We start from the raw sequence: 72,089 nt of genomic DNA on the forward strand, positions 1-72,089 counted from the left end.
AGCAAAATCCTTCCAATAGTCAACTGATATTTGACAAGGCCATTAGACTCACTCAACTGGGAGAGAATAGTCTCTTCAACAAATTGTGCTTGGAGAACTGGATATCCAAATCCAAAAGATTGAGAGAGGAACACCATCTCATATTTTATACAAAGATTAATTCAAGATGGATCACAGATCTAAATATAAGAGTCAAGACCATAAAGATCTTGGAAGATAACATAGGGAAACATCTATAAGCTCTTGTATTAGGAAATGGTTTCATGAACTTTACACTCAAAGCATGAGCAACTAAAGAAAAAAATAGATAAATGGAACCTCCTTAAAATTAAAAACTTTTGCACCTCAAAGGAGTTTGTCAAGAAAGTCAAAAGGCAGCCTACTCAAAGGGAGAAAATACTTGGTAGCCATATATCTGATAGGGGCCTAATGTCAGCATATAAAGAAATCCCATACCTCAAAAATAAAAAGACAAACAACCCATTTAAAAAATAAGTGATTTAAATAGACACTTCTCAGAAGAAATTCAAATGGCTAAAAAGCACATGAAAAGATGCTCAATATCACTAGCTATTAGGGAAATGCAAATCAAAACTACAATGAGATATCATCTTACACCCATTAGACTGGTGGCTATTGAAAACACAGAGGACTACAAGTGTTGGAGAGGATGTGGAGGAATGGGAACTCTTACCTACTGCTGATGAGAATGTAGAATTGTGCAGTCATTGTGGAGAACAGTTTGGTGGTTCCTCAGGTAGCTAACTATAGAACTGAAATATGATCCAGCAATACCAGTACTGGGTATATACCCAGAAGAACTGAAATTAGGGACATGAACAGATATATCCACACCCATGTTCATAGTGGCATTATTTGCTATTGCCAAAAGTTGGAAACAACTGAAATGTCTATCAACAGATGAATGGATAAGCAAACTCTGGTATATGTGTGCGATGGAATATTACTCAATGTAAGAAGGAATGCGGTATTAACACATTGGATCACCTGGATGAACCCTGAATAGCTTATATTGAGTGAAGCAATCTAGGAACTGAAGGACAAACATTACATGGTCTCGCTGATATGAATTAAGCAAATTGAGTAGACTCACAGAGCTAGAGTCTGGAAGATAGGTTTACAGGAGTCAGAAAGGGAATTGAGGGTTGGGAGCCAATGTCCATATGGGCAAAGTCTATGATAAGGTGGAAGGGTGTGGTTGTGCAGTGGATAGGCAAAACAATGGTGCAGTGATGCTATTGGTTTGGGTGGTGCTGGTCTGTGAGGGTGGTAGGGTAAGCGGAGGGGGGAGGTTCACTGTCCACGGAACTAGGGGGAGGATCAGGGGAGGAAGCAGATGAACTCTGGGATTTGTGGGTTTGGGTTGAAACTACAATGTTGGGAATGTTCTTTTAGTAAATACAGCAGGGGAGGGTTACTGGTTTCAAGTGTTGGATATGGGGGCCATGTGGGACAGGGTGCATTTGGGGCAGGCTTCTAAGGTATATGTGAGTGTTCCTCCTTTCATAGTGTTGCATCAGTGCGTGGAGACACACACAATAAATGAAATGGTGTTGGACTCCCATCCTGGGGGGTCTTGCTATGTTCTCAAATAGAGAGGCAGGAGTCTTTTGAGAGCATAAGCAGTGCCTAATAGGGGAAGACAGGCCAGTAAGTCAAGCCCTCAATGTTGCTGCAAGTTGCTATGTACGTTGTTCTTCAAGGAGTGAAGCTTGGTGGTTGCTGTGGGTCCTGAGGGGAGGGAGGAATAGAATAGATAGAAATGGGATATTTTGGAGGCATTGGAATTCTGCATAATCTTGCAAGGATGGATACAGACCATGTTAAATTTCATCAAAATTTATAAAAGTGTATGATCCAAAATGTAAACCATAATGCAAACAATTAACCATGGTTATTAGCAATGCTTCAGTATTTGTACATCAATTGTAACAGATGTACCAACCACTTGTAAAATGTTATTAATAGGGGAAAGGGGGATAGGAGAAGGATGTTGGGTATATGGAAATCCCCTATAATCTGTATGTGACTTATCTGTAACCCTTCTTTGAAGATAAAAGGAAAAAAATAAATAAAACACTGGGGGAAATAAATTGAAGAAAATGTCCCTGTACATACAATACAACAGATCTTATAGTGATGAAAGACATAATGCCAAAATTTATTTTTTTAAGTTTAAATTAATTTTTATTTCAATTTAAAAAATTTTTATATTTTCTCATTTTTATAACTATCATTATTTCATTTTTATAATTATTTTCATTCAGGTATTTCGTTAGCTTCATTTTTTAAGAAGTTTTGGAACACAGAAGGGTTACAACTGTGGCGGAAGAAGATCCTTGGTGTAGGGTGTCAGCGATGGGGTTAAATGAGAGGAGGTTCACCTGGGGCATACCTACATATGAAAGTTCAAATATTCATGGGGCATAGTCACAGTGGGTGGAGATCCACACAATAACCAAAGAATATCCAATTCTCATCCTGGGAGCTCTGCCACATTCTCTAATGGAACAGCAACAATCCTCTGAGTATAGGGGCAGTGCCTAGTGAAGGAGGATGGACCATTGATGGGCCCTTGATATTGATGGCTGTACTTATGAACTTTTTCTTTTGAAATTGAAACTTAGCCTAGTAGACTGCCTAAGAGTTACCTCCTGAGAGCCTCCTTGTTGCTCAAATGCGGCCTCTCTCTAAGCTGAACTCAGCATATAAATGCATTTCCTTTCCCCCCAGAGTAGGACATACCTCCTTGGGGACGAGACTACTTGTCACCGAGGGGTTACTACCAAGCACCAAAAAGCAAGGCAACTGAAAAAAGATCTTGACCTAAAGGGGGAAAGGGTAAAGACAAATGAGTTTATAGGGCTAAGAGATTTCAAAGTGAATCAGGAGGTCATTCCGGAGGTTAAGCTTATACAAGTCTCAGCAGGATCTCATTGACTGCCAAATTAGATACTACCCCAAATAGCAGGTTTCCTGAGGGCTCTGGAGACATCCAGACTCTACAGGCAGGGCTGAGAGTTCCCAAGTTTGGCGCCCGGCCTGTGGGTCCTACTTTGGAATTTATGCTTCCCAGTATGACAGAGTTGGACTCAGTTGTGGTTTACTTAAACATGGCTTTTCTGTCCCTTCTATTTGAACCTATAATTAGTACTAGAGTTGATAGGTATATGTCCAAGAGACTTAAATCTTTGGGTTTTCCATGTGCCAGTTGGGCCCTGAATCTCCATACAGTTGCAACACCTACTCTCCTGTTCTTTGGACTCTCCCAGGACAATTAACAAGGAGATGATGATGGACAACAACCATGGCAAGGAACAGAGAATCTACAATTGCAAGCAAGATTGTCCCATCCACCTGCCCCATGTGATCTAAGCCCTCTCTCAAGTAGAGGCAGAATGATCATCACCATCCCAGAATCCTCAGGATTGGGAAATGAATGATGGACTAGAGTAGACTCACTATTATTCTACTATAGATTTATTGATATTCTAGAATGGAAAAACTTTTATCATTGATGTGGAGACAGTGGGCACTGAAAGTTCTGAGGGGAGGGAGAGGGGAAAAATAGGTGGAATATGGGAGAATTTTTGAGACATTGGAATTGTCCTGAATTATGTTGCAATGACAGATACAGGCCATTATATATCTTGTCATAAGTTTCAAAACCGTGAGGGAGGGAGTTTAAACTATCATGTAAACTATAATCCATACTTAGTGGCAATGTTCCAATATGTGTTCATCAGTTGTAACAAATATACCACACTAATAAAGGACGTTGTTAATGTGGGAAAGAGTGGGAGAGGTGTAGGGAGTTGGGCAATTGGGAAACCCCTATGATTTTTATGTAAAATTTATGCAATCTAAGTATCTTTAAAAAAGCAAAACTCTTTCTGTGTATATATATACACACACACACACACACATACACTTATATTCATTATATACACATACATACACACATATATGTATACACACCTATAAAATACATACATAAGTATACACATATGCACAACACATACATACATATACATATGTATACATTTAATTATATCCTTTTGGTTCTGTTTCTCTGGAGAGCCCTGACTGATACCTCCCTGCCTTAGTGCTTTGTTCTAGCTCTTCCCTCAGATATCTGCTCTGTTCACAGCCTTAACAACCCAAAGGCAGAACCCACACCGATGTTTAGAAAGGAAATTTGACCTTTGGGAACCACAGTGTTTAGTGTTGCTCTGCTACTATCCAAATCCCTGCTCAAGATTCCTGAGTAGCAGTGCAGGCAACCAACTCTGATCAATATGCCTTAACTTCCAAAGAAAAGGTTTCAAGCCCAGTAGCACGTATTTGGGGGGAAATATATTGGGCAGTGGAATTTAAATCCCTCTGCAGGTCATTACTATGAGGTTTTGCATCCTATACAGAGTCTGGTCCTTTCTGCATCTCCAGGCTCAGCTTATAGTCTATTTTTCCTTGTACCTTTTCCACTCTGGACACTGTGGCATTCTTTTCATTTCTTTTTGCCAGGCTTCCCCTTGACATAGGGCCTTTGCTCTGCTGTACCCACACTCAGAAATGAATTTTCTTTTCTTCTTTATCCAGTATTAACTACCTTCCTTCAGATTTTAACTCAAATGATATGTCCATTGGGAAGTTTCCCTAAATTCCCTGAAAAGGTCCTTTGTATTTATCATTTCCCAGTCATTGATTTACATTTCTATGCATGATTATTGAATTATTTATTTCTTCCATTTATCTTTAGGATCCATAATGGAGCTGGCGAAAGATGGGCACTGCACAAGTACTAGTTGAATGAATGAAAAAATTGTACCTGTATATAAAGCTAGACCTAAGCCCAATTTTTCACCATGTTCTTCTCCACTCTCTCTATCCACCTTCTATCTCTATATGTTTTGTTTTTCTCTTTAATTGCAGTTCCTGACTCCAGCCAAGACAAGAGTCAATAATAGATAGATAAATGTGTATATTTGTGTTTTGTGTTTTTTCCTCCTTAATCCCAATTACAGGCTGTGGTGATGATTATCCTGCATAGTTACCCAGACTTCTTTTAATGGACAACATCAATCTGTAGGAAAATATTGTTTCCCTGGGTTGAAATCAAAGATCACAAAGACGTGCTGCAATAAACCTAGTGAACATGTTTTTCCAAATGCCATTTATGCTGCTTTATAATATTTACAGCATATCTTGTCTTTTTAATAATATAGCAATTACGAGGGGAAATGGTAACTCATAGCTCAAAAAAGTATAGTGTTCAAATTGGCTGGATGTTACTGAAAAGTTTATAATAACAAAGTCTGCTCTTGTTCGTATTCTCTGTATAAAATGTAGCATCTCTTCAGATTAGATGTCATTTTTAAATCCTTTGACATACAACTTCCCTTCAGATGTATCCATCTAGATGACATCAAACATTATGGAAATGTATCTTCACTTTTCATGGGAATCAGATATGTTAATTTGAATACCAAAGACAAACTTGAGCAAAGCTCCTGATTAAATTTTTATAACTGGTGATGTTTTTTCAGTATAACTCTTTCAACACATTTAGAAACCCGGTAAGGGTTTCTAATATTCTAATATTAGTAGGGAGCTAGGGTTCAAAGAATATTGTTTATTCTGACCAGTTACCTCTGTAGAAAGATTATTATCATCCATTCTGTTTGCAAACTTTTAAATGATAATGTTATTATTCGGGTCACACACACACACACACAAAGAAATTAAAAACAAAGAAAAGAAAAAAATTAAGCCTGAAAGTAGCCAATCCAAACCTCATAGCCCACAATTAAAATCAATGCTGGTGAAACTAAGGAGTAAGATCTATTTATAGGGAGATGACCTAAAGTTAGCTAAACAAAAATCATAGTTTATTTGAAACTGAACACAAAAAGAAGATGAGGCAGATATCTTTTATGATGCAGATATTTTGTTTACAATGTAAGTTGCTTACCAAGAATTCACTTACCAGTATGGATATGGAAAACTGTCCTGCAAACAATTCAACTCAAAAATGAAAAGATAAAAAATCACCATCTGAAGCATTTGTGACTTCACCCCTTGTCCAGGATTGTTCATTCGGGGAAAAGACTTTTTTGGCAGTTTACATATTTTCTTAAGAAACTTATCCTATAAAGAAGTTACAGCAATTTGTTCACTGATTTTGTTCAGTCAAGATGGATACTGTTGGGAAGTGGACTTGGCCCAGTGGTTAGGGCGTCCGTCTACCGCATGGGAGGTCCGCTGTTCAAACCCTGGGTCTCCTTGACTCGTGTGGAGCTGGCCCACGGGCAGTGCTGATGCCTGTAAGGAGTGCCGTGCCATGCAGGGGTGTCCCCCCCACTTAGGGGAGCCCCACGCACAAGGAGTGCACCCTGTAAGGAGAGCCGCCCAGCGCGAAAGAAAGTGCAGCCTGCCCAGGAATGGCGCCACACACACGGAGAGCTGACACAAGATGACGCAACAAAAAGAAACACAGATTCCCGTGCCTCTGACAACAACAGAAGTGGACAAAGAAACAAGACGCAGCAAACAGACACAGAGAACAGACAACTGGGGGTGGGGGGGAAGGGGAGAGAAATAAAAAAAAAAAGATGGATACTGTTGAAAGCAAAACAGAATTAAAAAAATCATTTCTGCTACTTGTATTTTTTTCCTAACATAATCCCTACAGGTAGTTTGTGAGCCAAACATGAATTTTGAGGTGCTGAATGCATCCCTTTTTAATCCACATTCTAATTGAATATGGTATGATTTAGGGCAGGTGATCAAGGAGAAGGTCAGAAATAGGAGAGTGGGTTTTTGGAGGTGAGGTGCAGCCAGAAGATTGGAGGAGAGCACTGATTATTAATTGTGTAAGAAGTGTAGTTCTACATAAAAACTCAAGGTTGCTGTTGCTTCTCTGAGTATGTTTGCTCTCAGATTCTGAGTTTTGGAAAAATATGAAATCTGTGCATTAGAGAATGCTAAACATAATTAACATATTACAGATCAGCGACCTCTCTGTGTGGAATAATTGCTATCTATACAAATGAAAATAAGTGGCTTTCTGCACTGACCTCTGTTCTGATTAAAATTAGAAAATGTATTTTGTTCCCCTATGGGACAAAATTGTGGCTAAAACACATTGCCTCTGTTTGACTTCTAGTTTGAAAATTATTTAGTATTTTCAGCCACATTCTTTTAGGCAGAAATACATTTCAACAGAGCTAATGTGGTCCCAGCTAGAATGCCTGGTATATTGACTGAGTAGCAATTTAAAATGCTAAGGTCATATAGAGTGAGAAAAATAGAATGTGTGGCTTGTTTTGGATCATGGAACATTTAAATGCAGGAACTATAGCAGATCGTTATTTTCACTGTGGTTTGTTAGGCTGACCTTTGACTCGAACAAGTCAAAAGGAAAACCAGACTAAAGGCCTTATAGCTCACAGAAAAAAGAAGTCCCTATAACCAAACTTAAATGATATGAACTAGATACAAACTTGTTTTCCATTAGCTGCATTATATGAAGCTGAGTGAGAACCAACAATATACCGAGTTTTTTGTTTTTTGTTTTTTTTCCCATTTCTTTCTTTTCTTTTTAACCACTTGTAAGAGGAACAGGAGGCAGATGCCCAACTACCGTGCCAGATAGAGCTGGATACCCCTTAATCTTCATGGACTGAAATGTTACCCCATTGAGGCTACTGCCTTGTGAATTCCCTAGGCAGAAAGATAAGTTTATGAGGCTCTGTCCTGCTAAGACATTAGGGATGATGAAGAAGGCAGAAAGTAAGAGAATCATTCATTATTTTATTCTTAATCCATACTATTATAGTGCTAGGTTCTGGGATAGACAATAAGGAGACAAAGTCAGCAAAACAAGTCATGGATTATGACCCTGTGGAGTTTACAGGTCAGTAGGAGTTAATAACAAAATAAATCGTATTATGAACATAAAATTGCAACTCTTCACAGGCACTGTAAGAAAAAGCAAGGCCAATTTGGGACACTGTTTTATAAACAGTAGTATATTAATTCCTAATTCAGTAGGCATGAAGGACAACGGCCACTTTCAGAATAATATTAAGGTCTTAGAAAGGACATATTTCATTGTTTTTCCTCGTTCCAGTGAGAATTTTGTGGTTAATGTGCAAAAAAATACAAGGGGTGAAATTTTTAGCTGCTGAGTTTTGGGATTTTAAAAATATATTCTAGCTCCTTTTCTTGTGAGATATGTGTTATGCAAATATTTTCTCCCTGCTCATAGTTTGTCTTTTCATCCTTTTTTACAGGATCTTACAGAGACCAAAGTTTTTATTCTCATGAAGTCTAATTTATCATTTTTTCCTTTTATGGATAGTGCTTTTGGTGTCAAGTCTAATAGGTCTTTCACTTGCCCTCGATCACAAAGATTTTTATCCTATATTTTTTCCTAAATGATTTTTGGTTTTATATTTCACGTATAAGTACATGATCTATTTTTAGGTAATTTATATAGAGTGTGAGGTCAAATTGAGGTTCATTTTTTTTTGCCAATGAGTGTCCAATTTCTTCAGCACCATTTGTGGAAAAGACTATCATTCCTTTATTGAATTGCTTCTGCCACTTTCTCAAAAATCATTTGGGCATATTTGTGTGGGTTTCTTTCTGGGTTCTCTATCCCATTCCATTGATATGTGACCATTTTTCTCTAGTGCTACACAATCTTGATTACAGCAGCTATATAATAAAGTCTTGAAATTGGGCAGACTGATTACTCCCAGTTTATCTTTTTTCAAAATTGTTTTAAATATATTGAGTTTCTTGCCTTTCCACATAAATTTTATAATAAACTTGTTTATATATAAAAAAAAACTTGCTAAGATTCTTGCTGGGATTTTTATATCCCTCCTGAATATAGATGCAAAAGCTTTAATAAACATTATCAAATAGAATTTAGCAATATGAAAAAATGATTATATATCATGACCGAGTATGGTTTATTCCAGGAATGCAAAGCTGGCCCAATATTCAAAAATCAACCAATGCAATACATCAAATTAAAAGATTAAATAAGAAAATTCACAAAATAATATCAATAAATGCATAAAAAGCATTTGACAATTTTTAATACCCACTCATGGTGTGGATTTCTTTGGCTTTATCCTGTTTTGGATTCCCTCAGCTTCTTGAATCTGGGGATTGTGCATCTTGCCAAATTTGGGCAGTTTTCAGCAGTTATTTCTTTCAGTACTTTTTCAGTCATGCTGTTTCCCCCCTTTCCTTCAGGAACACCAATGGCAAAAATGTTATCTCTTTTGTTATAGTCCTACAGGTCCCTGAGGCTCTGTTCTTTTTTTTTTTTTTTTACATCAATTTTCTCTTTTTACATTGGATAATTTCTATTGTTCTGTCTTCTAATTCACTGATTCTTTCTCCTGTCCCTCCATTTTACTGTTGAGCCTATCCCTTGGTATTGTACTGTTCAGTTCTAAAATTTTCCTTTGATTCTTCTTCATATTTTCTGTTTCTTTGATGAGACTTTCTAGTTATTTGCTGAGGTTTTCTCTTTTTTTTCCTTTGCTTCAAGCATATTAGCAATTCTGCATTGAAGGATTTTAATCGTAGCTGCTTAAACATTTTTTAAAATTGTAATAGCAGTCGTCTCAGTGTTGGCATCTATTGTTTGTCCTTTTTTTTCATTCAGTTGAGATCATACTGGTTCTTGGTACAATGTATTTTTTTATTGAAACCTGGACATTTTCATATTATGACATGAGAGTCTGCCTCTTATTTCAACCCTCTGTTTTGACTGTTTTTTTTTTTTTTTTTTTCCTCTCAGTGCTCTGGCAGGAGTAGGGGGTTGCAGTTTTGTTATTGTTAGCTGGAAGAAGTCTAAGTTCCCACTCATCCTTCACTGATCTGAGGGTATGGGGGTAGTCTCTGATACTACTGGGTGGGGAGAGTTTTGGCTCCTCATGTGATCTCTACTGACACCACAGTTGGGGTGGTTTCACTGCTCAGTGATGGTAAAAGTCCTAGCTCTCCAATAGGCATACTCTGACACTGCCTGAGTGGGAGAAGGAAGGGTGCCTCATTACTACCAGATGAGGGGTGGAAGTACATGTTCCCCAGCTGATCTCTGACACCACGGCATGGTGTGTGTGTGTGTGGGATGTCTTCCTGGCTCCGTACTTAGCTTTTTCTGATATCACCCTATCGTGTGTGCTGGGATACCTCGTTAGAGCCTTGTGAGTGTGGCTTCCCACTTGACCTTTGCTTGAATGAGTGGGCATGAGACTACAATATTTCCATGATGTATGGAATAGAGTAGTTGCAGTCTAAAAGTTTTGTCTTGCTAGGTTTCCTTTGTCTTGCCTTTTGATGAATGTGTTTTCATTGAGCATGTGCTCTCTTCTTGAGTTTGGTAAATAAAAGAGTATAATTAGCTCAGAAAGCAGTTTGGACACACCTAAAAATATAGACCTAGAATCTAAACACATTTCCTTTCATTGCTGCTATCACTGTGCTCCAAGCCAGCACCATATCTCATCTGAATTATCACAATAGTGTCATGATTGCTTACTCCTTTGGCTCCCTACTGTCTACATTCAATTCTGCAGCCAAAGAGATGCTGATAACTATGCTCAAATCTTCCTGTAGCTCCCCATCACTCTCACAGAGAAAGGCCAAAGTTCATACAATTGCCTACAAGGTCCTGCACTTCTGCAGCTGTCTTCTACCTCTGACCTCATTTCCTCCAGTTTTCCCCCTCACTCATTCTCCTATAGCTGTGTTGGCCTCCATGCTATTTCTTTCACACGCTGGGCACATTCTCACCTCAGGAGCATTGAATTTGCTTTGTCCTTTGTCTGGAACACCCTTGTCCCAGGTATTCTCATGGCTGGCTCCTTCACTTTCTTCAGATCTGTGCTCAAATGCTACTTTCTCAGTGAAGCCTTCCCCTCCTCCACCAGATTTAACACTACAACCCTCCATTCCTCCCTCTATTCCCATTTCTCCTTTCTTGTTTGATTTTCTCCATAGCAGTTTCCCCTTCTAACATACGATATAATTTACTTATTTACTTTGTTTATTTTCTGCCTCTTCACACTAAATCTTACTCCCATGAGAGATATGATGTCTTGTCTGACTTTTCTGTCCACATCAAGAACAGAGTCTGGCACATAGTAAATGTTCAATAAATACCCATTAAATGAATAAATGATCACATATCCTGGCATCAATGAGGCAGAAATATCTTCATGACTACAATAATAGTTCTGGTGCTTTGACTGATAACAGCTATGGTAATACAAGGTCAACTCTAGTAGATGTTCCTTCAGAAGCATTTATGCATGGATCCTTATTCTAATTCTCTATTTTATTTAAAAGAAATTTTTTATCCCTTGGCTTCTTTCTGCCTTTTCCACTCTGACCCAAAACTAACCATATGTTTTTTTCCAATAATCTCCAGGTTAAAATAAAATAAGACTGAATCTGATTGGCCCAGCAAACTGCCATCACGCCTTGGCTTAGCAAAACCTTTAGACCAGACCTCGTTCCAGTTCACCTGCCATGTAGCCTTGGTTCAGCTCTGAGTCAGGTGGTCTATGACCACTTCTACTTCAGGAACTGCCTAGGATTGTTCTCTCAGCAACAACATGTGAACAAGTAAAGGTCAGGGGGGAATAGATTTTTTCTCTAATACAGTAAGCCATTCTGCAGATTTACAAAAATGTCTGTAGATTTAAAAGCAAAACCCCCAAATCCTTGCTATGACTATTACATCTGTATACAAGCTACTCAGCCCAACCCTTGGAACATGGAAACAGAATCACGGCTCAGCATTTATCAAAGGGATTCCTGGCCTTTTTAATATTCTGGCCAGTATAGGATTTAGCTCCTTGCAGAGCTTAAGAATCTATACAATAAGTAGCAAATAACTTATTTAATTCAACTTTTATTTTTGAAATGAAATTGAATTTCAATACAGAATAAGCAGAAAGGCTTCCCTCCTGGGTTTCTGTGTTGTCAGAAAAGTGACAAAACCTTGTGCTTTGAAGCATATCCTGGAGGGTCCCCAAAAAACCCTTGGGAGCTCTTGGGCGGTAGGGAATGTTGTCTCTCAGATCTTACGGCTCCACTACAGTGCTTTCCTGAGCTCTCTTGAAAGTGCTCAAAAGCAAAAGGAAAATGTCAGAACCAACTGTCACCGGTGTGACTGGTAAGGGACAGCAGCTCTGACTCTGTAGGGATTTCTGGTAGGGATGTTTTTCTAGCCCTACTCAGTGAAAAACTGTTTTCAACACAGGGGCTTAATTAGGCTTATTCTATAATCTCGCTTTTTATATAACATGATAAATGCATTACAAACAAACTGTTCAGTGACAAGCAGCTTTCAAAACATAGCAACATATGAGAAAAGTAATATTAAGCATATTTCCTTCCCAAGGAAAAGTCTATCACGTCCAACAGCTGTTTGTTATTATGCTGTTTGGTGGGCTTTTTTCAGCCCATTTCTAGAGATGAAAGGAAAAAGCTATTATGAATAAACCATGATAAAATTACTAAAGCTCAAAGAACTAATGGAATGATTTAATAGAGTATATTTAATTTTGGAGAAATGGAACCAATTTCAAATTTCAGCACAGGCTTTTGTTTTTGCTTTTCTACAGAACTGCTGCCTTTTCCTTATTGAACACAAGGTACTGATTATTAAGCAAACATTTATTTACTTTTCATTGAACACCTTGAAAAGTAGAGCCTTAGTGTTTGCCTTTTGTTGGTGACACACAAGGAGGTGCTATTAAGCAAAATATACGTAGAAATAGCTGAGCTTTTTCTGTTCTTCTACCTTGCAGACTGACTCTTTCATAATCAAGGAAGTTTTAATTCCCCTGACTAGAGTGTGACATTACTCAAATTGAAAGGAGATAGATTAAATAGTACCGTGTCTGAGGTAGACAAATTATCTGCTGATGAGAATAGAATGACAGACGATTACCAGACTTTTTTCATTTTCATTTGCCCAATTATCTTTACTTGTTTAATTAGCCTCAATAGAAAATGAGGCCAATAACATTTTCAAGAAATAAAATTGTATCCTTTTATTGCAGAGTATATTAATAAATAGCAGCCAAATAAAATAATCAGGACCCAACAAATCAACATTTAAAAATTAAAGTTTATTATCTTGTTTTGCTAATATTTAGTATACTTACTTTCAGAGTCAAATAAGGGGCAATCATTAAACAAAAGCCTCAAAAGTATGCTCAATATCTTTGCCTTCCCTCTGACTCTAATAACACATTGGGGCTACAAGTTCCTGTGGAAAGAAATACTAAGAGGCTCAGCAGTCAGCATGAGATAATAATGCAACTCGGCTAACTGCTGCTAATGCAGGATCTGAGGCTTCTTAGACATAGTTCAGCTTATACAATCTGTTATCCCCAATGCAGCCACACTGAATCAGAGCTTTTTAAGAGTAGAAGCTGTGTGATCCATTCTTTTTTATAACCCCCAGTGCCTAGAACAGTGCCTGACACATTACAGACAATGAAATTTTGGCTCAAGTGACTGCATGTAAGAATGAATCATTTAATATAATGCTATTAAATCATTCCACATTATAATACTCCATCTTCTTTTCAGACATCTTCCCTCTCTCAAGAAAGGTATACTTTTTACAACTTCTCTAGTATAAAATTGAAGACTGGAAAGTAGGGCAGTCTCAAAAAAGCACGTGGTGTGATTCATTTCTGCAAATAAACTCTCATTGAGAAGAGTGTTTCTAAGTGGACCAGGTTGTCTAAATATGGGTCTTTGCAAGCAGTAACAGGTAACTACTACGTGGTCCTGAATAAAATACTAACCTCACTCTGCTTATGTTTCTTATATGCAAACCCCAAAGGAGGGCTGGCATTGTAAATAAGGTAATGCATTATAAAGCAATTTTTGAAAATATCGATGCACCATTGTGGGATAGTAGGTATGAATTTGTTTTACAACATTTCGGTACAAGAAATCGTTCATTGCTTTGTAAAATCAAATAAATTCTGGCTTCATGCCCCTATTTTTCAAGGTTGTGTGAAATCCAGTTCCTGGTGTGTTTGGAAGTGCCTTCACCTTCTCAGAGGGACTCTTTCATGTTGCCCAGAAAAGGAAGGAGGGCCTTGGTCAGTGGTCCATGGTGGTTCCTATAACCATCTTTGCTCCTGCTGTGGCTCCTTGCTGTGGCAGTTCTCACAGGAGTCTTCTCTAAGGTTCTGCCACAGAGATCTTTGCACCTCTCCCAAGGTGTCTGTGTTTTAAAGTCTGCCTCCATGGACATTTCATAGATGACACCCAATTTGGGGCGCCACGTGTAATTGGGACACAAATATCTGCCTCTCAAAGACACCCATAAATACCATTCTCCAAGCTTAGAAAAGTGCTCTCTCCTACTCTCAGTCTCCCTCCTCAACTCCCAGCACCATCTTCTCTCTGCCCTCCTCTAACTCAACTTCCAAAGCCACAATTGGAATGGAGATGTCCTGGAATAGGGGCTAGGAGCTTGAAACTTTCATTTTCAGCTTTGAGAACGAATGGCCCTAAGCAAGACCTTGAGGCAAAGGAACCCAGACTCAGAACAGAAGGTCTTGACTGCCTTCATGGAACCAGGAAGGGAAAATTACCTATAGTCTAACTACAGCAGCAAGAACCGAACACAAACTGAAACTTCAATAAATTAAGTGGGCATTTATAGTACTGTTCTTGATGAGGTTTCAGATATAAAACACACCTTCTCCAGGATTTCACCAATGGTGTCCAACTGTCCAGCCATAAAGAAGATTCACAGGGTAGTGTGACCTTCCTTTTAAATTTAACACAGCTCAGAGCCTAACCCTCATACTGCAGATTCAGAGTTTGGATGCTGAATCATGCTACAAAATTTACAAGTCTAATTAAGGAACAAAAATGCCCAATAATTAATTAGAAATTGTAAATAAAAGAGGCATATGGACCAGATATTTATTTAAAATCTGACCAGTAAATTCTCTTCCTGTAGACAGTCCACACAAGAGACCAAATGATCTCTTGATGAGCATGGATTCAGAGCAAAGGTCTCTCACTACTCCTGTCTTGGCAACAAGGAAATGACAACCCCAGAACCTGGATTGGGGAATTGCTTCTGAAATGATTTTGATGTTCATTTTCCATGGTTTCCCTTTCTTCTTCTAGGTTTTGTTGCTAGTCTACCTCTGCCTTCCCTTTGATTGATGTTTTGTGTATTTAGATATACTAATGCTTTCAGTCTGGTTGATAAATTTGACCTAGCCTGAAACTATCATGAAAAGTTTCATGTGTTCCAGAAGGAATTAAGATTAATAGAATAATCACTTACATACCTACCACTTAGCTTAGGAAATAAAACAAACCAATTTAGTCAAAGCTCCATGTATTTTCTACACACTCTGAATGCACTCCCCTCCCTCCCTCTCTTCCAAAGGTAAACAGTATCCTGAATCTGGTGTTATCATTTCCTTTCACTTACGCTTATTTTCACTACGTGTGCATTTCCAAACAAGATTTGTGTGTTTTTAACCTCATATGGATATCCTGTATATATTTTTTGCAGTTTACTTTTTTCTCAATATTATATTTGTGATGTATAACAATATTGATAATTATAGCTCTAGTTTATCAATTTATTGCTGTGTAGTATACCAGTTGTATTAGTTTGCTGGGGCTGCCATCACAAGGTACCACAAATTGGTGGATCAAAACCACAGAAATTTCTTCTCTGACAGTTCAGGAATTTAGATGTGTGAAATCATGTCATCACCAGGGCCAGGCTCCCTCTAAAAGCTTCAGGGAATAATTCATCCTTGCATCTTCCCATCTTCTGGTGGCTGCTGTCAATGCTTAGTGTTCCTTGGCTGGTAGCTGCATCACTCCAATCTCTGCCTTTGTCTTCCCATGGCCTTCCCCCGTGTGTCCATGTCTCTATTTCCCTCTCATTTCTCTTATAAAGACATGAGTCACTGGATTTCGGACTACTCTAATGTATCATGACCTCATCTTAACTAATTACATCGTGCAAAGACCCTATTTCCAAATAAGGTCACATTCTGGGGTTCCAAGTAGACATAAATTTAAGGGGGACACTATTCAACTCATTAAACCAGTATATGAGTAAAAGGTAATATTTGTATCTATTCCCTTACTGAAGGACAGTTAGGTGGTTGCTAGTATGTTTGCCTTTATGCACAATGCTACTGTGAACATTCTTATATAAATTTTCTTTACATGTACAAGATTTTCTCCAGGGTATGAACCTGGGAGTAGAACTGCTGATAAAAAGGTTACACACCACTTTAACATTATTACACATTGTCAAATAATTCTCCAAAGTTTTAATAACAACATAAAGTTCAACCAACATATGAGTTTTAACTGTTCCAGTTTGCAGCCAAAATTAATCTTGTCAGATGATAACATTTTGCTTTTGCTAATCAGATGGGTGTGATGTATTTTGCTTTTGCTAAACGGATGGGTGTGAAGTATATCTTATTATTTTAACATTCTTTTCCTTGTTCATTAGTGGGGTTAACCATCTTCCATAATGCCATTGGGGTTTATATATCTACACATCACCTTTTCATACTTTTACCCATCCTTCCAGCATTTTGTTTGCCTTTATCTTACTAATGCATGAGAATTATTCAGCTATCCTTGATTCTGAAACTTTATTGATTATATCAATTACAAATATCTTCTCCCAGTCTGACTTGTCTTTCAGTTTTTTAAAAATGATATATTTTTCATAAACTGAAGATTTCTTTCTGTTGTTGTTGTTTGTCACAATATTTTTTGCCCATTTTCTATTAGGCTATTTGTCTTTTCCACATGGAAAGGACAATGAATTCACAAAATGTCATGAAGGGGCAGGTCAAATGAGGCTTCATGAATGATATACCATTTAAGCTAAATCTTAAGCAAGAGAAAATTTGCTGTAGGCAGGGGAAGTTAAATCACAGAGTCTTGAAAATATATGGCATGTTTAGTATTCAAGTGTGGTTGGCATATAGGAAACATTATAAATAAATAAAATTCAAAGATATTTGGGAGTCTGGCAGAAAAGACATAAGATGTTTTGTTAAGTAGTTTGAAGTAGTTTGGCCTTTTATACCAAAATTGGCATTTCTGAAATATTGAATCAAAGATCATATTACATAAGTATAATATCACCAGGGCTGTTAGTTAAAATGCAGATTCGCAGTCCCCAATAGCAAACTACTGTATCAGAATCTTTGGAGGACTCATATCTTTATTCTTAACAAAATCTCTAGGTGCTTTTTATTCTCATTAAATTATGAGAACAAATGATCTAAGTGAGGAAACTTAATGAAGGTTTTTAATAGAGGAGTTATATGAGCTGAATTGTGTCTTATATGCACTCTGACAGCAACCAAAAACCTGAGAAAGGGCTAATTAGAAGCCTGTTTTAAGTGATTAAGTGAGAGATAGTGTGAGCCTGAATGAGGGCAAAGGCAAATGAAAATGGGATGTAGAAATTGAATTTTCAGACTTTGGTCCCCTGGTTGCATAAAGCATAAAGATGAGGAATGTGGAAGAGTGAGGAGTAAACTTCACATGTTTTCTGTTGTTCTCCCATCTCTCTGCTCTTATAGCCTTCAGGTTGGCTTCATCCTGAGGCTAGTATCAAGATGACTGCAGCAGTTCCAGGGTCAAATCCAAGTACAGAAATGCCCAGAGAGAGGAAAGGAAGAAATTTTCCCTGTGGCTCTCTTAAAACACCCTTTAACTGATTAGTTCCTCTTTCTTGAAGTCCCCTCCTTAACTGGCGATAGACTCAATTTCCCTTGAGGCACTTGGCTGAATGAGGGAGGGGTAGATTCATGAGCAAAATCAGGATACTGTTATTGGTAGAAAGAAAGAAGACAGGATGATTATTGGTTTGGCCATTACACTAGAATAGTGACTAGAACATTGTGGGTTCATAGCAATATATGCTGGAAAAATAGTGCAAGGGGTCATTTTGAAAATAACAGCACCTCAAATTTTGCCTAATGCACACTTCCACATTTTATTACCTCATTTGTTCCTCATAATAGATCAGGTATTATTCCTGATAAATTAGCTAGACTCTCAATCTGTTCATTCAAACAAGAAACATTGCAGTCATAAGTGTTAACGTTATCATCGTGCTTGTCAAAAAAAAGGCAAAGTACCAATGATTCTTTACTGATATGGCTTACTAATTTTACAAGTATTCAGATTGTTTAAAAATGCTGAGATTACAATTACAATATTATTACCAGGTCAAGTAAGTTAATCAACTACAATTTCAGGTTTGCTTGTTTGTTTATTTATTTATTTTTAGGTATGTGGAAAGTTGGCACTCAACCACTGAGAAACATCAGCTTCCCTGAGTTGGTTTTTTCATTTGTTTTCCTTGTTGTTTATTTTTTTTAATTCAGGAGGCACCAGAACCAAACCTGGGACTGCCTATGTGGGATGCAGGTGTTTAACTGCTTGAGCCATATCTGCTTCTCTCAGGTTTATTTTGAAGGTTACTGTTGTATGGCAACAAAATCTAAACTCTTCAAAGTTTTGTAAGAATCTTTCCTTCAAATGACATTTCCAAGGACAAATTTATATTAACAGAGAGAACTGAACAAGTTGGTAACAGTTATGAATATTCACGTAAGTCTCCTTGTTGCACAGGAAACAAGATTGATATTCTTGTGAATGTTCTCAATTTAATACCTTATTAAATCAGACTGTTTGAATTTGTTTTATGATGCAGAAACTTCTATCTCTGTAACTGCAGAAGAAATGGGATATCTCTTTATCTCTTTTAAACTCCTTCTGTTAATTGTAAAGACTTGCATTTTTTTTAAGGTCAGGTTCTGGAACTCCATTACTTTGATAAAAAGTAAAAAGCAGGCCTAGAACTCATTTTTATTTGCAGAAATGGAATAAGGAATGAATTGGATTTTATTTATTAGCAATGAAAAAAGCATATAGCATAAATCTTCCACATACTGATTTTGCAAATGAGGAATGTGTTATTATTACAAGAGTGGTAAAATTGACAGGAAGATGTCAATAGGCACAAGCAGAAGTATACCTTTTTTAAGGTAATCAAATGTTTAAAAACTTTCGGATCAGAGGATTGCTCTCCAGTACCTGAAGCTGCTGCCTCCAGGTTAGTGTCTGACTACCCCTTTTCTTTAACCTGTACTCAGTGTTGAGCACTGTGGCCACATGATTTAGGTCTTTTCTGGAACATGTCTTCCAGGACCTTCTGAGGCTAAGTGAATTAGCACATAAGGATATTGAAACGATGATCCTGAAAGGTGACCCACCTTTCTGGATTGACCTCATCTGGTTCCCTGTGTGGGATAACCTAATGGGAAAGAAACAGGAGACAGAAAAGCCTCAATCAGAAAATAAAAGGAGAGGGGTTTAAATGAAATTGCTTTAAGACTGGAAAGTCCCAGAACTGGAAAGTGTAAGGAAAATGGTACACAGAGTGAGGGAGAGAATTTAAACAAATCATAGGAACTGGGGAGTAAATTCTGCATGAAAACAAACAAAACAGATCAAGATTCCCAAAGAAGAAACAGAGGAAAGGAAGCTTTCTCCTGAAGATGAAATAATTACACAAAAATTGCAATTGTAAAAATTGTACCACATATCCAGGACAAGCATCAGATGAAGAAGAACTGAGAAAATCTGATCAGTTAAACTCAGACTATTCCAAAGGCCCAGAATAAGTTAGACTAAGCATCAGAGAAGGCAATATACAATAAAACCCTAGTTAAGAAAGAGAAATTGATATTCAAAGTATACTCATCAAGATGATCAGATGCCTAGACATCAGCAAAAAATTACTAGCCATACTAAGAAACAGGAATATATTACTCAGTCAAGGGAACAAATTTAAAATTCACAGGAGACACAGAATTTAAAACAATCACATAATTTCAAAGAAATCTAAATCAATTCAAGGAGATGAAGGAAAATATGCATAAAGAGATAAAAGGATTTGAGATGGTAATATGTGAGCATAAAGAAGAATTTGAAGGAGTAAAAAGAAACAATAGAAATTATGGGGATGAAAGACACAATAGTAGAGATTAAAAATACAATAGAGGCATACAACAGCAGATTTGAACAGACAGAAGAAAGAATCAGTGAACTAGAAGTCAGGACAATTGAAATCATAGACTGTGAAGAAAAAATAAAGAAAATAACAGAAAAAAAATTAAGCAGTGTGTCAAGGATTTGAGTGAAAGCACAAAGCATGCAAACACATGCATCATGAGTGACCCAGAAGGAGAAAAAAAGGGAAAAGGAACAGAAAGAATATTTGAGGGAATAATGGTCCCAAATTTTCCAACTCTTATGAAAGATATAAATATCCATGTTCAAGAAGTGCAACATACTCCAACAAAATAAATCCTAATAGTCATACTATTAGCCATACTAATAGTCATACTAATCAGAATATTAAATGCCAAAGATAAAGAAAGAATTCTGAAAGCAGCAAGAGAAAAACAATTCATCATATCCAAGGGATCCTCAATAAGACATAGTGCTAATTTCTCATCAGAAACCATGGAGGCAAGAATGCAATGGTAGGATGTATTTAAGCTACTGAAAGAGAAAAACTGCCAGCCAAAAATTATTTATCCAGCAAAACTGTCCTTCAAAAATGAGGGAGAGTTTAAAATATTTAAAGATAAGCAGAAACTGAAGGAGTTCATCAACAAATAGAATAAGTCAAAAGCTGTAATGAGACAAAGAAGGAAAGCTATATATTAATAAAAGGGGAAATCCACAAAGAAGAATTAAAATAAATATTTATGCACCTAACCACAGTGCTCCAAAATACATGAGGCAAATACTGACAAAATTGAAGGAAGAAATACACACAACTACAATAATAGTTGGAGACTTCAATACACCACTCACATCAATATATAGAACATCTAGACAGAAGATCAATAAGAAAACTTGGAAGTTGAATAGTGTTTTAAGTGGACTAGACCTAACAGACATACAGAATATTGCACTCCAAAAACAGCAGGATATACATTCTTCTCTAGAGCCCATGGATGATTTTCTGGGATAGACAACATGTTGTGACATGAAACAAGTATCATTAAATTTTAAAAGACTGAAATTATGCAAACCAAATTCTCTGACTACAGTGGAATGATGCTAGATATCAATAATAGGAGGATAACTAGAAAATTCAAAAAATATTTGGAGGTTAAATAATATACTCTTAAATAATCAGTGGGTCAAAGAGGAAATTGCAAGGGAAATCAATAAAACACTTGGGAAAAATGAAAATGAGAACACAACATGTCAAAACTTTTGGGATTCAGCAAAGCCCGTGGTGAGAAGAAAATGCATAGCCTTAAATGCATTCATTAAAAAAGAAGAAATATCTAAAATCAAACACCTAACTACATACCCTATTAAAAAAAAAACTAATCCCAAAGCAAGCAGGAGGTAATAAATAACAAAGATTAGAGCAGAAATAAAAGAAATTGAGAATATAAAAAAAAAAATGGAATTAACAAAATGAAAAGATGATTTTTTGAAAAGATCAAAAAAAATTAACAAATTCTTAGCTATACTGACAGAGGAAAAAGGAAGAAGATGCAATTAAATAAAATAAAAAAGTGAGATGGGGACATTGCTACTGACCCTACAGAAATAAAAAAGATCATAAGAGTATACTATGAACAACTGAATGCCAACAAATTAGACAAAATAGAGGAAATGGACAAATTCCTAGAAACACACAAACAACTTAACACTGACTCTAAAAGAAACAGAATACCTCAACAGAACAAATTACAAGTGAAGAAATTGAATCAGTAATCAAAACATTTCAACAAGGAAAAGCCCAGAAGCAGATGGCTTCACAGCAGAATTCAAGCAATCTTTCCATGAAGGATAAATACTAAACCTGCTCAAACTCTTCCAAAAAAATTGAACAGGAGGGAACATTACCTAACTCATTCTATCAGGTCATAATCATAGTAATATTAAAGCCAAATAAAGATACTGCAAGAAAAGAAAATTACAGACCAATTTCTCTTATGAATATAGATGCAAAAATCCTCAATAAAATTCTTGCAAATAAAATCCAAGAGCACATTAAGAGAATTATGCACCATGATTAAGTAAGTTTTATACAGGTACACAAGGGTGCTTCAACATACAAAAATCAATAAAAATGCTGCACTTTAACAAAACGAAGGGAAAAAATAGCATGATTATCTCCATTGATGCAGAAAAGGCATTTGTCAAAATGCAGCATGCTTTCTTTATAAAAACACACACAAGAATGTGAATAAAAGGAAATTTCCTCAATATGAAAAAGGGCATATATGAAAATCCCACAGCCAAGTTCATCCTCAATTGTGAAAGACTGAAACTTTTCCCTCAAACTCTGGACGAAGACAAGGATGCCCACTGTCAACACTGTTATTCAATATTATACTGGAAGTTCTAGCCAGAGCAGTTAGGCAAGAAAAAGAAATAAAATGCATCCAATCTGGAAAGGAATAATGAAAACTTTCTCCATTTGCAGATGACATGATCCTATAAATATATGAAGTCCCAAAAATTTAAAACATAGCTACTAGAGCTAATAAATGAGTTCAGCAAAGTGGCAGGATACAAATCAAAATGCAAAAATCAGTACTGTTTCTATACACTACTAATGAACATGCAAGGAGGAAATCAAGAGAAAAATTCCATTTACTGTAGCAATTAAAATAGTAAAATATCTAGAATAAATTTAGCCAAGAATATAAAGGACTTGTACCCAGAAAACTCCAAAACATTGCTAAAAGAAATAAAAAAAGACCTACATAAATTAAAGGACATTCTGTATTCACAGACTGGAAGACTAACTATCATTAAGGTATCAATTCTACCCAAAATTATTTACAGATTTTATAAAAATTCCAGCAGCTTATTGGGCAGAAATGGAAAAAGAAATTATCAAATTTATTTGGGGGAAGCAGATTTGGCTCAACTGATAGAGCATCTGCCTACCATATGGGAGGTCCAGGGTTCAAACCCAGGACCTCCTGACCCATGTGGTGAGCTGGTCCATGCACAGCGCTGATGCGTGCAAGGAGTGCCATGCCTCTCAGGGGTGTCCCCTGTGTAGGGGAGTCCCAAGTGCAAGGAGTGCTCCATGCAAGGAGAGCCTCTCCACCACAAAAAAAGCACAGCCTGCCCAGGAGTGGTGCTGCACACATAGAGAGCTGATGCAGCAAGATGTTGTCACAAAAAGAGACACAGATTCCTGGTGCCGCTGACAAGAATGCAAGCTGATGCAGAAGAACACACAGCAAATAGACACAGAGAGCAGGCAATGAGGGGGGTGGGTAGAGGAGAGAAAGAAATAAAAAATAAATCTTAAAAAAAAATTTGTTTGGAAGGGTAAAGGACCCCAAAATAGCCAAAAACATCTTGAAAAAGAAGAATGAAGTTGGAGGACTCACACTTTCTGACTTTAAGGACTGATATCTCTATTTATCAGCCTGTGACCCACACAAGGTCACAGGTATGATCATTGCTACTCTGGGCCTTATTCTTGGACTGCTGGCTTCTTGGGTAGGCTTCAGATGTCTCAAGGCCACTCTAAGGGATTTAACCACATAAGTAGAGGAATTAGTTTACAGTAGCATTAGAGATTACTTAGATCTCCACAAACACATTAGCTAAGCAAATCATGGACAATCATATCACGTCTATTACCTCCTAGCTGAGCAAGGAGGAGTTTGTGCAGTATCAAATACCTCTTGTTCATGGGTTAATACCTCAGGTCAAACAGGAAAAATGTGCAAAAATATATAAATAAGCAACATGGCTATATAAGATTAACAAAAGTGCAAGTGGTATTTGGAAATCCATAAATATGCATCTTCCAAATAAGACTTGGCTTTATCTTTATTACCTAATTAGCCCCCTAAGCATTGTCCTTTCCCTTCTCTTAGTTGGACCTATGTTTTTTTTTTTTGTTTTTTTTTTTTAAATTTTTTTATTTTTTATTGACTTTGTAATAATATTACATTAAAAATATATATGTGAGGTCCCATTCAACCCCACCCCCCCACCCCCCCTCTCCCCCCCCCCAACAACACTCATTCCCATCATCATGACACATCCATTGGATTTGGTAAGTACATCTTTGGGCACCTCTGCACCTCATATACATTGGTTCACATCATGGCCCATACTCTCCTCTATTCCATCAAGTGGGCCCTGTGAGGATTTACAATGTCCGGTGATTACCTCTGAAGCACCATCCAGGGCAGCTCCATGTCCCGAAGACGCCTCCACCTCTCATCTCTTCCTGCCTTTCCCCATACCCTTTGTCCATTATGTCCACTTTTCCCAATCCAATGCCACCTCTTCTATGTGGACATTGGATTGGTTGTTGGACCTATGTTTTAAACTACCTTGTTAAGTTCATTTCTCAGAGACCTAGAGCCTCAGAACTGTTTTTATGTTAGCTATGCCTCAGGACCCAAAAATACCAGCCCCTCCAAGAACAACAATCAGGAATTAGTGACTACTACTACAAGCAAAGCAGTTCCATTCCTTACCCCAGTCAGCTTGCCAGAGCAGTTGTCTTTCCAATTCCCTCAAGATTCTGGAATGGTCAAAATTCAAGGGGAGGGGATCTCTACCCTTATCTCCACTCCTATCACAACTATTCTAATTTCCCATTTGCTGCACACTTATCACAAACTGCCTAATACAAACAGAAATCAGACCAAACTGGCTTGTAAAATTTCCTTAGCCAGACACTTAACACCAATCATAACCTTAAGTATCCTTTCCCAAGAAAGCGCCCTGCAGAGCAGGACTAGGATGCCATTTTATGAACATATGATGTATAACCTGGCATGTGAGACTTCTCCATATGCTCCCATGGTCACACCTGTGCAATGAACCATTCTCTACCCATCCAGACCACATAAAATCCCGCTCAACCCCACAATCAGGGAGACAGATTCGAACCTTGTCTCCTGACTCCTTTCCAGTCTACCTCACAATAGAACTCTTTCTTTTCTCAAAATCTTGATGTTATGATATTTGGCATCTGTGTACATTGGGCAGTGAGCCCATTGCTTGGTAACAATACCAACTTGGTAATTAAAAATACAGTAAGTGATATTGTCCCTAATCATTTGATAGTAAGACTTAGAGTGTGGATGAAGTGGAAATAACCAAAGGATTAATCAGTGGTCTTTTTAAGACTGCTTGTTTAATATTTATTTAGAGTATCTCCAAATGTCTCACCACAGATTTTCTGTTTAGTATTCTCCTTAAGGAGATTTTATTCTTTTGCTTGTATTTCCTCTGAACTTATGATTATAGTAACCAATAATTATATGCAAATTTAGTTTTCACAGTCATATATAAAGTATTCTATATGGAGATGAAAGAAGTTTATGCATTTGTGAGAAATTTCAATATTCATCTTAGAGGACACTGGTTTTTCTTTTATCTCTAAGAATATTCTGGGTGGTATGGAACAGGTTCAGCCCAGGGAAAAATATCAATGGCTCTCATCTGTTGTTTACTCTGACAACTGCAACTCTCCCCAATCTACACTATTTTAGCAAATATTGCCTATTGGAGAAAAGTTAACTGAAAAATGAAACCAAGATGTCTGTGGGTTTATTAATTAGATTTGGCTAACCTGTAATAGAAAAATGAAAATATAAGTGGCTTAAAGGAAACAGAAATTTCTCTCATGGAAGTAAGGGTGACATTAGTTAATCTTTACTTATTTTAGTTATCTCCTCTGGAAGATTAGCATCATCATAGTATCTGTATTTTAAAGTGTTGTGTTATTAGTTTAGATCCACAGGTAAAGCACTTAACTCAGTGTCTGACATTTATCAAATGATCAATAAATGCTGGTTGTCACACCACCTGATTAGTGTGATTAGGTATGGAATCTTGAACTCATTCTCAATCAGCTATCATTTTGTGCTTACTCTTAACTTCTGCCCTTGTAATTGTGCCTTGCTTATCAAGGCCCAGTTCTATCTTTTAGCAACCTTTTGACTCTGGCTTCCCCAATCACTGTCATCCTCTTGTATACAGACTAGCTCAGAAGATGAATCTGATGCCTTGGTTCAGGCACCCATTCCTGTTTCTGTTCGTCATGACTTCCGAAGCAGTCGAAGTTGTGAATGGGGTGATTTCTCCTGGAAGGGGTTAAAGGAAATGGTACGCGCATTAAGAGTGTAACTTCTTCTGCATTCTTTCTTGCTCCCTTCTCTCAATTTGGTGGTTTCTGTTTTCAGTGTCTTAATATAAAGTGTCTGTTCTGTTAATCAAGTGAAGGCAAAACCTCAGAGAGATTTAGAGCATGTTTCAAAACTAATTATCCTGCCTTTATTCTGTCAGATATAAGCCTTTTACTACCAAAGGGAAATGAGTTATAGCTCTTATTCTTGAGATTTGAGTTGAACTTCTGAAACTTTAAGAAATTCTCAGCAAAATTCTCAAGAGTTTGGAATTCATTTGTTTTCTAATCACCAGTTTTCTTTATTTCCATACGTACGTGTTTTTGGTTGAAACATGAAAACTTATAGTAATAGTCTTTCTGAAATATAATCCCTGACAACTGCCACAGGCTATATATATATATATCTTAATAACTGTGCAGTGATCCATAATTTATAGCTTCTTAATGCATATTTCAGAGTACCAGTTAGCTTTTATACATACAAAATTGCACTTAAAATGCTACAAGGGGCTTAGATTTCTGCTCCTGGTCAGGATGGAATAACGTCTTGGATTTACCTTTCCACTTGTGCATACCCTCCCACTCAAAACAAATAAAAGCATGGACAAAATATATGACACAATGGCCCTCAAGATACTGAACATCAAACAATGAAGGACGGTGAGTCTTGAAGCATGGGAAACAAAATCCTTATCTTATTGTCTGGAGAAAGTTTTCAATTCCAGGTGCAGGCATAGGGAATCTAGATTTAGTCCAGTAGTCTCCCAAATGGAGGAGATGGAACTCCAGGTTAAGTGAAGCCAAGAAAACTAAAGTATGCAGGGCAGAGTACTGAAGAGGAGAGAGTTGCAAAGAGCGAGAACTCTGGAGGTCTCTGAAGTGTCTCCCTTGATGTTCAGTTGGTGCCGTTGTTACAGATTAGTGATACTGACCAGACTCAAACTTTGAATAAAGTTCTAATTGAGAGCTTTATTAGCTGCGCGGTGACTGTCTCATCCTACGCAGAGGAGAGAGCAGCCCCGATTTTCAGGGAAGAGGTGTTCTTATAGCCTTTTAGGAGGGGGAGGAGGTTTACTAGTAAGCGAGCGAGCAAGCAGGCACAGAAGCGGAACACTGCGGTTAGCTGAAGGTAGCGTATCATGGTAGCCCCATGTTATTTATTGGCACTTTTCTTGGGAGCAGCCCTAAGCCCTAAGTTGTTTATTGGCACTCTTCTTGAGTGCAGCCCTAAGTTGTTTACACTTTTTTACGAACAGCTCTAAGTTATTTATTTATCTGAAGGCACTTGCAATTCCTATTTCCTAATGTAGTTCTATTCTTGTTTTCCCAATGTGGCCTCACCCTTGCACCATTCATGCATGTGAAGAAACTACCCAAGCTTAGGGAAAGATCCACCTAAAAAGATTAGATTCATAGAAAAGCATTTACCCTTGGTCACAGAGCCAACCGTTAAGCAAGAAGTGTGTGTCCTTTTTAAAAAATTTTCCTAATTGCCCAACAGAAAGAAATTGTGCTGAAGAGTATTTGAGTTAACTTTGTCATAATCTGTACTGTAGAGTTTATTGCTCAATAAGCATTAGTAAGAGAATAACTAACTGATAAAAAGTCTTTATTAAATTCTTTTGTAATCTGGTCTCACAAAGTTTTGATCAAAGTGTTACTGGATTTTATTTAGGTTCTTGGCTATGCTGCAGAAATGAATTTCAAGAGCATGCTGGGTGAATTAGGCCAGTAATTTATTTAGGTAGGGGGGGGAAGAAAAATGGGAGATCAGGGATCCCAGGTAGAGAAGTGATAAAGAGGGTTGATTTGCAGGCTACAATTACCCAGTACAGTATAAATGCCCAGGTTTACTTGCATGACCACGTGGCAGAGGAAAAATGGTGAGAGCTGTATGCTGAAGGCAGGAATGGGTCCAGAGACCAAGAGCGAGAGAGCAAGCAGGAGGGCCAGCTCAGGCCTGGGGCCTGCCTTTTGAACTGTTAATTATTCCACCCCTTTGCTAATGGCAGGGAAGGAGTTCCAGCTCTTTGCTGTTTTGATTGATTACCCCACCCATCGATTCCTCATAAGGGCGCAATGATAAAGTCCTTGGGGAATATCCTAGGCTTCTGGCTTCCAGAAGAAGTCTTTGTTCTGGATGGCAGGATTTTGGGGGTGGGAGTCTTCCAGCAGCCATCTTGGGGGTTACTGATGTCTACGTGGACTCTCTGCCAGGTTCCAGATCTATTAATTCCCTATCTTACTAGCCTGCTTCCAAAGGGAGATTATTAAACTTCCAGAGAAGCCTAACAATATGCCCATATTCTAGGATAAGTGCAGCCTTGCTTTTCTAGTATTCTCTCATTTCAAATGAACACTGTAGTCCTGTGGGAGAGGACAGACTATTTCAGAGTCCCTATATGGAAAAAAGCAAACACTGATTAGTGTTACTATTTCCTTATTTGGGTCTTCTCAGTTTATTAGGGAAACTATAGTCTCTGTCAAGCTGCAAAAGATCTTAAGAGAACATCATATCTACATTCTTAATTAAAAATTTTCTTTTCCTCCTGTTAGAAAATATATTGAAACTCCCTTAATTATAATGATAAAAATATAAAATACTTAGGATTAAATTTAAGAAATGAGAAGATTCTATTTGAAGAAACTTACCAAACTGTTACATCATGTTCCTGGATGAATGTTTACTTACAGTAAAAATCTCCCCTCCCTTGTCCTCTCTCTTTTTGTTTTAGATTTGGTTTTAGACAGGTCTTGATTGTGACATTTAACAAAGCAATTGAATTCAATCGTAATAATACATTCTGAAAAAGAAGAAACACTTTGGAAATCAGATATGAATGAAGGTGTGCCATGTCACAAATTTTAAAAATATATGAAATTTTGCTAATTAAAAAATCTGGCACTGGTGCCAGTACACAAATTAATGAAAGAACATAAATCTAAGAATCTGATAGATGATAAAGAGGACATTACAAATTATCGTTTTGGGGGTGAATTATTCAGTAAATCATCCAGTAAATCAATGGCATATTGGTTAAAATTTTGGGAGAAAATTAAGGTTAGATTTCTCTTATACTTAAATAAATCCCAGATGATTAAATATAAATATGAGACCAAAAAGGGCAGCTAATTTTATAATTTTGAGGTTGGAAATTTTCTGAGCAGTACAAAAAAGGTAGAAACCACAAAGGAAGAGTGACCTATTTTAAAAACTTTTCTATAACAACAGAAAAACAGAACAAATCTAAAACAAATTACAAACAGAGAAAAATTCAACATGTATTGTAAATGATATGTAAATATCCTTAATATATAAAGAGTTTTCACACAGGACTGAGATAAAGATCCCACAGGAAAAATGGGAATAGCCAATTCACAAAGGAAGAATAGTAAGTGGTCAATAAACATATGAAAAGTAAATTTAATCCTAAGAAAATAACTTAAGGAATGCATGTTAAAATTGGCAAACAGGAATGTATGAAACTAAAGAAAATGATCAAGCCTGCTTGGCATGAGTATGGGAAAATATTCTCACAAACTGTTAGAGACAGTATAAATTGTTACAGATTTTTGGAGGTAAATTAGCGAAATGTGAACACCTTTTAACACACTAATTCCTTTTCTAGGCCTTCAACCTAAAGAAATCAGACAAGGAGCCAAATGTAGAGAAATATTATTATAAAAAATTGGAAGTTGGAAACAAGGTAAATGGACTGTAAAAATAATTTTAATAAGTTCTGATATTGTCAACAAAAGGATACTACAAATTTTGGTATATAACTATATCTAGTTATAGTTAAATATAACTGGAAACAAATCCATAATATATTGCAAAGTAAAAGAAGTTCAGAACGGGTATGCATAACTTTTGAAATAATTTTTAAAACTAATAAAGCAATTTCCATTTAGGGGGAAAAAAATCTTAAGATTACTTCTCTTAGTAATGTAAAATTCTCCCATGTCTTACCATTAAAAATTTCTTCCAATTATGGGGTATTTCATATTTGTGAGAAAGGAGAATTAAAAAAAAAAAATCACTGACTTCTGTTTTTTTTTTTCAGTGTGTTCTGGAACACACTTACACTTTAAAGTGTTTATTTACCTGAGTGTTAAGCATTATTAGTAAAGTTGTGATTTTATCAGTCTGAATTTGTAAAGTGGATTTTATTTCACATTTTATTATGTAGGTATTTTTAAGTGAATTCAAATAACTAATTTTCATGACATTATTATTGAATGTACATGTTCGTAAAGTCTGGATAAGAGATAAACCACCACCCCATCAACAAATGATAGGACCATCACTCTGCCAGGTCCCTCTGTGTCATGTGGGGAAACACATCTCCGGTAAGAGCAGAATCAGGGAGCTAGATCACTGTCCAGCTAATTTACAGGCTCCCTCTCAGCATGAATCAATTCAAACAGTCTGATGGGGTCATCATGAATATTTTCCTCTATTTCCTGGCTTTCCGGTGGGAGACTGTCTACCAGAGTTGTCTTAGAAATGCTGGCATCCGTTGCATGTAATTGCTCATCTTTATCCTTGTCCAACAAATGAGTATTCGGTTTCCTGGGCTTTCTGCACTTCCCCTTATAGTTGTGATCTAGTGAGGCATAGCACATCTGTGTGTCCGAGACTGCCTAAAAAGAAAGACATGTTAATTTTTCACTGTTGGCCTGTTCTTTAATTTTGATGACTTCATAGTGTGGCCTATGGAAAAGAAGTAACTTATCTTCTGGGCTTTAACTACCTGGTTTTGTCAAATTTGTCAATTTAGGATGACAGAAGGAAAACAATAGTCAACTCAAGACTTAGGAGTTGAAAATAAATCCTAAGAGGAAACTACTCTTGCTTTTTATTTTCTAAAAATGTACATGATTATTTTAGATGGACGTTCACCTGCTCCATTCCTACTGCCATCCCTGCTAGTTTTTGCCTTATGCTGCTCTTACCAAGTAACAATACCCCAATTTGCTAAACTGGGAAAAAGGATGATAGGAAGGAACTTTAAAAATTTAACAAATCCTGGGGTCTACTTTACATATATTCAATAATTGTTCATTTAATGGCACCCACAAAAATCCCCAATTTTTCTAAAAGATTCAGAATTACAAAGATAGGAGTATCCATTTATGTAATTGGCCTCTGGCAAAGAATTAAATTTCCCATCTTTCCCATTATTTCCTTCTTTCCTATCTGTCCCCAGATCTCCTTAGAGCTCATTTTGGGTTGTCCTTGCATATCCATTCACACCCAAGAGGGTCTGGTCATCCTCTGTGGCCTAGAGCAGGGTCAGTAGTAGACTGAGAGAGGCAGGACCCTAGAGAGACTAGGGGAGGCAATAGGCAGGGAAGCAGGACCTTGAACTTAGTGCTGGAAAGCCTAGGATTGAATTGCAGCTCTACCTATACTGACCAGGAGAAATTGGGCAATTTTTAAAAACTGTTCTGAACTTCTGTTTCCTTGCCTATAAAAGGAAAATATTAACACTACATCACAGTGTTGTTAGGGTTTTTAAATCGAAGTAATTTTTATGAAAGCTATAACCACTATCCGAAAGAAAGGTGGTATTATAGTTCTTATTATTTGTAGCCTAAAATTTTAGCACAGATATTGAATAAAACTAAACTTTCTGTATTAAGTATTTACCTTTAAAGCTAAGCCAAAATTATGTCAATTTAGGGATAGTGAATGAGAAAATAAGATTTGGATTAACAAAACATGCAGTGCATTGGTAAACAGCTCCCTATTGGCACTCATTTCTGTGCTAAGAGTGGAATGTCTTATATTCTGTACCAGGCAGTAAAGATGGGTACTTTGTCTAATAACTTTGTCTGGCTTTTATTCCTAAAATAATCAGCCTTAGATCTGCCAGTTACAGGAGCCAATAAGTTCCCTTTTATGCTAAAGTGGTTTGATTTGGGTTTCTGCACTTGTACCTGAAAGCATTCCAAATAATACATCTGCTCAACAGTTGGTCAATTTCATAATGTGCTGCAAAGTTCAAAGTACATGAATCCTGAGAAAAGGTCACAAATAGTCCATTTAATAGGCATTTGTGACTTTCAGGGTGCTGTTTTATCAAGTAGAAGGGTGAAAGATGTATTTCCAGAGGTAAAAGAATGTGTATCTGTGGAAAGAAATGGAAGCAATAGAGGAAGATGAGCTACAGTTTAGAAGTTAGAGGGAAAAATAGGTTGAAATAAGGTTTTGCTGTTTTGTTTTTGTTTTAAATATTGGGACAATTTGTGCATACAAAGAGAGAGAGAGAGAGAGAGAGAGAGAGAATAACTCTATCCTAATGGGAAGTTTCCATGATGTGACCCATCTTAGTGAGGAGAATGTTTTCTGCAGTTAGGACTGAGTTTGGATTCTCCTTCCCCACTTAGTACCTCAGTGCCCTAGGTAAGTTCCTTATCCTTTATAAGCCCCTGTAAGGTCAGAATCATAACCCTACCTATCTCATAAAAATCAAGGGGGATAATGCAAGTAAAGCATCTAATACAAGGCCTGGCACATAACAACTGCCCTGGAAATACAGGATCTACTACTATTTTTTGGGAGCAGAGAAAGGACATAATTGAGGGGACAAGATCTGTGAGGACAAGGAAAAAGAACCATTTTAATTGAAATGGATAATGTTTCAGCAGCATATAAGCTAAGGACTTGGAGTAGCTTTTAAAGAAATTAGTGCTATGTTTGAGGTGGTTGAACTGATTGTAGTAGGAAAAGGAGAAACTACCCATTTCCTCATGGATTTTTAAATGTTTCCACTTAGGTTTTTGCCCTGCCTATCCCAACACATGCTGTGTGTTTATTTCAAAAGCTCTTGCCATATGACGAGAGACAAGGACTTGTATTAAAATTTATATTAATTTGCCTACTTGTAAAATAAGGGTAGGATGTTTTATATACAGCTAATTTACCTCATAAGCAAAGGACCTTCTCACTCTCTGTCTCTCAATCTGACATGAATTCCTGATGTCTAGGTCTTGTAATTGTCATAGGTCTCAAATTTTCTATTTATCTTTGTGATACACAAATATGTTTCAACCTGAAAAAATGGCTTAATTGACTATTTAGGAATACCCGTTCATATCTATTGCCTTTGTAATTATACAAAATTTTAACTCTTTGGAGTAGGCCTTGTCTGTTTATTTGCATTTAAGTGTACCTTTTCAATTCAGGTCCCAGACCTTGACATTTAATTCAGACCACAACAGTTCTAACAGGCTGCATCAGATGTGCGTCAGAATTCTATGCTTTATGCCCTTGAAACATGCATATGCACTGTGATTTGGGCTGAACTTGATCCTTAAACTAGAAAACAAAACTTACCTGGGTAGCTGGTGCAGCTTCTTGTTTATTCAGCGATCTCATTGGATGGGCTTTCATTTGTTCATAGCAATTTTCATCCACTGGTTCTTGGGGGTTGAAAAGATGGTGAGTTACAATGGAAAAATGAAAAATTCTGGGACAAATAAAAATACAATATCCGAACTACATTTAGCTGAAAATGTAACCCCCGGTGAATCGCTTTACCAGTCTCTTTGGTGAGGAAGCAAGGAGGGAAGGCAGCGCAAACTATAATCTGCAGTTCAGATGGTGGAGAAGCTTTTTGCCCCACAGTGTTAATGATGAGACAAAAAAGAAGGTCATTTGGGATAAAAACTAGATCATATGAATTTTTTTCATACCATTGCAGGACTACTCTACTTAAATTACAAGTTAGATGCTATAGAGGTACCATGAGTTAAGGGATTACCATTGCTCTCTGCTATTTTGATAAGATTGCTGAAGGTGTGTGGTAGCATGAGTCATGTGCACACATGCATCGGTGATTACAATTTGATTATTTGTTCTGCAAGTCATAAGTTTTACCCAGAGGCGTTTTAAACTCTACACTGCTTTTGAAAAAGTGGGTTTAGATTATGATGTTGTCCCGTAAATCAGCGACAGGATAAGCTGCTCTAAGAGCCTGGATCTGTACAATGCTGGTCTTCAGTATATGGGGCAGTTGTGTAGAGTCCAACTGTCAGCAGATGTGCTCATTTCTTCCTGCAGGGGTATGCTTAGGGAGTCTTCTGATACTTCTCTTCCCCCAGCTATTACTATTTAAAAGGAGAACAAAGGGAGGTAGAAACGCACCCCAAAAAACCAGTACCTGGCAGAAATTTAGATTATACCACTTTGAACCCATAGAGAAAAAGAAGTGTTTACTGTAATAAAATACCTCATAGCCCTTCAACTCTTTCTGAAAAACAATGGAATAAAAATCTGTATAGAGTGGTGTTTGCCGAAGCACAGTCTATGGAAAAGCGGTATCCGAACCACCTATCAGGTTTCTTAGGTAGCAGACTCCTAGGCCCTACTCTGGACCTACTAAATCAGAACCTGTGGGGGTGACACCTGTGCCTACTTGGGTATGGGCATTATAGGTATGGTGGGCTATATCCCAGAACGCACACGAATGTGAAAGTTCCCAAATATTACAGTTGGGCACCATGATTCTGTAAAGCAAAACAGGAAAGTAAGTTATTTTTAATAGGGTATTTCTGAAAAGAGTTTTCTGATTTCTTAAGAGGGCAGGACTTAGAAGAATGACACTTTACAGTGGGGGGAAAGGAGGGAAAGATGAAATTAAATAAATTCTGCAATCCTATAAAATGAAATTCCCACATTGCCAACAGGAGGATTCCATGAGGTTTTGATATAAATGTAATTAGATAAATATAATACATTACTGGAAATTCCTGGCTATAAGACCTAGAGATCAACAGGAATTAACCCCCAATTTCCTATCCTGACTGTAAAAGATGAGAAACGCCTGCAGGGGAAGGGTGGACTACATGCAAGCGTTATCCCCGAAGCTTCTCTCAGGAGAGTTCTGGAAACCTATCGGGATTGCCTGTTTTGAGGATTTAATGGAGTTCTGTTCTGAGGCTGTTGGGATGTCTCAAATAATAAGGGATGCTGGGATTTGAAGAGTACATGATACAAGAGAACAAAAATAAAGGTGTAACCCACTCAGTGATTTTTTCAGCTCTTCTTTCCCCCTACCTGCCATCAGTTTGGACCTAGTTCTCTACTTAAGAATGAGTTAAAGTGAGGAAAATGAGAGAAAGTGTTCATTGATCTAGAGTGTTATTGTTGTTTTGTTTTTACAGAGTAGACAGGGCACAAAAAATTTCTGTGGGCCACTTCCGTTCTAGAAATAGCTTTATTTCATAGAATTCTGTCTGTCAAAATTCATTTGTAAGAGGGTCTTCCTGTATTCCCATTACTACCAAAGTAAAATGAAAATAATACAGAAAAGCAGGATGTTATTTACACTGAATATTGCAGTATATTTTATAATAAGCAGTATTGGAAATACATACTAAATAAATTTAATCCCTCTTCAATTTACAAGTACCATTGGGACATTTAAATGTTATTGTGATAAAAATAAGCCACTTCACATCGGTGTGGAGAAAGTGGCCATGGTAGCTGCTGGGGGTAGGGAGTGGGAGGAAGAGATGTGATGTGGGGGCATTTTCGGGGGTTGGAGTTGTCCTGGGTGGTGCTGCAGGGACAGTTACCGGACATTGTACGTCTTCCCAGGGCCCCCTGGGTGGACTGTGGGAGAGTGTGGGCTATGATATGGACCATTGACCATGAGGTGCAGCAGTGCTCAAAGATGTATTTACCAAATGCAATGAATGTTTTCATGATGATGGAGAAGGTTGTTGTTATGGGGGAAGGAATGGGGTGAGGAGGGTGGGGGGTATATGGGGACCTCATATTTTTTTAATGTGACATTAAAAAAATAAAGACAAAAAAATAAGCCACTTCAAATTCTTTGTGTAATAAAGTGGGGTATTAATTTATTGATAAATTTAATGAATGAAAAAAATAAAACTTACCTGGGACCACATTATCTAAATTACCATAAATTGGTGTGTCTTCAATATAATACTCATCAATCCTTTGACAAGAAAAAAATAATTTACATTATAAGAATTCACTTCATACGTAGTTCATATATAATTTCTCAGCTAAATTCAATATTGGGTGAACTATTGCATATACTTGGTCAGAATTTACTAACATCAACGAAGTAGATGGTTTATATGTGGGTGTATGGGTATGTGTGTGTAAAATCAAAAGTCATTTTTTGGACCTTCTTTCCGGGAATAATGATAGTAAATACCTCTTCAGTGTTAAGTGCTACTCAAAGTGCCTTTTAGATATTCATCGATTTAATTCTCATAACTCCACCAAGTAGACACTATATCACTCCAATTTTACAAATAAGGAATCTGAGGCACAGAAAGGTTAAGTAACTTGCTTAAGGTCACAAAACTGATTACATGGCAGAACTGGAATTAGAATGGAGGTCATCTGTACCCTTAACTATGGACCATACTGGCTCTTTCTTTATTTGCCCAGAGAATTACTCTGAACAATACCATAAAACAAAGTTTAGCAAGTAGATATTGATTGACTGATGACTAAAAATAAAAGACCAAAGGAATATTGCATATTCAGCTTGACAAATACAGTAAAATTATTGATCACCTTTTATGTTCAGCTGTTGTACTAGGCAATTTACATACATTGTATCAAAGACCCAGGAAAACTCTGTAAAAATGGTATTATCATTCCCATTTTACAGATGAGATTCAGTAGATTAACATACTTTTTCTAGCCTTATATATAGTATCAGCAATAAGTACCAGTTATGAGATGTTAACTCTATACAAGGCTCTTCTGCTTACCCTCAGAACAAAACTATAAACTGTATTACTCATTTAAGGAATTTGCAACTCCTTAATTAAATTGTCCAAAGAAACACAGCCGATAACTGGTAGTGCTAGGATTGTAATGCAGACCTGGTGCTAAGCCCTAAGCTATGTCTACAGAACCAGGAGGTCATGCAAAAACAGCTGTAGGGAGACAGTCTAGGAGACAATGTGGGGATCGCACATTTGGCATCTCCTAATCAAGAGAACTGATGGGACTATGCAGCTACTTATTTTTGCTATTTGATTAAATTTTCTTTCAGATTCATCTGAGAAGTCCTATTAGATTTCAAGAGACATGTTACCACTGTCACCAGACAGAGGTGATAGCCTTGCGGACCAGCTTTCACAATGGCAGTCTGGGAACAGAGGAAAATATCAGGCCGTGAGAGTGGCATTTCATAATATAATACCAACTGCTCTAACTTTGAGATTATATGTCACTGAGAACTAAAGGGAATTGTCTCAAAAGATAAAAGGACTTATTTAAAGGTATAAAGCCTATATTTCCTCCCATTCCTTCTGGAAGGGATACAGTATATGTAAATAGTAAGTAAATGTCCTTAAAATAAAAAAATAACAAAAAAGACAAAAAATGGATCAAATAATACCTGTATAAAATGGTCTGAAAATTCCAGACACTGGCATGCATTTTACTTAACTGATAACAAAGGAACTAACTCATTTGTAATTTTATTCTCATCAGGTAATTCAACATTGAGTTACTGAGTAGCCCCTGCTCATGGTTTTCTTTGGTTATGCAGAGAATATAATACCAAAAGGTGAAGAATTTTTAATAAGACAATCCATCCATTTTCCTAGCCCATATAGATAGCAGATACAACCTGCAAAGGATAAATCATGTCAAAAAAAATGAACATCATTTCATTCCCCATGAATGAAAATAAGATGTGATTTATAACGCTTTGCCCAATGTCTGCAGGCAGGTCTCAAATGATTAATCACCTCAAATAAACTATTATTCAGGAGCAGTGGCCTAACCAACAAATTTAAAAATATATATTTTCTTTAAAGTGCCAAATAGCTTGAGTCTATTGCAAATATCTAATACACTTCAAGTACAAATGTTTGGCAGTGTGGAAGATTAATTACTTTAAAAAATAAATTAATAAATGAGTCCATTTATGAGACCCTAGTACATGCCTGGGTTTTGGACCAGATCAGACCCTCCAAGGACTGAACATGTCTGAAATGGCCTGCTACCAATAAGTACATTTACTGACACTCCAAAATTTAAAATAATATTAATTTCATCTTTTCCTAGAGCCCTAATTTTCTACCTTCCTTTATATTTTCTCATCTCTATTGTTAAAATTTTTTGTTTATCCTTTTCCTTATTTTATTATAAAGTCCTTTTGTTTTAAATACATTGAGTACTTTATGATCTAAGTAGATTTAAATAAATTAAATTTTAATTTTTTAAAAAGCTACCTAGATGACTTTGGACTTTATTTCATTTTCTTACTTATAAAACAAAGATATTGAAATATTTGATTCCTATTGGCCTCTTGGCCTCTTCAACTAACAATTCTATGAGGGCAATGTAGAGTGCCAGTGCCAATATCCGAATAAAAATAAAATGGGGAGAGACATTTCTACACAAATAAAAAATCTGGAAAATTGGCACATTGAAGAAAGAGCAAGTTTATCAGTCAACCAGAAGTTGGTTTTGGCGAATGGTAACTCAATTTGCTTAATAGACATTTCTTGGGATAGGGAGACATGTAAGTTTGGTATCCATTAGCATATAAATATTATTTAAAGCCATGACAGTTGATGAAATTCCTTACTGAAGGAGTGTAGATAGAGAAGAGCAGTCCATGAGATAAGCCCTGGGCACTCTGATGTTAGTATTCAGGCAACAGCAAAGGAGAAGGAGATGCTGGTAAAAGAGGAGGAAAACTACAGAGGGAGGTGGCCCGGAAGCCCAGAGAAGAAAGTCTTTCTAGAGGTAGACAGTGTCAATATGCCAAATGCTATAAATGGACTGAGTGTGGGGTTCGTTGGTTACCTTGACAAGAGTTGAGCTGGTGGATTAGTGGGAACAGAGATTGAATGGAATGCATTTAGGAAAGAAGAGGAGAAAAGGAAGAGGTGCCACTAAAGAAGTACAGAATACTGAGGGGATCTTCAGATTTTCTATAAATGGGTGTGGAGCAATAGAAAGTTAGCCGTAGGAAATCTAGACTCAAAGGAGCCCTTTTTTTTTTAGTTTAAGGTATGATAAAATACCATTGGGTTATATGTTGATGAGAATAATACAAAGGAGAGAGAAAAAGTAATGATGCAGAAAAGGAAAGGGAAATTTGTCGGAGTGATTTGTTCCTGAGTATACACTTTCTAAATACCTGCTTTTTTTGGCAGGGACAGTGATAAGGGTGTAAGTGTCTTGAACTTGCTGTGGGAAGACACGAAAGATAGAGCCCTTTTCAGGAGAAAAGAGTAAACTTCAATAATATTTTGTGCAACTGGAGATAAGAAAAAAATCCAGTAGGGCTCTTCATGAAGCAGATGAACTCTCACAGCAATGATACCTAACACTAAATTTTCATTCTCTTGGTCGGTATTTAAATTCCTCTCTACTATGCCAATTCTTCATAAAGTCTGTGAAACACAATGTGCTTATATTACTGGTGTTTTAGAGCACTTAAGAAGAAGGTCTTTTGCAAAATTTTGGAAGATAGAAAGCAGACTGGAAAGAACTGCCAGCGTGGAGAATTCTATAAGAATGGAGAAAGAATCCTAAAGCAGTGATGTGGAGCTAGAGGTGAAAAGAAGCAACCACTAATACAATTTTTAGAATGCCTAATAAGCACTTCTCAGGGATTATCAGAAATACCTAAGAAAGGGACTGAGTTTATTGCAGTCACAAAGGCTGGGACTTGAATTTATGATTACTTGCACATTAAAACAAACAAGGCTGGAAAATTTAAAGACACTTTGATTACATAAGTGCAGCAGTGGTCATGATGAGGGCCTTATCTGCAAACATCTTTGGAAGTCTGAGATCCCAGGGAAGTTTACCCAGGGCTTCTATTGTCATAAGGATGCTCAAATCTGTGAAAAATAGGTGAAGAGGACAGTTGTGATTAGGGTTCTGCTCCGGGGCACGGATAAGTATATATAGTAAGGAGAGGAAGTAAAGAGGGATCCTGCTGTGTAGAAAGTTCCATAATTTTAAGAAATTGCATTGAGGTAGGAAAACAGCTGGGGTGAGATATATTTTGTGATAAAAGCAACTTCCAGTGTCATGCAAGAGCAGACCATGCAAATGCTGCTGGGAATTATTCTAAGTTTTTTGAAATAGAATATAAAAATTGAGCAAAACTGATAAGCTTAGATAATTATCTTCCTTCTATCCAGCCCAAAACCATCTCAGAACTAAGGTGGCATCAAAAATTCTAGCCCCACTTATGAAGGATGACCCTTATTTACACTTGCTCTGTTTTAATGGATGCAGGAAGTTTTATGCTTACGTGTTTTGGTCTTTCCTGGAAACTTCATGCCCCCTACAAAGGTGATTTTTCTCTCAAACCACATTATAAAGGAGGAGGCAAGCTGTGAAGTACATACAGAAACTCGAGAATTAACATGCCAACCACTTCTTATATATAAACTTGGTATTTTATATTCAAATTTTGCCTAAATAGAGATCTGTTACTATTAATATATTTTAATAAATCTTTTTGGGAAGGGACCATACCTTTCCATCTTTGTACCTCTATTGTCTAGCACAGAGTCTATTTATTGAATGAATATTTGTTCAGTGAGTGCAGGTTATGAAAGAACAAGCCTGCCCTGCTTTGAGACCAGTATTTTGCCCATTTTTCCTTCCAAATCCTTCCATCCTAATCCAAAAAAGACCAACCCAGTGTTTAGCAAAATGACCAAACTACAAACTTTCTATCACATTGCATCCTACTTGCTCCTTAAGGATTTTCTTCATCTTGGGGTTAGTTGTAACCAGATCAGCAAGCCACTCCTGATGTGAGCTAATGACTTGAAAATTATCTCATTACAGAATCCAATGATAAGAATATTCATAAAAATAAAGATTTGCATGTGTGCGTGTATGTATGCACGAGGAGGAAGGGGAATATTTGTCGGAAGCTTAGTTCCTGAATCTGCCAGAGACATTTCCAGATTGGAAAGAATTAATAGAACAGGAAATGTAGAGGCCACCAAATGGCTTATAATCTTATCCTACCCAGTCAAAAAGCTTTGTATTTTTAAAAGTCCTTCTCATCCACCATTTCAAAAAAAGTCTTCATGTGCCCTCTGGGAAACTCTCTTATTTTTTATTTACATGTTTTGGGTATTTTTTTATCTGAAAATAAAATCTTCAGTATAATGACACATTTGGGTCAGAATTTACTGTTACAGAAAATGAAACTTCTTTACTGTGATTTATGCCATAAACATTCCTTAAAAATTTAAAACAGCATCATGAAGTATGCATTTTTCTGCAACCAGCTCAATAGGTATTAAATAGAATGTTATATCACTCATAGTATATTCTTTAGAGTATTGATTTATCACATTTCCCTGTAGACTGACATTACCCTGACAAACAACACCCCATTAAACATCCTTGTATATGTTTGTGTATATACACATCTTAGATTTTAATAGGCATTCTTGGATTTCTTTCTACCCTGGATTCTAAAGTGCCTCACAAACTGTATAATTTGCCTGCACTCTTACAATTTGATCTGAGTCATGATCTAGGATATACCCTCCTGAAATTGATGAGAATTCTGCAGATGCCAAGCTAGAGTCTCATTTTGCCCTTCACTCAGGTCTCTTATTGACTTAGTATGAATAAGTAACTAGAGTAGATAATATCTGTTATAGCATCTAATCTTAAGATGAGAGTAAAAGTAATTAAAACTCTCTTTTCATTTTATTTTAATCCAAGCGCAGTCTCTGAGATAAACATAAAAGTAATATAGTATTTCTTACTTTCTCTTATTACTTGCAAATCATGATACATGATTCATTTTCAACATACCTGGGAATGAAGTCATCAGAGTACTTGTATATTTCACCTGAAAGATATTTTTAAAAAGCAAATTAAAAAGAAATTTTGACATAAATTTCTTAAATTTTTTTCCACCAAGTGTTTGAGGGTAGCATAGTTTCAGTGCCAGTTAACATCTTTGATCCTCTCTGACCCCTCCTGGTTGAATTAGGGACACAGACCTTCTTCAACCTGGGCCAAGCAGAGCCTCTCTTGGTAATTTGGGATGGAAACACAGTGCAGCTTGGAAATGATGTAAGGCATGGATGTGTGGCCATTTTTTTTAATGGGAAACACTAAGCAGAGAAAGGTGGAGCCTTCATTCCTGCCTTCCCTGTGGTTCCAGTCCCTTGTGGAAAGTGGTCAAACTTCTGCTTTTGGGTCCCATGAAATACCTCTGCAGCCTTTCAATAAATCCCTCTACTTGCTTATGTTGGTTTGAATAGGTTTTTCTTCCTTAAAACAAAAGATTCCTAAGGGATAGTTATCCCGCCACACACCCCCCTTTTTTGTTGAAATGTCTGTTAACATTTCTTGAAATGTGAGCAACAATATAAAAATGATGTTGAGTAAATTCCTAAATTTCTCTAGTCATGATTCCATTTTGTCCACATGGTGACCACATGGTATGAACAGTGGTAAGAAGAGATAAGGATGCTTGCAAGAAGAGACTTGGAAAAAGTTGGGAGCATGTTATCTAATTCAAATCAAATCAATGGAATGCTTCTAAAAGAAGCTGTACTATTTGATCTTCAGGAACAAGACCATGGTTGTGATGTAGGACACCAAAACCATGAAAAAATTATGTGCCAAATCATAGTCAGTAACTGATGAACATTGAAGGTGGTTATTTGAAGGCAGAAAAAAGTAAATATTTTACTTTAAGTTAAATATATATTTTAAAAATGATTTTGGAAAATAAAGTTTTAAGAAATATTTTAGTGAGATTATAGTTTCATATACATTATTGAAGGAAATTAAGGGCTATTTAGGGTACAATCTTAATAAAGATCGATATTATTAAATCTTTATTATCTGTTCATGAATAAATTATCTGATGTTGGATGGAAAAGTATAGTATGATATTTATTATATTTTTATTGCTTAATGTTTAACCTTGCATTAAATAATAACTGAAACTTTGCAATAGCTGTTCATATAGAAATGAAGACCAGTAATGTCTCCATCTATGATAATAACTGAGTGACACTACTAACCATGTGGTGTTCTTTCAGCTTTGCATATGAAAAATAATCTGTTGTGTTATGATGTTGTTAACAAAAGAATTTTAAAATAATTGAATAAGTCACCAATTACAAAGATTATTTTAGCTATATTTGTGTGCAACAAAGTTGAATTATTCTCCAAAGAGGGCATTAACTGCCAGAAAAACATTATTGGAGCACATTATAAAAATTGTCATATTGAAATTCTGGGGAAGATAGAGTAGAGAGATCCAAAATGCAGTCCTTCCACCAAAACAACTATTAAGGAGACTGTCTGAAACAACTATTTTGAAACTCTAGAGTCCAGAAGAAATCTGTTATAGCTCCAGGGAAGACCAGGAGGAAGAGGCTGATAAATTATGATAAAGAACTGTAAAGTGCTCTCCCTGTGCAGTGCCTCCAATGCCTATCCCACACTATTGCAGCAGTCCACCATGGTGTTCAATTGCTGGCTAGCTGGTGGTTAACAGCCAGCTCTGGCTAACAGTTAGGAGGAACAAACATGGTCATTACATACTGATAAAGTGAACAATTCGACAGGAAGATGTAGCAATTGTAAATATATATGAACATAACAGCAAAGCCCCAAAATATATGAAGCAAATAGTGAGATTTGAGGCAAGAAATTGACAGTTCTACATTAATAGCAGGAGACTTTAATATTCCACTTTCAATAATGACTAGAACATCTAGTCAAGAGGAATAAGGAATTACAGGACTTGAATGATACACTAAACAAATGAGACCTAAAAGACATAGTAGAACACAGCACCCACTGAAAACAGAATGCATATTTTTCTCAAGTACACATGGATCAGTCTCCAGGATAGACCATATGTTGGGTCACAAAACAAGTCTTATTAAATTCAAAAATATTGAATTTATACAATGCATAATCTCTGGCCACAACGGAATGAAGCTATAAATCAATAACAGAGGAAGAAAGGGAAAATGCCCAAATATGTGGAAATGAAACAACACGCTCTTAAACAACCAATGGGTTAAAAAGGAAAGCAGAAATGAAATTAGGAACTGTCTGGAGGAGGATGAAAATTAAAATACAATAAACCAAAACTTATGGGATGCAGCAAAGGCAGTGCTGAGAGGGAAATTTATAGCTCTAAATGCCTAATTTAAAAAAGAAGAAAGATCAGAGACCTAACCTTAAAATTGGAAGAATTGGGAAATAAAAGAGCAAATTAAATAATTAGAAGAAGCAGAAGGTAGGACACAACAAAGATAAGAGTGGCGATAAATGAAATTTTAAAAATAAAAATAAAACCAGTAGAGTGAATCACCAAAACAAAAAATTGGTTCTTAAGAACATCAACAAAACTGTCAAGTCTTTAGCTAGATTGAAAAAGAAAAAAAGAGAGAGGGTACAATTACAAAAATCAGAAATGAAAAGAGGGGGGCATGTCTACAGACCCTGCTGAAATAAAAAGGACTATAAGAGAATACTATGACCAACTGTTTGCCAATAAATAAGATAACTTGGATGAAATGAACAAATTATTACACAAACTAGCCAATTTGATTCAAGAAGGAACAGATGAACTCAATGAACCAATTAGTAGTAAAGTGATTGAATCAGTAATCAAAAACCTCCCCAAAAAGAAAAGCCCCAGACCAGACGGCCTTGCAGAAGAATTCTTTCAAATATTCCAAAAAGATTTAACTCAAATTCTGCTCAAACTCTTACAAAAAATTGAAGAGGAGAAACACTCCTTAACTCATTCTATGAAGCCCAACCCACCCTTATACCAAAGATGGACAAAAAAACTACAGACCAATATCTCTTATGAATATAGATGCAAAATTCCTCAATAAAATATTTGCAAATTAAATCCAACAGAATATTAAAAGAAGTATACACCATGATCAAGTGGGTTTCATCACACATATACAAGGGTGGTTCAACGTAAGAAAATCAATTGATGTAATATATCACATTAAAAAATGAAGGAAAAAATACATAATCATCTCAATCTATGAGGAAAAGACATTTTACAAAATTCAGCACCCTTTCTTGATAAAGAAAACACTTAGAACACTAGGAATAGAAGGAAACCTCCTCAGCATGATAATGGGCATGTATGAAAGCCCACAGCTAACATCCTACTTAATGGTGAAACAGAAAACTTTCCCTTTAAGATCAGAAACAAGACAAGGATGCCCACTGTCTCCCGTTATTCCACATTGTACTAGAACTTCTTGCCAGAGCAACTAAGCAATAAAAGAAATAAAAGGCATCCAAATTGGAAAGGAAGTAGTAAAACTTTCTCTATTTTCAGATGATATGATCCTATGTACAGAAAATTCTGAAAAAATCCACAGCAGAACTCCTAGAGCTAATAAATGAATTCAGCAAAGTAGCAAGATATAAGATCAACATCCAAACATCAGTAGACTATCAATACACAAATCATAAACAATAGGAAGAAAACTCAAGAAGAAAGTGTCATCCACATTAGTAACTAAAGAATCATATAGATAGGAATAATATCAAACCAAGGATGTAAAGAACTTATATAGAGAAAATGATAAAAGATTGCCAAAAGAAATTTAAGAAGACCTTAATAAATGGAAGGATAGTCCATGTTCATGGACTGGAAGATTGAATATCATTAAGATATCAATGCTACTCAAAGCAATTTATAGATTGCAATTCCAATAAAAATCCTAACAACCTTATTTGCAGAAATGGAAGAGTCAATCATCAGATTAATATGGAAGTGTAAGGGGCTCTAAATATCTAAAGCCATCTTTAAAAAAAGAAGAACAAAATTGAAGGACTCACATTTCCTGATCTTAAAATACTACAGGTTCACAGTAATCAAAACAGCATGGTACTGGCACAAGAAAAGACATATAGGTAATGGAATAGAGTTGTGAGTTCAGAAATCAACCCTCACATTTATGACCAATTGATTTTTGACAAAGTGGCAAAGACCTCTCAAATGCAAATCAAAACCATGATGAGGTACCATTTTGTACCCATTAGAATGACTTCTTTTTAAAGAACAGAAAATAACAATTGCTGGAGAGGATATGGAGAAATAGGACTACTCATTCATTGCTGGTAGCAATGTAAAATGGTGCAGTCACTGTAGAAGACAGTTTGGTGGTTCCTCAGAAAGCTAAATTCAGAACTATCAAATGATTCAGCAATTTCACCACTAGGAATATACCCCCAAAAAATTTAAAGCAAGATCTCAAATAGATATTTTCACACTGATATTCATAGTGGTATTATTCACAATTGCCAAAAGATGGGAGCTACTCAAATGTCCTTCAGCCTATGAATGGATAAATAAAATGTGACATATACATAAAATGGAATACTACTCCACCTTAAAAAAAGAATGAAGTTCTGATACATGGGACAACATAGTTGAACCTTGACAACATCATGTTGAATGAAATAAGCCAGAAACAAAAGGACAATTGTATGACCTCAATGATTTGAAACAATTAGAAAAGCAAACTCATAGAACCAGAATCTAGAACAGGCTACCAGTGTAGGGATAGGTAATGGGAAGTTAAGGTTTACAATGTATAGTCTTCCTATTTGGAATGATGGGAATGTTTTGGTAATGGATTATGGGGATGCAGTTACCAGCATGGAAATATCTGAAAATGATCAAGAGGGGAAATGTTAGATTGCATACATGGTAATTAAAAAATTCGTAGAACTACACTACACAACTAGTGAACCCTAAATTAAACCATGGGCTTTAATTAATAGTACAATTTAAAAAATATTTTATAATCAATTGTAACAAATGTTCCACACCAAGACAAAGGGTTGGTGGTGGGGTTGTATATGGGAATCCTGTACTTTATGCCTGATTATTCTGTAATCCCACAACTTCTCTAATAAAGAATAAAAATTTTTAAAAATTGTCACATTATTGTCTAAAGTAGATATTTCACATGCCAATATGTTTTGAAGAATTCTGTGAAAGCCCAAAAGCAGAAATTTTTTGCAGAGTATATACACAGAAATGCTATGGGGTCAAAAGTGGTGAATGTAAACCATTTGGCATATATCAGAAATACACTTCATGATTTCTTTAAATACTAGTTCTTTAAATGCAGTAATCAAGTGTTCAGAGGTTACAGCTAAGTAGAAAGGTCTGCAAGCTCTGGCTCCTGAAAAGATCACAGTATGTCATGAGGGCATGATATAATTTAAAAGCTGCCTAGTCATTTCAATGATTCTAAGTAAAATAAAAAGTGTGCATGTTGCTATAAAGTGGTTAAGTTTGCAGGACTCTGTGTGCAAAGAGCTGGGTATGTTTTCACAGTACTCTCCTGTGATTCAGATATGAACACTTGCGGTCAGGTTCATGGTTGAGAGGTTGTGATGCAAACTTATTTGCCTTTGTGCTTTCCCCTTTATGGTCCTCGCTCCTCCATGCACAGTGCACGACAACAAGAAACAATGGCACATAGTTTAAACTCATGATAAAGTGTTTCTGATAAAATTTCAAAGTTAATATGTGAAAAACATGCCTTGATTTTGAAATGAATAGGAGATAAGCTGATAGAATCTTGTATTTGTAATCCTACACTTGTTTAACCTTTTTGTGAAACAGAAGAAAGATGGGATAAAGCTTTTTTTTTTTTTTGCATGTTATTTAAAGGGGGGGAAGGTAATATATTCCTATCAGAAAAAGAAATAAATATAATCCACCTAAAACAGATTTGGACAAAGAATCACATAAAAATGAAAGATTTGCTTTTGGGGGAAAAGAGAACTCCATTGCAAAGCTTTTACTGAGCATGGCTACAGAGAACATCAAGGAGAGGCTTATCTTGTCTATTTGATTGAATCTGGAGATACTGTATTTTTGCTGGGATGGAGATTTTCTTTTGTAAGCATTTTAATATACTAACAAAACTTGTTCACGGACTATTCGCCAAGGTAGAGTCATATCTTGCAAATTTCTTAATTACAAAGAGTAACACGACAATGCAAAAATAATAACGCTGTGGAGGCCAGATACAGAGGCACTGCATTTATAGACCAAGCGGTGGAAAAACTGGCTAAATTTAAGGAATCTCTCTTAATCTGGTGGTCCTGCAGAAACAAGGCAAGGGAGGGTCTTCAGGAGGACTGGAAAGAAGTCAGTTTTCAGAGATGATCCCAAATCCACATGAACTCTCTGGTGAGAAGGAAAGGCGGTGTTTTTGCTCATATGGAATGGAAAGGACAGCAGAGTTATTACTAATATGTGGAAGTGGGGCGGCGGAGTTGGCCCAGTGGTTAGGGCATCCGTCTACCACGTGGGAGGTCCGCGGTTCAAACCCTGGGCCTCCTTGACCAGTGTGGAGCTGGCCCATGCGCAGTGCTGATGCGTGCAAGGAGTGCCGTGCCATGTAGGGGTGTACCCCGCATAGGGGAGCCCCACGTGCAAGGAGTGCGCCCCATAAGGAGAGCCACCCAGCGTGAAACAAAGTGTAGCCTGCCCAGGAATGGTGCCGCACACACGGAGAGCTGACACAGCAAGATGACGCAACGAAAAGAGACACAGATTCCCTTGCCACTGACGACAATGCAAGCAGACAAAGAAGACACAGCAAACAGACCCCTGGGGTGGGGAGGGAAGGGGCGAGAAATAAATAAATCTTAAAAAAAAAAAAAAAAAAAGTTGAAGTGGGCTGGTGGGAGAGGTCTGCAATTGGAAGATAGTTGCATAGAGAAAGGGGGGGAGGATGAAAACTAAAGTTATTTTCCCAGCATGATGTATGTTGCTCCAATGCTGACCTTTGGCTTATACACGAACAAAAGACAAGATCCAGGTTTCTGCGTTCCACCTGAGAAGGACATGTTATTGCCCAAATAGAATGATTTGTGACAGACTGATGCTTAGAACTAATGCAATAAAAGCCTAGAAAAGACTCTCAGGAATGGACCTGAATGTGAACACAACAGTTATTACTAAAACTGAGGTTACTGGACAGATACCTGTTAAATAATGGAAGGGGGGAAGTTAGGTGGGAACTGGCCAGGGCCTAGAGGGGATGGGGAAGTGGGAGCAGTGAGGAAGTCAGAGGAACTAATGTTCATTGAAATAACAGTGATTAAGATTAAATGAGGGAAGCGGATGTAGCTCAAGTGATAAGGCCTCCTTCTGCCTACCATATGGGAGGACCCAGGTTTGATCCCTGGGGCCTCCTGGTGAAAAAGAAGAAGAGAAAACATGCCTGCACAGCGAGCTAGTGCCTGCGTGGGGAGCCAACTGCCCACGCGGTGAGTTGAGTGTCCGTGCAGTGAGCTGAGTGCCCATGTGGGTGCCCATGCAGTGAGCCGAGTACCTACATGGTGAGCCAAGTGCCCATGTGGTGAGGCAAGGGCCCACACAGTGAACCAGAGCCTGCTTAAGTGAGTCATGCAGGAAGATGATGACGCAACAAAAGAGAGATGAAGGGGAGAGTCAAGATGAAGCACAGCAGAGACCAGGAACTGAGGTGGCACAATTGACAGGGAAACTCTCTCCATATCAGAGGTTCCCAGGATCGAATCCCGGTGAATACTTGAGGAGAAAGACGATAAGAAGACTAAAAGAAAAATAGATACTGAAGATCATACAGCAGATGGACACAGACAGCAAAAACAGGAAGGTGGGAGAGGGGGAGGGGAAGAAAAGTAAATAAATAAATAACTTTTTCTAAAAAAGATTAAATGAGATAGCATGTAGCCATTGTAGGTTCTTAATATCTATTTGTAGAAAAATTTAAGGAAGCACCAGGGTCAGCAGGTTATGGCAATGCAGGCTCTACCAGACCTAGGGCTGAACTAAAAGTTCCTAGCACCGTGCTAAGATATTTATATAATTCTCACAAGAATGCTTGGTGCCATTTTCCACATTTTGTAAATAAGGAAACAGACTCAGAGATGTTTTGTTACTTGTACAAAGTCTCCCAGTCAAATATTGGGAGCAGGGTTCTAATTCATGTCAGGTTGACTTCAAAAACTCTGCTGTTAATAGCAATTGAAGGAACTGAGATTTACGAAAGACATCAATACATTTATTTAACTTTTTAAATGTTGCTCTTTCCTACCACACTACCTTTGGGCAATAGAACAATTTATGGCTTGTCTGAGGCAGTAAATGTTTGTTCAAAGTGAAAAGACAAAAAGAAATATGTACTGGAAAAAATGAAAAGGTACTGCTTTTTTTGGTTAGGTCACTGTCTTAGCAGTGGCCAATTTTATATTATAAGCAAACAATTTCCCATATGGTGGCATGGATGTTATGCAAACAGAAAAATAAATTTCAATGCAACAACTACTAAAAGTGAGAATCAGAAAACCTATTCACATCGAGTAGTCAAAGATGAGTACATTGCACATCAATATTCATAGCAGTACCATTCACAATGCTCAAAAAATGCAAACAACCCAAGTTTCCATCAACAGATGAGTAGATAAACAAATATGGTGTACATGATGGAATATTACTCAACCATAAAAAAGAGTTAAGGCATTCTACATGTAGCTTGCTTATACATGCCAATACATGCTACAGCACAGATGAACCCTGAAGGCATTGAGTGAAATAAATCAGATGCAAGAGAATATTGTATGATCTCAGTTATATGAAATATCTAGAATAAGCAAATTCACAGATGTTTGGGGTAATGGGGAAGCACATAAGGCTCAAGCAGTTGAGCGCCCACCTCCCACACAAGAGGTCCTGGATTCAGTTCCTGGTGCCTTCTAAAGAGGACAAATAATGAGCTGACATTGAACAAAAACAATGAGCATATAACAAGCAAAGACAATGAGCAAAAAACCCACAAATGAGCAAAAAGAAATAACAAACAGGGACAAGATGTGACTGAAGCAGTTAAGTGCCTGCCTCCCACAATAAGAGGTCCTGAGTTCATTTCTTGTGCTTCCTAAAGAAAACAACAACAACAAAAAGACAACAAGAAAATAACGAGCAGACAACAAGCACAAACAATGAGCAAAAACAATGAGCAAACAGACAACGAAGCCATCTCAAGGGGGAAAAAAGAGTGTTGGTAATGGATGGTAGTAATGGTAGCACAACATTGTGAATGTAACTAAAACCACTAAATTCCACATATGTAAACAGGGAAATTTTGTGTTGTATATACCATGTTGTGTATACCATAAAATTTTTTTAAAAAGACAGGTACAGTCAAATAGTTCTGGGGCAAAGGTCAAAGCATTGGACCAGTCGTGACCTTGAGCATGCTGATAAAAATTCAATAAACATTCATATTCACCCTGATTCAAAGCAATCATGGGCTGAAAAAATTTCTCTTTAGGTTGTAAGTAGATAGATCAAATTTGCTAGATGAGATTTACTTTTGACTATTGGGTTCAAGTTAAGATGTCAACCCACTTTTATCTGTCCAAAAGAGAGTCTTTGGGACATGGAGCTGCCCTGGATGGTGCTTCAGAGGTAATCACCGGACATTATAAATCCTCACAGGGCCCACTGGATGGAATGGAGGAGAGTATGGGCCATGATGTGGACCATTGTCTATGAGGTGCAGAGGTGCCCAAAGATGTACTTACCAAATCCAATGGATGTGTCATGATGATGGGAATGAATGTTGTTGGGGGGGGAGAGGGGGGTGGGGGGGTGGGGTTGAATACATATATATTTTTAATGTAATATTATTACAAAGTCAATAAAAAAAAAAAAAAGAGAATCTTGAGAAAATCGCCTGGGAATTAATAGAAGAGTGAGGTAAAGATTCATATGATTGCTCTTGTCCTGGTTTTCACCTTAAATTATTTCACTTCTATAGGTTTCAATTCATCTATTTTTAATTCAGGTAAAAATGTTATTTGCATTCATAAAATACTTAAATGAAGAATTTAAAGTATATTCATTTAAAGTGTTACTTAAAGAAAGGTAATACTCTTAGCTCATGTTTTATATAAAACAAGGAAACTTTGTATAAAATGTATGATGGTGGGTCATTTATATATCTGACTTATAGTTTATTTTGTCATTTGAAAAAATGCTTGATTTTTAAATTAATTACTGAAAATATTGTTGATGAAAAAGCATTCCCTGACTGGAATTCTGCTTTAGGCATAGAATTGATATAAAAGAGATCTTAAAAAAGTATTGGATGTCTGGCTGAGGACTTTGGTCAACAATGTAAAAGTCATATGTGCAGATGGAAACCAATTTGGATAGAGAATTAGAAAAACTGGGCACCAAACCTTGATTTTAATATTGAATAGATGTGTGAGCTCAGCTATGACACTTTGTTTTCTAGTAGTTCCTATCTTTTTTCAAACCTGCATGACAATAATGCCTTCTTCTTCATATTTTACATTAGCATTATCAACACTTAAGAAGACACCCTGAGAGGATCAAGGACACTCCTTGGAATCTGACCACTGTCTAAATTAGCTTTGTACACATTTTCTTGGATAGATGCATCCAACTTAGTTTTATTAAGTTAGTTTTCATCTGTTAAAAGAAATATCATTTTGATTTTATTTTCTATTCCATTATTGCCACTTAAATATCCTGCCCCTACTAGTTTCTTGGTTCTCTAATACTGGCACCTCCCAGAAAGAGTTGAACTCTCATTGTTACATCCATCCATCAATCCATGTACTCAACATATTTGTAGCAAATGCCTACAGTGTTCAAAGGCTATGCCAGTTCCTGGGCATTATAATATCTGAATCATGGCATATGCAGGTAAAATCCAGATAATTAAAATTGCTGCCCAGCCTGCTGAAAAAGAAAGGACAGCTGTGACTGATCCCCTTAACCTGCCCTCCTAGAGCCTGGGAATGTTTGATAACAGGCCTCGTGGCTCAGTTTTTCCAGTATTTTTTGGAGCCCACCTAGCCTGTGGCATTGTAGAGGCCCTGAATGATCCCGAGAAGTCTGAGTAGGCTTGAGAGGAAACTTAAATAGATAGTCTTCACTTTTATCATCATTCATTAGACAAAATCTTTATGACTGCTGCAGTACAGACTCCAATTTCATAGGATGTTCATTTGGAAATGGTATTTTACCCAAGTTAACCCCTTTCAACTCTATACCCTGAGGTAGAGATAGAGTCAACTAGTTAATGAAGTTAAGTGTGGGAGTTTGTTCTCATTTGTAATGTGATTGCTGTTCTTAAATTAAAAGAACTTTCAGGATAGAAAAAGAAAATGACAAATAGATTTTTTTTCAGTTTATCTATAGAAAATAGAATGTTCTACTGGATGACATTTCATAAAAACATCTTCTTCCATAGGTTTTCCAGTGACCCTAGAAGTTTCAATGCAAGCATGTGCCATATGGTTATTTGTCACAAGGTCTTACCTTGTTTCTGCTTTTTCACATAGTGAGAAATATTGAAGATCAGTGATATAACCAGAGCCAAACAGAAGAAGACTAGAAGTCCCCAAACAAGAAAAGGGCATTCAGAGTTTTCTGGAAACAAAAACAAATAGATCCATAAAATGGTAGCTTCTAAACCATTTGTTGGGGCCTGGCTACTATCTCAATTAAAACCATTGTATTTCCTCATATGGATAAATCCTCAGCTAAGAAATTAATACTGATAGTCAAATGCTTCCTACAGATTTGAAAATGGGCATTAGTGATAATTTCCTGCATTAAGCATGGGCAGAGGAAGCAAGTTTCCTAGATATTTAGTGTGGATGAAATGAAAGATACTTTTTTTTTTTAAGATTTATTTATTTTATTTATTTCTCTCCCCTGCCCCTCCAACCCCAGTTGTCTGTTCTCTGTGTCTATTTGCTGCATCTTTGTCTGCTTTTGTTGTTGTCAGTGGCACTGGAATCTGTGTTTCTTTTTGTTGCGTCATCTTGTGTTAGTTTTTCCTATGTGCGGCACCATTCCTGGGCAGACTGCACTTTCTTTCGCTCTGGGTGGCTCTCCTTAGGGGGCGCACTCCTTGCACGTGGGGCTCCCCTATGCGGGGGACACCCCTGCATGGCACGGCACTCCTTGCACACATCAGCACTGCGCGTGGGCCAGCTCCACACGGGTCAGGGAGGCCCGGAGTTTGAACCGCAGACCTCCCATGTGGTACATGGACGCCCTAACCACTGGGCCAAGTCCACCGCCGTGAAAGACACTTTTGACAAATAGTGGCTGTTTATAAAATTTTGGTTCAAAATCAAGACCATCCAAACTACCTGAATCATAATTTGCTATTCTTTTTTTTCCTTTCTTTAATCCCCACATTATAATCCTATATACTTTTATATTTATGGAAAATCACTTGTTTCTTTCTACTTCTCCCAGTAGTAGGAAACTGTGTTGGGAATAATCTAGGAAATAGTAACACATTTTTTCAAGGCTACCCTCAGGGAGCTTATCTCATACCATTAGAGTCCCATGAATGGATGATGGAGAGTTGATTATGCATCTCTTCCTTCTCTGTGAAGACCTCTGCTTTCATTCCTGAGCCATGAAGTTAGTTTTATGGGATATTTCCCTTTGTTATTTATGACTGTCTTGACACATATGAGTTACTCTAAGATAATTAGCCTGATTTTATATGTAAATATACACAAATACTCATATATATATACATATATATACACACACACACAAACACACACACAAATACCCATGGGAATGCTGACCCCAGAAAACTAACCTGTGATACTATATATTTATTTGGTCACCCAATATTATTAGGTATCTCTTCTGTGCCAGGAACTATGCCCTGTGCCAGAGAATCAAACATAAAGAAAGCGCTATCCTTTCCTTCAAAGAACTCTCTGTTTAGTGAGGGATATATATTCATGAACACGTAATTAGAAATGCAAAGTGAAAATGGTTTAACAGAAACCATTTTCCTTCATAGTCCAATTCTCTATTTCTATGACTATCCACATTCGAGACCAATTTCGGATCTTTCAAAGAAATCCAAATACCATTAATTTAAACTCAACAAACAGAACAAGCAAACCCTTAACAGGGAGGAAAATTAGTTTTGCTTCCAAAATGTTTCTTTAAACCATCAAATGAGGAATCCCTAAACCAAAATGTCTTTTGTGTGGCTCTGTTTTACTAATTTTATGTATCTCAAAATTTACATTTGAATTATAAGCAGCTTTCTTTGAATACCTATTGACAATTCAGTGGTTATTGAATTGCCCTCAGTATATAAGTTGGCATCATACATCTTTGAATGAACATAGTTAGGCATATGGGTAATTTTAACATATTCTGGAAATAATTGAAGGTCATATTCTCTGCCTACAACCTTTCCACCCTTCTGAGTTTCTATCACCATTAGCTCATGGTAGTTTCTTATAGTAATGCTATGCAGGGCACTAACAAAATTGGAATAATTGCTTTTGTTCTTTGCTAATCTATGAACCTGAAAAAGATGTGGAGAGCTGTGAAAATCATGTCAGTTTATACGCCCTATGTGATTTATCCAATCAATTGATTTTAAAATCCAGCAAACAAAACACTGGGAAGCAAATTCACAGAAATTATAATATTTTTACTCTATAAATGGCACATACAAATTGCTTTTTAAAGTACTATAAGCACAATAATTAAGCAAAAGATGTGAGCAGACAATTCACAAATTACATAATTATAAACAGTTTAAAATCTCATGCAAAAATGTTCAACCTCATTATAATCAAAGTAATGCATATTAAACAATGGGGTGGCATGTTGTGCTTATCAAATTAGTGAAGATTTTAAAAATTAGACAAACCCATTAAGGAGAAACTCTAGATGAAGAGAACAAATTGGCATCACTCATGGAAAAGCAATTTGGCAATAATGAGAATTAAAATGTTCATAACCTCTTATTCAGTAATTCCCGATACTAGCAATCTTTCCAAACAGAATAACCCTTTATATAGAAAAAGCTATTGTGAGAGTTGTTCATTTTTATGTCATTTAAAATATGTTAAAAACTGGATATAGCATAATGTCCAACAATAAACATATGGCTAAGTAAACTATAATTAATCCAATGGATATCATTTTTGACATTCATTTAAAATCATTAGGCAGAAGTTATAATAAAAATAGAAATGGTTATGTCATAAAATAGTGAAAAAAGTTGAATATAATATTTTATGACCATATAATTTCAAACATGAAAAGCAAACCCTGAACAATGTATAGAAATAAAAATTGTAAGAAAATATACCATAATATTTTGTGGGGGATTTTAAGGTGGTGGGAAATATGTCAGGTTTTTTTCTTCTCTTTTATGTTTTTCATGGTCTTCCCACTTTAGATAATATGCACATTTTCTTTTACAACAAAGAAAAGTCTATTAAAGAAATAAAAAAGATATAAAAGTAAAAGAGGAGGACTGAGCCTTCACTATGGTACAGGTACTCTAGCTAATCAATAGGGATCTGGCCCTTACAATCCATTCCACCAGGGAATGAATTCTCACTGGCCTTTGTGAATTTTTTCAGCTCTTTGAATGTTGGCAGTTGGATTGATTGCTGGGAAGATGTTATAAAACCTAAATGCTAATGAATTAGAGTGTAGTAACTACAACCCTGGTTTTAATGACACCAAACTTAAGGGGAATATATGCATGGTTAATAAAGTTTCTTAAAAATAACAAGTTCTTAAAAATGACATGATTATCAATAAATACCTATTAAACAGCCATAATCTGCTTTATAAAAGCACTGCTTCACTTTTTTTCCTCTAGGAAAAAAGAGTTAACATAATCTATATATTCTCTAAGAGAAAATAGTTAACATTAGTATCTTTCAAAATATCTTCTGATTATTTCAAAAATAATCATGTTAACTAATTTATTTTCTAAATCTTACAAGTCTTATTGTTATGAACTTGGAAATTATTAAGTTATTTTTTAGGCAAAGAAATGGAACAAAATAATGTATAATGCCACTTACCTGACATGCTTCTTTTCTCAGAAAAGCCTTTATGTAACCATAAGGCAAAGTTTTGGATTAAAAATGTTCCCACAATTTTTTTAAAGTAATGTTGCTCTGTGAAGTTAGAAGTAGAGTGGCAGAAAACATACAATTTACGTGCCTAAGGTTTTTTTCCTCTTCTGTTTCTTACTATCTTTTGTGTGTAATTTGTTCAGTTACAAACAGGAAATGTGGTGATAGAGGCTTCTATAGTTTTGATCCGAAACCAGTGGGCTCTTAAAAGGTTTTGTAAACGTGAGAAGAACAATCCCACAAGCTCTCATACTCTGGTATTTAAAATATTATCAATGCCTCGATCTAACTTAAAAATAAATAAATCAATGTATGGATTAGACTAGGAGAAACTTCCATTTCTCTGGAGAGAATCAGGGATTTCCTCACAAGTGAGTTCACATGAGAACAAAATAAATTATACTAAACTGATAAGTAAAGAGCAAGCATCTCCCAGGTGTTCTCAGCTGCTGGTTGTGCCTTCTTCTTCCTTTTTTTTTTCTTTCTTTATTTTCTTTAAATGCTACATTCAAAAAATATGAGGTCCCCTTATACTCCCCCACCCCAGCCACGCCACCCCTCCCACATCAATAAACTCTTCCCTCATTGTGGCACATCCACTGTACCCAGTGAATACCTTCTGGAGAACCACTGCAGCACATGGACAGTGGTCCACATTGTAGTCCACACTCTCCCCCAATCCACCCAGTGGGCCACAACAGGACACACAACATCCAGCATCCATCCCTGCAGTACCACCCAGGACAACTCCAAATCCTGAAAATGCCCCGAAACCATATCTCTTCTTCCCTCTCCCGACCATCAGCAGCTACCGGGGCCACCTTCTCCACATCACTATTACAATTTTTCCCTTACTAATCACAATAGTTCCCCAGCAGAACACCAGTAAGTCCACTCTAATCCATACTCTATTCCTCCATCTTGTGGACCTGGGATAGCTATGTCCAGTCCCCCTCTACATAAAGAGGGGGTTTAGATTCCACATGGATGACGGATGCAATTCTCCTGCTTGCAGCTGTAGGCACTCTTGGTTCCCTGGTGTGGTGGTTGACCCTCTTCACCTCCCTGTCAGCTGGCCAGGGTAAGTCCAAGAAACCAGAGGGTAGGAGCTGCAAGTCTGCTGAGGCCCAGGGCCTGGCCATCACATAGACTTTTTAAGCATTTATTATGTATCAGGTATCTTCTGTTCCTTGTCCCACTGAGAGATGAAGTGCCTACCTTTTTCTCCTCCAATCCTTACCCCAGACATGATGAGTCCTTTTTGTACCATCTAAGGCCACCTGGCAACAAACTCCAAGTTCTCAACCTCCACACCAGAGTCTCTAAACCAGAAACTCTCAAATGTTAGAGTGTATAAGTATGTTTTGTGGCGTGAGACTAAAATGCAAATTCCTGGGCCCTACTGAATCAGAATATTTGAGGTGGAGCCCAGGAATCTGCATTTTATCAAGCACCCTGATTATTTTATATAGGTAATCTAGATAATGCTTTGAAAAACTCATTTATATACATAATGTATATATTTATAATGTCAATGTGACATTTTATTTTAAACATTAGAGTCAGATAAAGATTGCCTCTGTGTATATGCTCTTTATGTGTGTTTATATATCTACTGTATATTGTGTGCCTCTGTATATTTGCTTATGTACTACACCCATTTGCTTTAATTATAGAAGAATGAGAAATCTGAATCCAGTTTATAACAAATGGAAACATACTTTCCTATGGCTAGAATTCTCAGATTTCTTATATAGCACCACCTTTGACCAGTGCTTAGGAAACTAAGTTAAAAACCAGACTTCTGGTGCACAGACCCAGAACAAAGGTGTTAGATGGCTTGCAGTACATTATAATCTAGCTGATTTCTCTAAGAATATTAAGCCCAAGGTTAGAATTGATCTTGTATCTGTCATTGAAACTCTAAGGCCTAAAATAATTCTTGATACATTGTAGACCCCAATTAATATTCTCACAATGATTGAATAAATATAAGAATGGTAGAGTCTTTGCATTCTCCTTGCTCCATTATAGAAAATAAATTCCTAGTAACCAAAATACTAGGACAGAGTCAGGTAAACATTGGGAGACATTTTACTTCAATCACTTTCCCTCCAGTACTCCTTTTGAGTGGTTGAATTAGAATCTCTAGAACTGAAAGAAATCATGGATACTCCTGGTCGAATCTTCTTTAATTTTTAAAGTAAATTTTCTAAAAAATGTCCATTATGATAACGAATATAGAACACAAAATTTCCCATTTTAACAATTTATATTAAGTGGGTATTAAGTGGTGGTAATTCAGTATATCAATTATATTCACGATACTATGCTACCATCACCACCATCCATTATCAAAATATTTTCATGACTCCCATCAGAAACTGGACACATCATGTGACATCTGTTGATGGACACTTGTGTTGCTTCCACCTTTAGGCCAGTGTTCACAATGCTACTATGGACACTGGTGTACAAATACATATTCAAGTTCCTATTTTCAATTTATGGGGCATATACCTAGACGTGGAATTGCCTTGCCATATGGCAATTAATTTTTTTTAAGTATACTTTTTTTAAAAAAGATTAGATTACATAAATGTTACATAAAAAATATACTCAATCCCAAGCACTCCCACATTTTCCCACATTAACAACATCCTTCATTAGTGTGGTACATTTGTTACAATTGATGAACACATTTTGGAGTATTGCCACTAAGCATGGATTATATTATAGTTTATGCTCTCTCCTGCACATTTTTGTAAATTATTACAAGATATATAATGGCCTGTATCTGTCATTGCAATATGATTCAGGACAATTCCCAAGTCCTGAAAAAGTCCCCAAATTATACTTATTTTCCCTCTCCCTCCCTTCAGAATCTCTGTGGCCACTGCCTCTATATCAATGGTAAAAGTTCTTGCATTGCTAGAATCACAATAACTCTATATCAGAATAACAGTAAGTAATAGTAAGTCTACTCTAGTCAATCATTCATTCCCCAATCCTGAGGATTCTGGGATGGTGATGACCACTCCACCTCTAATTAAGAAGGGGCTTTGATCCCATGGGGCAGATGGATGAGACTATCTTGCTTGCAATAGCAGGCTGTCTCTGTTCCTTGAGATGGTCATTGCCCATCATCATCTCCTTGTTAGTTGTTCTAGGTGAGTCCAATGAACTGGAGAGTAGGCATTACAAATCTGTTGAGAGTCAGGGCCCAACTAATACATGGACAGGTCAAATATTTAAGTCTCTTGGACATACACCTATCAATTCTCATACTAATTATAGGTTCAAATAGAAGGAGCAGAAGAACCATGTTTAGGGAAACCACAACTGAGTCCAACTCTGTCACATTGGGGATCATAAATTCCCAAATAGGACCCACTGGCAGGGCACTAAACTCCTGAACTCTCTGCCCTGCTATAGTGTCTGGATGTCTCCAGAGCCCTCGTGGAGCCCTGCTATTTGAGGCAATATTTACTGTGGCAACAAGACCCTGCTGAAATGTGTATAAGTGTATGTCTGGAATGACCTCCCGACTCACTTTACAGTCTCTTAGCCACATAAACTCATTTGTCTACCCTTTCTCTCTTCTGGTCAAGGTCTTTTTCCAGTTGCATTTATAGTTGATACTTGGTAGTAATCCCTCAATGCCAGGGAGCTCATGTCCCATGCTGGGGGAATGGTAATGCATTTATGTTCAACTTTCTGAAAAACTGCCAAACTGTTTTTACACAATGGTTGTACATTTGTACATTCCCACAAACAATATATTAGAGTTCTGATTTCTCTGAATCCTTAACAACACTTATTTTCCTTTATTTTTTCTTTTTAAATAATAGCCATCCTAGTGGATGTTAAGTGGTATCTCATTGTGGTCCTTGTTTAACCCAGGACAATAAATGAGGAGATGATGAACGAAACTCTTCCCAATGAACAGAGAGCATCTGCAACTGCAAACAAGATAGTTCCATCCATATGCCCCATGGGATCAAAGTCCCTTCTCAATTAGAAGCAGAGTAGGCATCACCATCCCCAAATCCTCAAGATTGAGGAATGAATAATAGACTAAAGTAGACTTATTATTATTCTACTATAAAGTTATTATTTTAGTAACGGAAGAACTCTTATCATTGATATAAAGGCAGTGACTACCAGGGAGTCTGAGGAATGGGGGAGGGGAAATAGTGTAATATGGAGGCATTTTTGGGACATTGGAGTTGTCCAGTGTGACATTGAAGTGGTGGAAATAGGCCATGGTATATTTTGTCAAAACCTACAAAATTATGAGGGACAGAGTATAAACTATAATGTGAACTGTATCCAGGTTAGCAATGCTTATGTATGTGTTCATCAATTGTTATAAATATACCACACTAATGAAGGATGTTGTTAATGTGGGAAAGTGTGGGAGGGGGAAGGAGTGGAGCATATGAGAATCCCTTATATTTTTATATAACATTTATATAATCTAAATCTTCTTTAAAATTAAAGAAAAAGAATTATAAAAAAAGAATTTTTAAAGTATATTCCATATTAAGAAACTTGAAAAATAAATATTCAACAAATTTATTTGGAAAAACTGTATATTATTTCATCTCTATAAATCCGTATTAGTATTTTAAAGACTTATGAAAATTCTGCAAAAAAGAAACCTGAATAAATTTTTTTTACCATAGATTTTTCTAAATTTATTTGGCCTGAGAATTCTTTGTTCAGCTGCATCCATTAGCAGGGTGACAAGTGTTTGGCAGCAGGTCAGGATGCCTACAGAGTAAGAGCTCATGGGGACAGCAATCTCAGGTTGATGAAAGAATCAGAGCTCTGCAAAGAACCAGACAAGTCCATCCAAGAACTAGATAGAATATAGAAATGGAGACTGCTGAAGAACTGAATCTCAGATTTCCAGACAGGTTTGGTCACCTGAACAATGCAAGACAAAAGAACCCAGATATTAAGTGGCCTTCAAGGGTCAAGCTTTGGTCCTGAAAGAGGAGAACTGGCAAGGAGGAGCAGATTCCCAAGCTAAAGACAGGTCTTTGTCAGTGTTCCAAGGTCTTGCTTGGGACAAGGCCAGAGCAGAGGAAATAAGCAGAGACTGAGGAAGAATATGCCTTGCTGCTGGTCAATTGGCAGCATGTGGCACATGTTGAGTGATTACCTAATGGCCTGAAAGAGTTAATGTACATCCTAAATACATGACTGAAATCTCCAAAATAATATAACTTAGGCTGATAAATGTGAAGCATTTCATAGTTTCTAATTATTATAATATTTTTAAATGCAATTTACATTACAATATTCCCCAGTCTATAGATTTAAATAATCTAGAAATATAACAAGATTGTCCAAGGTCACACAAAAAGTCCATGTCCATTCATTAGATGGCTCCATGGAGATTTTAGATTTGCCAGGAAAAATAATAGCTTTTCATTAAATATAGATGACTGAGCACATGGAGACATAATTAGAATATAAAAAAAAGCATATGGATATATATTTGTTGTGAAATATATTAGTAAGTGCATTCAGAGATTTGAATGATGGTTTCATGAACCATGTTCAAATAATAAATAATCATGAAGCTTCTCTAATACTTTTTAATGAGATGGGATATAAAAATGCAGTTTAAAAGATAGCTAGACTCAACAAAAATGTTTCAAAAGCTTGAAGCAGTTAGAATTGTAGGAAATTTTTCAGTGGGCACTTACCTTATTTTGATGGGCACCTGTCAAGAAATAACAATTTTAAAGTCAAAATATTGAAGTGTTTTTCCAAAAGTAAATAGGAAACATATCATATTGGTAACTTCTACATTCAGAAAAATGGGTCGTAGAATGGAAAACAAGGCCCAGTTTTTCCAATCATTCTTTATGACCAGTCATTATTTCTAGACATTTATATTATACACACACACATATATAGTTATAATTATGGTTTCTATGAAAACTTAAATAGAAACACATACCTATGCATGTACACATACATATATATATTTATTTAAGAAATTAGAAAGTCTGAGAAGTTCCCAACTCTTAAGAGTAGTTAGAAACTTTCAGGGAAGATTATGGAGCTGGGAGCTCCAGGACTCAGTTCTTCCATCAAAACAACTATTAAAAATGGAGGAACTGACTGAAACAATTATTTTGAAATTCCAGGGGCAAGGAGAATACTATATAGCATCCATAGACGAGTGGGAGGAAGAGGCAAGGAGAATGAATTAGGGTGAAGAACTGAAAATTGCTCTCTCTGCCCAGTGGCTATTGGTGCCCATCCTCCACTCTCACTGCAAGCCCCCTTGGGGTCCAGCCCCTAGTTAGCAGCTGGTGACAGAAAGGGACATAAAAATTCTCTTCTCTAAGAACAGGGGTGGTCAGGGCCAATCAATGGCCAATCAATGATCACGGCATTTGATTAGTGAATTCAGATCTCTGGGTCCCAGCTCTGAGGACAGCTGTTATTTCAATCCACCCCAGAAAAAGGCAGCAGCAGACGTTTTTTCAAACCTCCCCAACAGGGCAGAGAAATTGGGAAAACAAAGATGCAGTGCTTCCTCAGCTTTGTGGGGTTCAGTTGATGAAGGACTGCGTTTGCTGATCAAGCCAGGAATGCTCAGCTTTGGGGATCTATGGGGGAAGCTTTTGGGGTGCTTCCTGACCGCCACCACAAGGCACTTTGGTCACTGTGCTAGTCCGTGACCCTTTGGTGTGTTCCTGGTCCTGTTTAGGCTGGGAAAGATTGAACTGAGACAGTCCTTCCTTGGATAATGCTTCTCCCAGTAATTTCCTTCAAGGCAAAAGTAGCATGGGACAACAAAAGGAGTGTAAAAATGTATAGAGGCTCACAGTCTGGGACAAAGGCCTGCTGGCTTCAAATATCTGGCCGAGGGAAGTTTGTCCTCTGGGAAACAGACGATTCAATCAAACTCCAGTAAAGAGGGGAACTCCAAAAGAACTCACAAGCTAAAACAGGACAAGACAGAGGCCCAGAAAGATAGGGTAAACCCTGTACACTGTATTCGCCTTCGTCAGATCTCTCCGACAGAAGTTCTGAAGCTCTAAAAAATCTCTGTTTTATCACCAACTGGTTGCAAAACCAAGAATCAGATATTTCAGGGAATAAATCCCAGAGCTAACATTTTAAAATATTAAAATGTACAATGTGCAATAAAATAGTACAAGACAAACAAAGAAGCAGGAAATGACAGTCCATCCAAAGGAAGAAGATCCAAATGCAGAATACATAATGAAGAAGATGAGAATGTGGACATACCAAACAAAATCTTTAAAATAATCTTAAAATGTTGTGGGAGATGAAGGAAAATACAGAGGAAGTACTAAAGGACATCAGGAAAATAAATGAATAATTTGAGAGTCTAAGTAAAGAGATAGAAATCTGAAAAAGGAATGAAAAAGAACTATTGGAGTTGAAGACCACAATAATTGAAGTAAAAAATATTTGGGAGGGTTTCAAAAGCAGAGTGGAACTGGTGGAGAAAAAAAGAATGAGTGAACTTGAAGAGAAGACACCTGAAGTGAAACATATGTGGAGCAGAAAAGAAAAAGAACTATTAAAAATGAAAATAGCCTAAGACAGCTCTGGGACACCATCAAGCATGTCAATATACACATTATGGGAGTCCCAGGAGGAAAAGAAAGGGGCAGAAGGAATAGTCAAAGAAATAATGACAGGAAACTTCCCAAACTTAGCAAAAGACATGAATATGCACATCCAAGAAGCCCAGAAGACACCAAACAGGATAACCATGAAGAAAAATACATCCTATCATATGCTGATCATACTATCAATTGCAAAAGACAAGGAGAGAGTTCTGAAAGTGGAAAGACAAACTTAACATTTTATGTACAAGGGAATCCCAATTAAATTAAATACCAATTTCTCATCAGAAACCATGGAGGCAAGAAGACAGTGGGTTGAAATACTTAAAATACTCAAAGAAAACAGCCACCAGCCAGGAATTTTAGATCCAGTGAGACTTTCAAAAATGAGTGCGAGATTAAGACATTCTCAGATAAATAAAAGCTGAGGAAGTCCATCACCATTATACCTGCTTCACTAGTAGTATTAAAGGGAAGTCTTCAGACTGAAAGGAAAGCACACAAGACAGTGGTTCAAAGCAGTGTAACGAAATAAAGACTGGTGGTAAAAGTAACCATTTGGGTAATTATAAATGCTAGCATTATTGTAGTATATTGTTTGGTATGTAATGCCTCTTCATACTTTCCTAGGTACTAAAATGAAAATGCATACAAAGTAATGAAAAATCTTGTTTTGGACATAAAATATACAAAGGCATAAGTGGTAACAAGTACAAAAAAATGGTGGAGGGACAGAGGTGTATAGGAAAAGTATATGTACAATGGCATCATTGAAGATAAGTTGCTATCAAACAAAATATTATTATTATATATTTAGGACGTCAAATGTTAGCCCCATGGCAACCACAAAGAAAATATATGAAAAATGTATCTAGCTAGAAATGAGAAATTACTCAATATAGTATAACACAAAATAAAAAATAATTATGGAAGTTGCCATTAATAGAAGACTTAAGTGGGAAAAAAATACATATAAGACTTACAAAGACTAAAAAGAATGATGGCAGAAGAAAGCCTTGCATTATCAGTAGTGGCTTTAAATGGAAATGGATTAAACTCTCCAGCCAAAAGTCAGAGACTGGAAGAAAGGATTAAAAAAGCATGACCCAACTATTTTCAGTCATTGTGTGTGTGGGGGAACCTCTTACGTTTTTTAATGTAACTTTTTTGTGATCTATGTATCTTAAAATAAAGACAATTTAATAAAAAAAAGAAATTAAAAAATAAAGTCCAATTACAGTGAGTTAAGGGTTAAAGGACAGGAAAAAATACACCATGCAAGTAGTAACCAAAAGAAAGCTGGTGTTTTATATATAAAATGTTTTATATATAAACTTTAAGTTAAAAAGAGTTACAAGGGAAAAGATGTTCATTACATACTGACCAAGGGGACAGTTCATAAACATACTCTTAAACAGCATAATCTTAAACAACAAATGGGTTAAAAAAGAAATCAAAACTGAAATTAGGATATGTATGGAGGCTAATGAAAATGAAACTACAACTTGCCAAAACTTATAGGATGCAATGGAGGCAGTGCTGAGAGGGAAATGTATACCTCTAAATATTTATATTAGCAAAGGAGAAAGATCAAATCAGAGACTTAACCTCAAAACGGAAGAACAAGAAAAAGAAGAGCAAATTAAACCCAAAACAAATAAAAGGAAGGAAATAACAAAGATTAGAGTGGAGGTAAATGAAAAAGAAAATAAAAAACAAGAGAAAATCAATAAAACCAGGGGTTAGTTCTTTGAAAAAAAAACAATAAAATCAACACAACTTTAGCTAGGCTCATGAAGAAAAAAAGGAGGGGATACAAAAATGAAATGGGGGATCTTACTCCTGACCCCACTGAAATAAAAGGACTATAAGAGGATTCTATGAATAATGGTATGCCGAAAACTAAGATAAACTTGATGAAATGGACAAATCCTTAGAAACACACTAACTACCTACATTGACTCAAGTAGAACTTGAAGATTTCAATCAAATAAATACTGGTAAAGAGATCTAATAGTAATCAAAAACCTTCCAACAAATAAAATCCCAGGATCAAATGGCTTCACAGGAGAATTCTATCAAACATTCAAGAAGATTTAACTCCACTTCTGTTCAAACTCTTGCAAAAAATTTGAAGGAGGAACACTCCCTAACTCATTCTACAAGGCCAACATCATACTCATATGAAAACTGGAAAAAAGATACCACAAGAAAAAAAAAATTGACCAATATTTCTAATGAATATAGATGTAAAAATCCTCAATAAAATATTACAAACAAAATCCAACACCACAATAAAGGAATTATACACAGTGATCAAGTGGGTTTCATCACACATATGCAAGGTAGTTCAACAAAGAAAATCAATTAATGTAATACACTACATTAACAGAATGAAAGAAAAAAATCATGTCAACTCAATTGATGCAGAGAAGGCATTTAACAATATTCAACATTTTTCATGATAAAACACTCTGAAAAGTAGGCTAGAAGGAAACTTTCTCAATATGATAAAGTGCATTTATGAAAAACCCACAGCTAATATTATACTTAATGGTGAAAGACTGAAAGCATTCCCACTGAGATTGGTAATAAGAGGAGGCTACCCACTCTCCCCACTGTTATTCAATATTGTGCTAGAATTTCTAGCTAGAGCATTTAGGCAAGAAAAAGAAATAAAAGATACACAAATAGGAATGGAATACTGGCATTATTCACTGATAATATGATCCTATATTTAGAAAATCCCCAAAAATCCACATCAGAACCTTAGAACTTATAGACAAATTCAGGAGAGTGGCAGGATACAAGATTAATATGTAGAAATCAGGAGTGTTTCTATATACTATTTTTTTAAGGATCTATACTTACTTATTTCATAAACATTAGTGAAAAAGTTCCAAATCAACATTTCCTCTCACTTCTACCAGTAACATGTCTAATGTTCATAATTACAGTTGTCAGTTTTTCCAGAAAAAGAGAAATGAGTTTTTTATCTGAATGTTGAAACTTTTTTATGTACTTTTTAATTTTAGTTTTTAAAAAACTTAGATTACATAAATGTTACACAAAAATACAGGGGATTCCCAGATGCCCCACTCCCTAGTCCTCCCACATTTTCCCACATCAACAATATCCTTCATTAGTGTGGCACATTTGTTATAATTGATAACCACATCTTGGAGCATGTCACTAAGCAATGAGTATAGTTTACATTGTAGTTTATACTCTTTCCTGCACATTTTTGCAAGTTATTACAACATAACACAATGGCCTGTATCTGTCATTGCAATGTCATTCAGGATAATTCCCAAGTCCCCAAAATGCCCCAAAATGCCCCAAATAACACCATTTTTATCTCTCCCTCCCCTCAGAACCTCCAGTGGCCACTGCCTCTACATCCATGATAAAAGTTCTTCCATTGCTAGTATCACAAGTCTACAGTAAAACAATTGTAAGTCTACTCTAGTCCATCATTTATTTCCCAATCCTGAGGATTTTGTGATGGTGATGCCACTCCACCTCTAATATAGAAGGGGCTTAGATCTTATGGAGCAATGGATAGGACTTTCTTACTTGTTGTGCACTCTCTCTGTATCTTGAGATGGTCATTGTCCATCATCATATCCTTGTTAATTGTCCTGGGTGAGTCCAATGAAGTGGAGAGTAGGTGTTGCAAGTCTGTTGAGATCTGGGGCCCAACTGGCACATGCAGAGCCCAAAGATTTAAGACTCTTGAACATATAACTATCAACTCTAGTACTAACTATAGGTTCAAATAAAGAGTCAGCAGAGCCATGTGTAGGGAAACCACAACCAAGTCCAACTCTATCACACTGGGAAGCATAAATTCCAAAGTAGGGCCCACTGGCAGGGTGCCAAACTCCTGAGTCTTCTGTCCTGCCTATGGAGTTTGGATGTCTCCAGAGCCCTCAGGAGCCCCTCTATGTGATGCAATATTTACTTTGGCAGTCAGTGAGTTCCTGCTCAGACAAACATAAGTGTAACCTCTGAAATGATCTTCCAACTCACTTTGAGTCTCTTAGCCATATAAACTATTAATATACTATATACTATTAATAGTCTATATACTATTAATTGTCTATCTGAGGAGGAAGTCAGGAAAAAAATTTCACTTACAATACTGACTAAAAGAATCAAATTGGGAAGCAGACTTGGCTCAACGGATAGAGCATCTGCCTACCATATGGGAGGTCCAGGGTTCAAACCCAGGGCCTCCTGACCTGTGTGGTGAGCTAGCCCATGTGCAGTGCTGATGTGTGCAAGGAGTGCAGTGCCATGCAGGGGTGTCCCCCACGTAGGGGAGCCCCACATGCAAGGAGTGTGCCCCATAAGAAGAGCCGCCCAGTGCAAAAAAAGTGCATTCTGCCCCAGAGTGGCACTGCACATGGAGAGTTGACACAGCAAGATGATGCAACAAAGAGACACAGATTCCTGGTGACGCTGACAAGAATACAAGCGGACACAGAACACACAGCGAATGGACACAGAGAGCAGACCACAGCAGGAGAGGGTGGGAGAGAGGAGAGAAATAAAGAAAAAAATAGATAAATCTTAAAAAAAAAAAAGAATCAAATATTTAGGAATAAATTTAGTCAGGAACATAAAGGACTTATATTCAGAAAGCAACAAAACATTACTAAAAGAAATTTTAAAAGATCTAAATAAATGGAAGGATATTCTGTGTTCATGGATTGGAAGACTAAATATCATTAAGATGTCAATGCTACCCAAGCAATTTATAGATTCAATACAAATCCTATTCCAACAACCTTTTTTGCAGAAATGGAAAAGTCAATCATCAAATTTATATGGAAGGGTAAGGGGCCCTGAATATCTAAAGCCCTTTTGAAAAGGAAGAATGAAGTGGGAGGACTCAAACTTCCCAATACTAAAATTTATTACAAAGACTATACTTTCAGGGATCATTTTTATAGTTCATTACTAGAGAAGGTTCTCTGAACATGTAGGGCACCAAAATTTTATTACAAAGCCACAATAATTCAATCAGCATGGTACCGGCATAATGACAGCCATATAGACTAATGTAATCCAATTGAGATCTGAGAAATTAACTTACACATTTATATGAAAGAACAGTCCCTTCAAATATGGTGCTAGGAAAACTGGATCTCCATTTGCAAAAAAGAAAAAAAAAGAAGATGCCTTCCTTACACCATATACAAAATTCAATTCAAAATAGATCAAAGACCTAAATATAAGGGCTACAATTATTACAAACTCCTAGAAGAAAATTAGGGAAGTATCAGAACCTTGTTAGGCAATGTTTCCAATGTTTCCATAGACCTTATACCCAAAGCACAAGCAACAAAAGAAAAAATAAGTAAATGAGACTTCATCAAAACTAAAAACTTTTGTGCCTCCAAGAACTTTATCTTGAAAGTAAAATGACAATCTACCCAAAGGGAGAAAGTATTTGGAAGCCATATATCTGATAAAGGAGTAATATCCAATGTATATAAAGAAATCTTTCAGCTTAACAAAAAGACAAGCAATCCAACATATATGGGCAAAAGCCTTGAATAGACGTAGTCCCAAAGAAGACATGCAACTGGCCAAAAATCACATAAAAAGATGCTCAATATCATTAGCCATCAGGGAATGCTAACCAAAACCACAATGAGATAGCATTTCACACCCATTAGAATGGCTGTTATTTAAAAAAAACAAAATAACAAGTTGAAGAGTATGCAGAGAAATGGGAATACTCATTTATTGCTGGTGGAAAGTAAAATGGTGCAGCTGCTATGGAAGACAGTTTGGCAGTACCTCAGAAAGCTAAGTGTAGAATTCCATATGGCCTAGCAATCTCACTACTATCTATTTACCCCAAAGAATTGAAAGCACAGTCTCAAACAGATATTTGCACACTGATGTTCATAGTGGTATTATCCAAAATTGCCAAAAGATGGAGGCAACCCAAGTGCCCATCAACTGATGAATGAATTAATAAAATGTGGTATATACATGTAATGGAATATTACTCAGCCTTAAAAGGGAATTAAGTCCTGATACATGGGACAACATAGATGATCTATGAATATATCATATTGAGTGCCATAAGTTAGACACGAAAGGACAAATAGTGTACTATCTCACTGATTTGAAAAACCTGGATAAGCAAACTTGCAGAATCAGAATCTGGAATATAGGTTACCATGGGACTAAGGATGGGGATTGGGAATGGAAAGTTAAGGCTTAAAATGTACTGGGTTCCTATTTAGAATGATGGAAATGTTCTGGTAATTCTTGGTGGTAATGGTAGCTCAGCATTGAGAAGGCAATTGACAGCACTGAAATACATATATCTAAATATGATTCAAAAGGATAAATATTAGATTTCATGTATGGTAACAGAGTAAATTTTTAAAAAATCCTTGGAACTGCACAACACTATGAACCCTAAATTAAGTCATGGACTCTAATTAATAGTACAATTATGAAAATGTGCTATCATCAGTTGTAACAAATGATCTACACCAATGCTAGGTGTTGATGGTGGGGTGGTATATGGGAAGTTTGTATTTTATGTATGAATGTTCTGTAAACCCACAACTTCCTTAATAAAGAAAAAAAGCTATAAAGAAAGGAAATATACAAAAAGAGCAGTTACAAAGGTGAGATTACCTGGAATTTTGATTTACATTTTATTTATTTACCTACCATTTAAATTATTTGCAATAATATGCACTGCTTTTATAAACAGAATAAAAGATGTTTCCTGCTTTTAAAGGCTCTTTCAAGTAAATTTGCTTTATAGGAACAGAACTTAACTGTCTCTGTAATTTTCCTTTATTTTGGTGAATCATTCCTTTGTCAGACTAAAGTTAAAATAAACTAAGCAACCAACTTTATAAAAGAAAGGTGGAGAAAGACCCTATGCTTTAATTATGCTGTTTCAAATTGTGAAATCCTTCAAAAACTATTGTGCTAGAAGTACACTAATTAGATTAATTTGAAGAGTCATATTTTCATTGAGTTTATACTCAATGAAAACATAAATATTCAGATGGAAAAGAAAAAATTTTAAAGCAATAGGACAATGTATTGCTTTGTCATAAGATTCTTGGATGTCTTTATTATACTTATTATAGCCTTG

At 36.6% G+C, this 72,089-nt stretch overlaps 1 protein-coding gene and 1 pseudogene across 1 annotated transcript; one reads left to right on the forward strand and one right to left on the reverse strand.

Annotated features, from left to right (window-relative positions):
- Positions 1-30,028: 30,028 nt before the first annotated feature.
- Positions 30,029-57,436, reverse strand: TRAT1 (T cell receptor associated transmembrane adaptor 1). The gene is made up of 6 exons (XM_012520044.4): positions 57,267-57,436; positions 53,704-53,814; positions 42,141-42,177; positions 36,230-36,291; positions 33,663-33,748; positions 30,029-30,964 (listed from the first exon to the last, which is right to left on the reverse strand). Exons 1-6 carry the CDS (start codon positions 57,271-57,273, stop codon positions 30,707-30,709), a joined length of 561 nt encoding a protein of 186 aa, XP_012375498.1. The 5' UTR covers positions 57,274-57,436; the 3' UTR covers positions 30,029-30,706.
- A 12,439-nt stretch (positions 57,437-69,875) lies between these two features.
- Positions 69,876-69,961, forward strand: LOC111760825 (small nucleolar RNA U3; annotated as a pseudogene).
- Positions 69,962-72,089: the final 2,128 nt, after the last annotated feature.

The sequence above is a fragment of the Dasypus novemcinctus genome, chromosome 4, assembly GCF_030445035.2.
Source record: "Dasypus novemcinctus isolate mDasNov1 chromosome 4, mDasNov1.1.hap2, whole genome shotgun sequence".
NCBI classification, from domain to species: domain Eukaryota; kingdom Metazoa; phylum Chordata; class Mammalia; order Cingulata; family Dasypodidae; genus Dasypus; species Dasypus novemcinctus.

What these genes read in the sequence shown, in the direction of transcription:
- TRAT1 (XM_012520044.4), bottom strand. An exon ending in TGTGAAAAAGCAGAAACAAG is followed by an intron (nt 42,178 to 53,703) that starts GTAAGACCTTGT and finishes AATATCTTTCAG; the next exon opens with GTGAAATATACAAGTACTCT. An exon ending in AAGCTGCACCAGCTACCCAG is followed by an intron (nt 30,965 to 33,662) that starts GTAAGTTTTGTT and finishes CTTTCTTTTTAG; the next exon opens with GCAGTCTCGGACACACAGAT.